This window comes from Schistocerca gregaria, chromosome 3 (assembly GCF_023897955.1).
Source record: "Schistocerca gregaria isolate iqSchGreg1 chromosome 3, iqSchGreg1.2, whole genome shotgun sequence".
In the NCBI taxonomy this organism is placed as follows: Eukaryota; Metazoa; Arthropoda; class Insecta; order Orthoptera; family Acrididae; genus Schistocerca; species Schistocerca gregaria.
The window spans coordinates 676,932,666-677,004,754 of NC_064922.1; the positions used below are offsets into that span (position 1 = coordinate 676,932,666).

At 44.4% G+C, this 72,089-nt stretch overlaps 1 protein-coding gene across 1 annotated transcript; it reads right to left on the reverse strand.

The window, feature by feature from the left end:
• Positions 1-28,858: 28,858 nt before the first annotated feature.
• Positions 28,859-40,303, reverse strand: LOC126355947 (probable chitinase 10). The gene is made up of 2 exons (XM_050006531.1): positions 40,220-40,303; positions 28,859-29,915 (listed from the first exon to the last, which is right to left on the reverse strand). Exons 1-2 carry the CDS (start codon positions 40,224-40,226, stop codon positions 29,245-29,247), a joined length of 678 nt encoding a protein of 225 aa, XP_049862488.1. The 5' UTR covers positions 40,227-40,303; the 3' UTR covers positions 28,859-29,244.
• Positions 40,304-72,089: the final 31,786 nt, after the last annotated feature.

Sequence of the window (72,089 nt, forward strand, 5' to 3'; positions counted from 1 at the left end):
TAGAGTCTTAAGGAGATACCGTCTGAGATTGCAGCCTTGTTCACTTTTAGCGCTTTCAGCTACACCTCAATTACACTAAAAGTGTGGGACACATTCATGGTATCCAAATCGCTTCAGACCGATCTCCGGCCCTGAGATGAACCCTCAACACACTGCATGTTAGACATTTTTATTTTTCGCCGTTGCGCTCGGTGCCTTGCTTCGTTTGGGAAGAGGCCAAATTGCAACTCATCAGGCCACTCAAGTTGCCTCCAATCAGCTAACGTGGAGTTTCTATATTGTTTGGCCCAAGGGAAACGTGAATTAGTTACCTGTCGGTGTAAGCAATGACATTCTACGGGTATTCGACGCCAAATGTCCGTTGCATCTTGACCATTTGGCAATTTTTCGCTCTGATACTGTGACAGACTTGCTTCATTGACAGCAGAAATTCATGTCGGGTTTAAAACCGACCGCCATAGAGAAGGAGTAATAGTCTTCTCCGACGATTAACGATTAGGTTCTTTTTGCGACTAGTGTTCTTACGCCGTTTTCACGGCCATGTGTACGAGTGGCACACCATACCTTCAGGACATGTTGAGCAGTCCGCGTTAGTACGTCAGGAAATCGTACAGTATTATTCACGGTGTAGTCTTGTGTACCCCGAAACACGATAGCTCTTTTTTTTTTACCATTCTATCACGTCTCCAGGTCGACCCAACTCGCTGGACTGATGCGATGCAACCGACGAGCGCGTACACACCACTCCACTGCCAAGACCTGCGTGACAGCATATTACCAGTTCTGCACTGTATGCAGCGCCCAAAAGGGCAAGTGTGCTTTTTAAGTCAGCGTCTAGTATTTTATCCAGTGAGCTAAACGCGCTAACAAAATTATCGTAGCCTAAGCAATCTCAATATGTATTTGGTCTGGTATGTAGAAAAATCCTTGTAGTGTTCCATTTGTTTAGATAACCTTACACCGTACTGATTAATTCTCTGCATCTCAGAGTAAACATGACGTCGAATAAAAGAAATATTATTTAGTCTATGCTTATAGAAACCCATGCTTTTGACTGTAAACAAGAAAGACGTGCAGTGGCTGCAGTAGTAGTATACAGTTGCTTTTTCTCATGAATCATTGACATTAGTACATGGCTAAATGATATTACAAGCCATTTACAAGACGTTATGCACGTAACAATTTCACGTAATGGATAAATATTTATCGCAACTATCGCCCATTCCCTTCGTGACCATAGCTTTCATATACTGCAGGCATGGCTTTGGGGCAAACTTGTAACACTGCCTGGGGCCTTAATTTTTTTTTTTTTAGCTACCAAGATAAATAGGTGTAATAACGCACCCAACTGAAAAAATGGATAATAAAGTATATCTTTTATAATTGCAAACTAATCTAGTAGTGTCTTATGCTGTTCCACACAAACATTCATCCTAGATGTTTTACGGTAGATGTTGTTTTTAGCAATCTGTTATCAATAACGTATTTGTGCAGTACTGTATTTCTTTTCCCGCCTATGCCCAACATATTACATTTATTTACGTTCAGCGTGAACTGCCAGAGCCTGCAACATTCATCAATCCTCTGCAGGTCATTCTGCAAACAGTTATTATATTCTGGCGTTGCTCCTTTCTTAACCGCATTTTCTCCGAACAGTCTTAAAGCTGTTCCGACGCTTTCTACAAAATCATTTATATACGGTCCAAACGGTATCGGTGCTATGACACTTCTTTGTGCTAACCCCGGAATTACCTTTATATCTGTTGATTTTCCATCGTTAAGAAAGACGCGTTGAGTTTTAGTTGTTGGGTGTGAGGTCCGCCAGATATGCAAAACACCATTTTTCTCAGTACCTAAATATGTTTCGGTACCACTGTTCCATTATCAGTGGAGTTTCGTTTTTATTTATTCTGCAATGTGATCATTTTTGTTAAATGATTATAAAGTTTTGTGCATTTTTACTTCAAACAGCAGATTGTTTCCTTTATAAATACCTTTACATTTGATGTGCATGAATTTTCTGGATCAATTGTTTATAATTACTACAGGGAGCTTGTCATTTGCAACCAAACGATGTCGATGAGAAAGTTTTTTGCAGGGAGTTAACCAATCTTCTAGGAAGTAATTGAGTTTTCCGCGATGTTTTCGCCCTTATATTCGTTCTTACTTACGTTTTCATGTGGCAAGCACTTCCATTCTCCGCATCATGCTGAGGTGTTGTGATGCACACGTAACTATAATTAGTGTTTTCCACAAATAACGTAGTAAAACACATTTTCCTTCACAAGAACAGAGTGTGATAGGTGTTTGTTATGTGTCCCAGCCCAGTCAGTGTTCATTGGTTCACCAGAGAGTTCGGCGCCAAATTTATTGAGTTCTGTTTGCATGGTGGTCTAGAATACCGTCGCAGATTTGGTCCGATATTCGCTAAGCTCGCGGTTTTTGCTCAGACCGGCAGCGCGGGACGCTGTCAAGTGAATTTCTGAAGTAAGCATCACGGCATCAGACTGAGCGCCGTCGTGTACAGAGCTATGGATCTGATGGAGGAAAAGAGCGAGCTGAATTTTGCGAGATTCTGTTTGCTAGGAGTCCACTTTTATATAGGAGATTTTCTTTCTCCAAAAGCTTCATGAATAAGATATGTCCCATAATTCTGCAACAGGTCGATGTCAACGACACAGTCCTATAATTATGTGCATCTGTCCTACGGCCCTTTTTGAAAACAAGAACGATCTGCGTTCGTTTCCAGTCGCTAAGTACCCTTCGTTGCTCCAGCGATCTACGATAAACTGCTACTAGAAAGGGTGCTACTTCTTTCTCATAATCATCATTCATCGCCTCGTACAGAATTTCTTTGTCAGTATCTTTTGTCTTCTCATGAGTCCGCGACGCATTCCTTTTTTCCACTATTTGTGATTTCTGTTGCTTTTCTGTTCCGGTATAGGTTATCTCAATATCTGCCATCTCGACGTTCGTTTGACGATTGAAATGAGACGCCTCGTTACGGTCTTCCGCCGAGAAACAATTTCGGAAGACCGAATACAGTATTTCGAACTCCCCTCTGTTATCTTCCTTTTTGGTGTCATTATGGTCACTTAGTCAATGAACAGATGATTTCGAACCGCTTACTGATTTTACGTAAAACAAAAACTCCTTCGAGGTTTTAGTCACATGGCTTGACAAAATTTTACTTTCAAAGTCATTGAACGCTTCTCTCATTGCTCTCCTTACTCATATTTTCGCCTCGTACAGCTTTTCTTTGTCAGTGTCTTTTGTCTTCTCATGAGTCCGCGACGTATTCCTTGTTTACACACTAGTTTTGTAACTCACCTATTAAACCACAGTGGGTCTTTCCCATCCCTTAAGGCCTTTTTCGAAACATTGAACGATACTTTTGAACCTTTACCATTTTTGCTTCACATCATCATTCTCAGCACTCAACACTTAAGTCTGACTACTCAGATACTCGGCACATTCAATCCTGTTACTCTTACTAGGCAAACGTACCTTCCAACCTTTACGTACTTGTTATCACAGCCTTAAACGTTTGCTCCGGCCTACCGCCATCAGCCCTGTCGAAGTCTGTAATGCCATTCACAATGAATAGAGCACACAAATAAATTTTCGGGTGTTTCAAATTCTGCACAGTCACAGCTTTAAATATTCTTACTAAGTCCAGATACGTAGGGTTAGGCTTATCCTCTGTTATAATAAAAATTGTACACTCTCAGGGTAGAATGTGATGCATAAGGAGACAGCCCCTCATATTGTGAGAGACTTAAGAGTAGTCGCTCTATTTTAGCAGCAAGACAAGTTTATGGACATTTTCGCATTACGCATGAATGGACTCCTCGGAATTTGCGCTTCAAGAAAGATATCTCTCAGAGTATCTTCCTCTCCTCTTCATAACTGGTATTTCACTCCACTGATCACGAGAGGCATATTCCTAATAACATGGGAAGAGCTTAAGCATAAGTGGTATTCCAAGCACTTGCAATTATCAGTAGTATGCTACCCTGCACATTACGTAGTGCTTGTTCAGATTTAAATATTTTTCCTTATTCCTTATGCACCCACACATTTGTAGTGCACCATACGAAGGTGGTAACATAGCCTCGTAACGTACTCTTAGGGATGGTAGCTGAGACTTTATCTGGAAAATAGTGGCAAGTTGGCTAAAGAAACGGAGAGTTAGCTACCTGACAGTTTAAAAACTTATAGATAATACACAACCACAAACACCTATTTATCCAACACATCTCTGAAATATATCTTCGTTTATTATTTCGGTCGGGTAAGCTGTCCACGGCGAATTCTTTTTCAGCGACATTTATATTGTTTCATTGAAGGTAATTTTAGTTTATTTAATCAAGATTGTTGAAAAGGTATATCTCTCCCATCCCTGTCTCTCCCTGTAACTTCTATCATAACAAGTCATTGATCTCTGGGATCCCTCAACTTTCCTGAAATAATGGAACTTTCTTTCTGTAAAAGCCAGGATCACAGAAGTTAGGCTAATATGTAGAGCGCACACTATGACTACATTAGCCCTTCTTTCTGTACAATAATCATTGAGACTAAAGTGGGCATATCTATGTACGTTCAGCCTGCTATACAGCATGATCCTTACTAGCATTTAAAAAAACACCGAAGCAACATAGACGATGCTGATACAAGTAACTTAATGTAAGTGACATGGGGCTGCAAATGTCGAGCTGCTATACAGCATGATTCTTACTAGCATTTAAAAAAACACCGAAGCAACATAGACGATGCTGATACAAGTAACTTAATGTAAGTGACATGGGGCTGCAAATGTCGAGAATTTCCACAGAAGGTAATAACAAGTGTTGTACATGTTACGTCATAGGATGATGTACCTCGGTGTACGTGCAGCTGTTGGGCCTGTCGGTCCTTCTCTTGCTGGTTGGGGACAGGGATAAACATCTCTCCGGTTGGCCACTCTGTTTTTGCAAACGTATGAGTAAACACACTCACTGTAGTTTTGAAATACCACTGCTGCGAGCACATCCGCACCACATCGGACAATGCAAGAAAAAAAAAAAAAACCGTGAACCCTAGCGGGGAGATGTGCAGCACTCCACTCTACCTGCAAGGGTAGAATCGACAAGCCTAACTGCGACGAGTTACGTCACCTGGTGAAGTCACATGTTCAACGCTTGTCTTCAATTTTAGAGCTGCTTCCCGGCCTTTGGGGCCTCGTGTGCATTACATTAAACTCCTTGTCTCAGCCCCACCTACTTTTCTTCAAGGCTTTTCAAACGTTAATAAGAATCACCGTGTATAGTGATATATATTTAACATAGTGTACACTATGCAGAGTAAATCACATTGCACCCCAAAAATTGCGGAAATGGAAAGTGCTACTGCAGTGCGGTTTTTTCAGAATGGATTGGCAATCAGGAACGTTTAGTGCTAGCCGATAAAGAGATGGTGATAATACTGAGAAAGTGTATTTTCGTGGAAACAAACATTTTTAGATTGAATAACTCCTACTGACATCAACAAACTAAGAGTAAGGTAAATTAGAATGTCAGTGGTGTTTGTAGCAAGATTCTAGTAGGAGTCAAAGATCACAGCCGGAAAACAAGGCTGAAGGTATCTGCCCAGAACGACATAGTACGTAAATTTAGTGGCTCCACATTTGGATCACAGCCTAACGTGCCCCGTACATTTGGCCTTGTACAATGCTTCTCTGCAGCAGAATATGCAGCACCAACGAGGGGTAACTCCCCACTTGTTAAACGGATGGATATGACATTCAATTGGCGCAGATATGCTGTAGTACTTCATTCACTACCTGCTGGCCAGCCATCGTGTTGGTATCACCGGTTCCTCCTAGTCTGCAGAGGAACGTCTTCTAGCTTCCGTGTAAGACGTCTGTTAGGAAGCCGGGACACTTCTTCGCTTTCAGTGTCCCGTCTATGAAAAACGGGCCTATGAGCTGATGGTTTACTATTCCACACCAGGCGTATGTGCTACATGGGCGCTAATACTCCATCAGACTAAGGGAATGTCGACTATCAATAGTGCACGTTTTGGTGTTTTACGTAGCCATAGTTAACAAGATACATGATACATCTGACGTATCTTATCTTAATATACAGGTATTGAAGTTAACACGATTCTCATAATCGTTTCCTTGTAGCTCTTGATTGAGACAGATGTAATAGGGATGGGAATCATGTCGGTGGAGAACTTGTCTGACTTGTGCTGCTTCCTCGGGCGACTGCGCGGATCAACTGTTACAGCAGTAAGAACACTATCTTCCCCCTCTTCTGTCGTCATTTGTTTCCTCCTGTTACGTTGCGTACATGTAACATTACCACTTTCACGTAAGCGGCTGAAGAGGTTGGTAAATAACTGCAGATACGGTGACGTCTTTTGGGATATCTTGCCGCGTACAACGCACGTGAAAGAGCTGCATACTTACTGCACTCTCCTTACACCATGATGATGCAAGCTTCTTCTGCATTGTTAAATCCAATCGTCCACTCACAATCTACTGCTTGGCCTGTCACTCACTATGTGAGTAGCAAGTAGCAATGCTCTCACGGAACACAAAGCCACATTGTAAGCAAACATGACAGCATCGTACCTAGCAACTACGCAGGCTGAATGGCACAAACAAGTGTTTGTGTGGAAACTTTTCAATATACAATATCTCGTTAACGATTCACACTTGAATCATGCATCAAACACTACTGACATTCTGATTTGCTCTAATTTTCATTTGTTAGTGCCACTAGGCATAGTCGCATCTAAAATGCGTATGTTTGCACAAAAATACACTTTATATTATTGCAGTCTGTTTACTGGGTAACAGTACAAGCACGTCACTGCCAATATGTTCTGCGAAAACCGCACACCAATAGCACTTTCGATTTCCACAATATTTGCAGTACAAGTTTTAAGTGATTCAAATGGCTCTGAGCACCCTGGGACTTAACTTCTGAGGTCATCAGTCTCCTAGAACTTAGAACTACTTATACCTAACTAACCTAAGGATATCACACACATCCATGCCCGAGGCAGGATTCGAACCTGCGACCGTAGCTGTCGCGTTGCTCCCGGCTGCAGCGCCTTGAACCGCTCGGCCTCTCTGTCCAGCGGCAGGGGTTCGGAGATAATTCGGGGATTCATGGTTGCTCTGCAAAGCCGCATTACTGCCAAGGGTTATGTGACAATTTTCGCTGATAAGGTCCGTTCCACAGTACAATGTTTTTTCCTCAGTGGTGATGCTGTGTTCCAAGGCGCCAGGGTTCCTGTTCACAGAGCTCACACAATCCAGGATTGGTTCTGTGAACACGAGGATGAATCGTCGCTCCAGGTCACCACAGTCACCATATCTAAATATTACTGAGATTTTGTAGTGTACTCTGGAGCGGAAGGTGCGTGATCGCTATCCACCTCCATCACCGTTGTCAGAACCTGCCACTATTTTGCCGGATAAATATGTTATCAGATTCTCTTGAAAACTGTGCAGGACATGTGTTTATCAGTTCCGAGACGACTGGAACCTAGAATAGCATCGTGTTTCCTACACCGTATCGGACATCGTAAAGTGTTGTTTTTGGTGTTTCCATACTTACCTTCAGTCACTGTAAGTAAATAAATATAGTGAACTAAACTGATTCTCTGAATCTCCAACTGCCGTTCCTACTTTGAAAAAAAAAACTTCATATCTGATTGGGGATCATTAGTCGAAGGATGAATGCAGCTTCTACTCCCTGACGACAACAAAGGTGGTAATATCAACAGGTGTGTTAGCTACATGTTGAAACTTGCCGGAAAATGGGAGGAAAGAAGTGTCTCAATAATAAAAGATAAGCTGCAAAATACTAACGCGAATTCTTTACAGACGAATGGAAACACTGGTAGATGCGGACCTCGGGGAGGATCAGTTTGGATTCCGTAGGAATGTTGGAACACGTGAGGCAATACTGACCTTACGACTTATCTTAGAAGAAAGATTAAGAAAAGGCAAACCTACGTTTCTAGCATTTGTAGACTTAGAGAAAGCTTTTGACAATGTTGACTGGAATACTCTCTTTCAAATTCTGAAGGTGGCAGGGGTAAAATACAGGGAGCGAAAGGCTACTTACAATTTGTACAGAAACCAGATGGCAGTCATAAGAGTCGAGGGGCATGAAAGTGAAGCAGTGGTTGGGAAAGGAGTGAGAAAGGGTTGTAGCCTCTCCGCAAAGTTATTCAATCTGTATATTGAGCAAGCAGTGAAGGAAACAAAAGAAAAATTTGGAGTAGGTATCAAAATTCATGGAGAAGAAATAAAAACTTTGAGGTTCGCCGATTACATTGTAATTCTGTCAGAGACGGCAAAGGATTGGAGGAGCAGTTGAACGGAATGGACAGTGTCTTGAAAAGAGGATATCAGATGAACATCAACAAAAGCAAAACGAGGATAATGGAATGTACTCAAATTAAATCGGGTGATGCTGAGCGAATTAGATTAGGAAATGAGACACTTAAAGTAGTAAAGGAGTTTTGCTATTTAGGATGTAAAATAACTGATGGTGGTCGAAGTACAGAGGATATAAAATGTAGACTGGCAATGGCAAGGAAAGCGTTTCTCAAGAAGAGAAATTTGTTAACATCGAATATAGATTTATGTATCAGGAAGTCGTTTATGAAAGTATTTGTATGGAGTGTAGCCACGTATGGAAGTGAAACATGGACAAGAAGAGAATAGAAGCTTTCGAAATGTGATGCTACAGAAGAATGCTGAAGATTAGATGTGTAGATCACGTAACTAATGAGGAAGTATTGAATAGAATTTGGGGAGAAGAGAAGTTTGTGGCAGAACGTGACTAGAAGAAGGGATCGGTTGGTAGGACATGTTTTGAGGCATCAAGGGGTCACAAATTTAGCATTGGAGGGCAGCGTAGAGGATAAAAATCGTAGAGGGAGACCAAGAGATGAATACACTAAGCAGATTCAGAAGGATGTAGTTTGCAGTAGGTACTGGGAGATGAAGCAGCTTGCACAGGATAGAGTAGCATGGAGAGCTGCATCAGACCAGTCTCAGGACTGAAGACAACATCAACAACAACAAGAAATGAAAGACGCCGGATCCAATTACTGAAAGCATTGAGACTCCTCACAACTAGATTAACACTGCTCGACGGCAGGATGCTTTGAATAAGGGAAACAGACAATGTTGTTTTCATCAGAAGACGAGAAGAGTTCCAAAAGGACCGTCTTACACGCCGATATGTGCTCAGGGTGAATCACCGAAGCCGGCCGTGGTGGCCGAGCGGTTCTAGGCGCTACAGTCTGGGACCGCGTGACCGCTGCGGTCGCAGGTTCGAATCCTGCCTCAGGCATGGATGTGTTTGATGTCCTTAGGTTAGTTGGGTTTCAGTAGTTCTACGTTCTACGGGACTGATGACCTCAGTAGTTAAGTCCCATAGTGCTCAGAGCCATTTGAACCCCCGCCGTATTTCATTCTTGGGACGTAAGCTTGTACAGAGGTTGGAAACAGTGTGAAACAGAATGACATTCTTCCATTGCTCCACATTCCCCGTTTTGTGACTTCGGCATCCGTTTTTCCTTGTTCGTGCATCACTCAATGAGGTTTTGGAATTGCAGCTCACTCTGCAGTTCCCCAGCCTATGACGTTCTTTTCGTGCTTTTCTGGTACTCACAGCGTTATCAAGTGTGACATTCTGTTCTATAGTGATTTTTAGAGCTATCGTCATCTTAACTTTCGTTGCTTGCAGTTCGAAGACCGTCTGTCTCGATCACTCATACACACATTCGTCCGTGTTGTGACTTAAAAGATGATGGTTCTCCGCTTTCTCTGTGTGCGGTGCAGATCTTCTATTCGGTGTTTGTTGAAGTACTAAACATTCCGGATCACTTTGATATGGAAGCGTCCACCATATGAGCACCAACAATTTGCCCGTATCCAATGGTCCAAGTGGTTCAAATGGCTCTCAGAACTATGGGACTTAACTGCTGAGGTCATCAATCCCCTAGAACTTAGAACTACTTAAACCTAACTAACCTAAGGACATCACACACACCCACGCCCGACGCAGGATTCGAACCTGCGACCGTAGCGGTCGCGTGGTTCCAGACTGTAGCGCCTAGAAACGCTCGGCCACTCCGACCGGCGCCCGTATCCCATGCTGGAATTCACTACGCTCCGACATAATGCACTCATGGTTACATAAGAACACTCTTCTGACCACGAATGACACTTGCAACATACTGAGGGCATCTCACAGAGGCAGTTCGTGGTTAACAGCGCCGTCTGTATGCTTGGCTACCATCTGCATTTGTGTTCAGTCATGCATCCTCGTAGTATTTGCATTTTTCTGTCCAACCCCTGTATTCCCGAACTAGTACTGTGCATGCCATCATCAGTAGCATCCCAAAGCAGCTTAGATTTGGGGTTAGCATCTCGAACGAAAATTTGTCTGCTACTGCGTCCCGTTATTGTCTCCTTCTTTAGAAGTTCAAGGCAGGAATGTGTATCAAGATTAATAACTGGTGATTTCTACACAGTAACCACACTAGGCATTAACGACACTGTTGATCAATCTTTGTCACTAACAGTAACAACTGCTACCTTAAGCCATCCTGCTTTATTGACTTAACCGTTTCTCAGTTTTGGCATATGATGTACGGAAATGAGTTATTTTCTTCTTTTTTTCAACTTTTTACTATCGTTATTTTCATGCTTCTCCTCACCATGGCATACATAAACCACTTTTCCGGTTTTGTAGCATTTGGCTACATGTCCGTGATGCTGACGACTGTGGAGCTTCGAAACACTAAGTCATCCTGAATTTTCTATGTTCTGTAGTTTCCTTGCGTTCATCTTCAACTAAGGATGCATTGTTTTTCTTTCGCTTGTGTCCCGTCTTGAAAAGAAATATGATGTTGCTAATGAAATCGATCTCCTGCTTTTTCAGACTCTGTTAGTAACTCTCGTCTATTACCTTTTCAGAGGTCATTTCGGATGGGATAACCTACACGTTTGCTAAAGGTTCAAGTTTTTCTGGCGGTTTCCACTTTAAAACTTGATACAGATTGGTATTTTGTAGAGCCATTTTGTTAGTAGCTTCCGATTTTGTGTTTCCAATTCGAACATGTTTGGAAGCTGTGGTTTTCATTTGATTCTATATCTTCGTTGATATATCAGTTCATTAAATTTCTACGTAGCGTTTTCCACTTGACTTTTGTTTCTCGGGCGACTAAACAAAGTGGCCGAAGCTTTGGCTTGCGTTGACACTGGTTTAGGAGCTATGGCAACCCCTATCGAACGTGCTATTGGGTTGCCTCACAGTAACAGAACTGAACCATTTCCGCGGCATTTCTTCCCTCAGTGCCTATCTTCCTCTAGTACTCTCGTTCCTTGTCTGTACCTCCTGTTTCTTTTTTGTGACTCTTTAAGTTCAGATATTTTTACAACACTTATTTACATTTCACCATTTGCACATTTAGTTATCTCCAAGAGCTGGTTCATTTTATGTCCTCGGAGTGTATTCGATTGTATCGTATCTTCTTCAGACCTCTTAGGTTATCAGTTATACCTAGAACCTTCCGGATTCGATTAGCCTCATTCATGGTTAATTACTGTTACGTATAACTGTTAGCTAACGTGGCGACTCGATGTGAGAGGTGTCCAGACTGTTATGCTTCTTATCGATCAGCTGTGTCGCAGCGGCCGACTTCTCCCATGGCAACTGGAGTGTACGCTGTCGCTACTGACTCATCACATTGTTTGTGCTCCCTGCCGCCGTTGGATAAGCAGCCGCTGCAGCAAGTCGTATAACCCTAGCTTACTTATTTGTTAGATAGTTTAATTAATTTCTTTGCGTGTTTTTGGGTACTTGCATTGTTTAATTCATATATTTCGGGCGTATTATAGTATTTGACAGTTGTAGCATCGCGCCTTAGTAGCTGAATAGTGCAAATTCGCGTAGTCGTCTGTCTTCTGTTTTTGTTGTGAACGGCCAGTGTCGGTTGGCCAGTCAGTGTGCTCCCTGCCGCCGTTGGATAAGCAGCCGCTGCAGCAAGTCGTATAACCCTAGCTTACTTATTTGTTAGATAGTTTAATTAATTTCTTTGCGTGTTTTTAGGTACTTGCATTGTTTAATTCATATATTTCGGACGTATTATAGTATTTGACAGTTGTAGCATCGCGCTTTAGTGTTTACTTCGTAGATTCTTATTTAAATTGCGTGTGAGTTCCGTATAGGAGGTGCAATTTCGAGTTTTAGTTACTGTAATCGTAAATTCAGCAGATTGTAGCGCAGTCGTTAGGCATTTGTACAGGTTAGTTGATACATTCTTTGTGTGTTCCGCTTGCGTTATCTAGGCACGGACTCGTGTTTCAGTAACTGTTGTTAAACATCAATTAGAATGGACAGGGACTGCGATTGCTGTGTTCGGATGAGGGCTGACTTGGCATCCCTTCGCTCACAGCTGCAATCGGCGCTGACTTCGGTCGCGCAGCTTGAGGCTGTTGCCAATGGGCACCACTGTGGGGAGCCGGACTCGGGTATCACGGGGATGTCAACCTCATCCCGTCTGTCCCCAGATCGGTCTGCCGCTGTGGTTGCCCCGGTTGCTGCCCGCAGTGGGGCTGAGCCCTCGCCTGTGGTTGATTGGGAGGTCGTTCCAAGGCGTGGCAGGCAGCGAAAGGCGTCCCCGGAGGCTGATCAGAAAGCCTCCCCGGTGCGTCTGACAAACCGGTTTCAGGCACTGTCTCTGGCTGAGCCAGATGCAGCCGCCTGCCCTGTTTCAGAGGATCATTCTCAGCCTTCAAGATCCGGGCAATCGCAGAGGGTGGGCTTACTGGTAGTTGGGAGCTCCAATGTTAGGCGCGTAATGGGGCCCCTTAGGGATATGGCGGCTAAGGAGGGGAAGAAATCCAGTGTGCACTCCGTGTGCATTCCGGGAGGAGTCATTCCTGATGTGGAAAGGGTCCTTCCGGACGCCATGAAGAGCACAGGGTGCAGCCAGCTGCAGGTGGTGGCACATGTCGGCACTAATGACGTGTGTCTCTTTGGATCTGAGGAAATTCTCTCTGGATTCCAGCGGCTATCTGATTTGGTGAAGGCTGCCGGTCTTGCTTACGAGATGAAGGCAGAGCTCACCATCTGCAGCATCGTTGACAGAACCCACTGCGGACCTTTGGTGCAGAGCCGGGTGGAGGGTCTGAATCAGAGGCTCAGACGGTTTTGGGACCGTATTGGCTGCAGATTCCTTGACTTGCGCCATAGGGTGGTGGGGTTTCGGGTTCCGCTGAATAGGTCAAGAGTTCACTACACTCAGCTGGCGGCTACACGGGTAGCGGAGGCTGTGTGGCATGGACTGGGCGGTTTTTTTAGGTTAGAAGGCCTCGGGAAAGTGCGGGATGGGCTGCAATGTCAAAGGGTGCTTGGCAATTACAGGACGTGCTTGGATCAAGGAACAGTCGGAATTATAGTTGTAAACTGTTGTAGTTGCGCTGGAAAAGTCCCTGAGCTTCAAGCGCTAATAGAAAGCACAGAAGCTGATATCGTTATAGGTACAGAAAGCTGGCTAAAGCCTGAAATAAGTTCTGCAGAAATTTTTACGAAGTCTCAGACGGTGTTCAGGAAAGATAGATTAGGCAGAATTGGTGGTGGAGTGTTGGTGTCTGTCAGTAGTGGTTTATCTTGTAGTGAAGTCGAAGTAGATACTCCGTGCGAATTGGTGTGGGTGGAGGTTATACTTAACAGCCGAATTAAGTTAATAATTGGCTCCTTCTACCGACCCCCAGACTCCGATGATACAGTTGCGGAACAGTTCAGAGAAAGTTTGAGTCTCGTAACAAATAAATACCCCACTCATACGGTTATAGTTGGTGGGGACTTCAACCTACCCTCGGTATGTTGGCAAAAATACTTGTTCAAAACCGGTGGTAGGCAGAAAACGTCTTCCGAGATTGTCCTAAATGCATTCTCCGAAAATTATTTCGAGCAGTTAGTCCACGAACCCACGCGAATTGTAAATGGTTGCGAAAACACACTTGACCTCTTGGCCACAAACAATCCAGAGCTGATAGAGAGCATCATGACTGATACAGGGATTAGTGATCACAAGGTCATTGTAGCTAGGCTCAATACCATTTCTTCCAAATCCATCAGAAACAAACGCAAAATAATTTTATTTCAAAAAGCGGATAAAGTGCCACTAGAAGCCTTCCTAAAAGACAATTTCCATTCCTTCCGAACTGACTATGCGAATGTAGACGAGATGTGGCTCAAATTCAAAGATATAGTAGCAACAGCAATTAAGATATTCATACCTCATAAATTGGTAAGAGATGGAACGGATCCCCCGTGGTACACAAAAAAAGGTCCGAACGCTGTTGCAGAGGCAACGGGAAAAGCATGCGAAGTTCAGAAGAACGCGAAATCCTGAAGATGGGCTAAAATTTACAGACGCGCGAAATTTGGCACGTACTTCGATGCGAGATGCCTTTAATAGGTTCCACAACGAAACATTGTCTCGAAATTTGGTAGAAAATCCGAAGAAATTCTGGTCGTATGTAAAGTACACAAGCGGCAAGACGCAGTCAATACCTTCGCTGCGCAGTGCCGATGGTACTGTTATCGACGACTGTGCCGCTAAAGCGGAGTTATTGAACGCAGTTTTCCGAAATTCCTTCACCAGGGAAGACGAATGGAATATTCCAGAATTTGAAACACGAACATCTGCTAGCATGAGTTTCTTAGAAGTAGATACCTTAGGGGTTGCGAAGCAACTCAAATCGCTTGATACGGGCAAGTCTTCAGGTCCAGATTGTATACCGATTAGGTTCCTTTCAGATTACGCTGATACTATAGCTCCCTACTTAGCACTCATATACAACCGCTCGCTCACCGATAGATCTGTACCTACAGATTGGAAAATTGCGCAGGTCGCACCAGTGTTCAAGAAGGGTAGTAGGAGTAATCCATTTAACTACAGACCTATATCATTGACGTCGGTTTGCAGTAGGGTTTTGGAGCATATACTGTATTCAACCATTATGAATCACCTCGAAGAGAACGATCTATTGACACGTAATCAGCATGGCTTCAGAAAACATCGCTCTTGTGCAACGCAGCTAGCTCTTTATTCGCACGAAGTAATGGCCGCTATCGACAGGGGATCTCAAGTTGATTCCGTATTTCTAGATTTCCGGAAAGCTTTTGACACCGTTCCTCACAAGCGACTTCTAATCAAGCTGCGGAGCTATGGGGTATCGTCGCAGTTGTGCGACTGGATTCGTGATTTCCTGTCAGGAAGGTCGCAGTTCGTAGTAATAGACGGCAAATCATCGAGTAAAACTGAAGTGATATCGGGTGTTCCCCAAGGAAGCGTCCTGGGACCTCTACTGTTCCTGATCTATATAAATGACCTGGGTGACAATCTGAGCAGTTCTCTTAGACTGTTCGCAGATGATGCTGTAATTTACCGTCTAGTAAGGTCATCCGAAGACCAGTATCAGTTGCAAAGCGATTTAGAAAAGATTGCTGTATGGTGTGTCAGGTGGCAGTTGACGCTAAATAACGAAAAGTGTGAGATGATCCACATGAGTTCCAAAAGAACTCCGTTGGAATTCGATTACTCGATAAATAGTACAATTCTCAAGGCTGTCAATTCAACTAAGTACCTGGGTGTTAAAATTACGAACAACTTCAGTTGGAAGGACCACATAGATAATATTGTCGGGAAGGCGAGCCAAAGGTTGCGTTTCATTGGCAGGACACTTAGAAGATGCAACAAGTCCACTAAAGAGACAGCTTACACTACACTCGTTCGTCCTCTGTTAGAATATTGCTGGGCGGTGTGGGATCCTTACCAGGTGGGATTGACGGAGGACATCGAGAGGGTGCAAAGAAGGGCAGCTCGTTTTGTATTATCGCGTTATAGAGGAGAGAGTGTGGCAGATATGATACACGAGTTGGGATGGAAGTCATTACAGCATAGACGTTTTTCGTCGCGGCGAGAGCTTTTTACGAAATTTCAGTCACCAACTTTCTCTTCCGAATGCGAAAATATTTTGTTGAGCCCAACCTACATAGGTAGGAATGATCATCAAAATAAAATAAGAGAAATCAGAGCTCGAACAGAAAGGTTTAGGTGTTCGTTTTTCCCGCTCGCTGTTCGGGAGTGGAATAGTAGAGAGATAGTATGATTGTGGTTCGATGAACCCTCTGCCAAGCACTTAAATGTGAATTGCAGAGTAGTCATGTAGATGTAGATGTTTAACAGCAGGTACTGCTTCTGGGATGTTCACTTAGTAACCGAGCCCAAACGTTAATGCCTCCGTTTTCCGTCACAAATACACATAGCAAAAAAGGTTCAGCCACTGTAATCCACTACGAACATGGGAGTCATCTTGACCATTACATGTTTCAGAGGTTCTTCCAGTTCTTCAACATGTCATGTGTTATGTGTAAATATTTTTATATTTCAAGGGACGTCCAATATGTAATGCAACATATTTTTTCTGAAAGCAGGTAGGTTTTATTCAGAATTCCAAAACACCATATTTCCCCTTCACTTTTGGCTACAAAAACCTGTTTCTAAAAATCTCCGTCCAATACGACAGCTTTCAGCACCGTGCTGCGAGAACCTCTATACCCGCATGCTACCACTCTACCAATCGAGATCAAATGCAAAATCTTGCTACATCAACAACCTCCCCATGGTCCACATGTTACTTCTCGTGGAGTGAATCCTTCATTGAGCCAAATACATTCCCGGAAATTGAAATAAGAACACCGTGAATTCAAAGTCCCAGGAAGGGGAAACTTTATTGACACATTCCTGTGGTCAGATACATCACATGATCACACTGACAGAACCACAGGCACATAGACACAGGCAACAGAGCATGCACAATGTCGGCACTAGTACAGTGTATATCCACCTTTCGCAGCAATGTAGGCTGCTATTCTCCCATGGAGACGACCGTAGAGATGCTGGATCTAGTCCTGTGGAACGGCTTGCCATGCCATTTCCACCTGGCGCCTCAGTTGGACCAGCGTTCGTGCTGGACGTGCAGACCGCGTGAGACGACGCTTCATCCAGTCCCAAACATGCTCAATGGGGGACAGATCCGGAGATCTTGCTGGCCAGGGTAGTTGACTTAAACCTTCTAGAGCACGTTGGGTGGCACGGAATACATGCGGACGTGCATTGTCCTGTTGGAACAGCAAGTTCCCTTGCCGGTCTAGGAATGGTAGAACGATGGATTCGATGACGGTTTGGATGTACCGTGCACTATTCAGTGTCCCCTCGACGATCACCAGAGGTGTACGGCCAGTGTAGGAGATCGCTCCCCACACCATGATGCCGGGTGTTGGCCCTGTGTGCCTCGGTCGTATGCAGTCCTGATTGTGGCGCTCACCTGCACGGCGCCAAACACGCATACGACCATCATTGGCACCAAGGTAGAAGCGACTCTCATCGCTGAAGACGACACGTCTCCATTCGTCCCTCCATTCACGCCCTTCGCGACACCACTGGAGGCGGGCTGCACGATGTTGGGGCGTGAGCGGAAGACGGCCTAACGGTGTGCGGGACCGTAGCCCAGCTTCATGGAGACGGTTGCGAATGGTCCTCGCCGATACCCCATGAGCAACAGTGTCCCTAATTTGCTGGGAAGTGGCGGTGAGGTCCCCTACGGCACTTTGTAGGATCCTACGGTCTTGGCGTGCATCCGTGCGTCGCTGCGGTCCGGTCCCAGGTCGACGGGCACGTGCACCTTCCGCCGACCACTGGCGACAACATCGATGTACTGTGGAGACCTCACGCCCCACGTGTTGAGTAATGCGGCGGTATGTCCACCCGGCCTCCCGCATGCCCACTATACGCCCTCGCTAGAAGTTTGTCAACTGCACATTCCGTTCACGTCCACGCTGTCGCGGCATGCTACCAGTGTTAAAGACTGCGATGGAGCTCCGTATGCCACGGCAAACTGGCTCACACTGACGGCGGCGGTGCACAAATGCTGCGCAGCTAGCACCATTCGACGGCCAACACCGCGGTTCCTGGTGTGTCCGCTGTGCCGTGCGTGTGATCATTGCTTGTACAGCCCTCTCGCAGTGTCCGGAGCAATTATGGTGGGTCTGACACACCGGTGTCAATGTGTTCTTTTTCCCATTTCTTGAGTGTAGTTTGAAGTTGGAAGTTGGGAAATTTGGGCTGTAAAGTGAACCACAAAGAACAGTCCAATGGAGAAGGAGAATTTCGTTTATATTTTTGTGGCGACGAACGCGCTGAAGTCTTCAATACCCTGAAAGTGCGTGCGACCGGCCGGCACGCGGGAGATAGGACGGGTGAGCACGACCTTGTTTCAGTGGTGACAGACGCCGCGCCAAACGTCTCACCGTGCTTTTGTTTACTGCCAGGTCTCTGGAAACGTTCTGCAAGCGCCTATGAATATCTGCGATGCTGTTGTTCCCCGCCAAAAGAACCCAGTAACAGCTCTATGGTGGAAACACACCTCCATTACAGACGATATTTTGAAGACTACGTGTAGCACTGTCACATCTCGACCTTCATGAATTTACAGGGGCTGAAGCACGATATTTGATGTTGTTCTACAATTGGCTGAGAAAAAGACGTTTAGCATTATTTATTGAACTTCCCTTGTGTTTCTTACAGCTGCTGTATGTATAGACTATAGTGAGTATGTCTGTTTCATCTTCTGTCGTTCTGAACAGTTGAAATTAGTATTACAGCAGACGCCTTTCTTCGTTTCATTTACTCCCCTTGCTGATGCTGACACCTCGGAGACACTGTTTCCGTATGTAGCCGCGTATTGTAGGTGCTGTGAAACGAATGCACTGCACGTGGAATTTTTTAGTATGGGGATGTTTCCCGAAGTTTGAAATGTAAGTGCTGTCAGAAAGTGAACACCTGCATTGACTTTGAGCATGCGGCAAAATTCCGGAAAGGAAGTGGTACACCGATGATACCTCGACGTCACTTAGCAGCGAGCGCCCTGTCCAGATATGAGGAGCTTATCACTGTGCGTAAAGTGGTTGACACGGAGAAAAGACTAAGGAAACGTTACTTGTGCGTGTATGAATGGAAACTGAAATGTTCAGCTGCGGAGAGCTGGTAGTGAGTGTTGCTACTTGTACTTAACTGGAGTACAAAGTGCTTAGCGGTGCAGGTGTGTTGTTGCATCCAAGGTAAGGCGGAAAACTCACACAAGCGTTATTGGACACTTATGTAAACTCTAAGACAAAAAAAGAAAAAGCGACACGGCACGAAGGAGTTGTCCGAGAGGGAAGGAAATAGGTAGTTGCGATGTGCATGTACAAACAAGCAAACGATTACAATTTCAGGATAATAGGTTAATTTATTCAAAAGAAAGTGCTTCACAAATTGAGCTAGTCTGTAACGCTCTGATCCACTTCTGGCCCTTATGCAAGCACTTATTCGGTTTATGATTGTTTGATAGAATTGTTGGCTGTCCTCCTGAGACATATCGCCCCGCAATTCTATCAAACTGGTTCGTTATATAGTCTAATTCCCGTTGGAGGACTCTGCGCATGATGCTGTAAACGTTCTCAATTGAGGAGAGATACGGCGACCTTGTTGGCCAAGCTAAGGAATGGAAGCACGAAGACAAGGTATAGAAAGCCTCGCCGTGTGCAGACGTACATTCATCATGCTGACATTTAAGGCCACGATGGCTTGCCATGTAGGGCAACAAAACTGGGCGTAGAATGTCGTTGACATACCTCTGTGCTGTAATAGGGCCATGGATGATAACCAAAGGAGTCCTGCTGTGAAATGAAACAGTTCCCCACAGTCGTTTAATGAACAAAGTAAAAGCATATGGACTATCAGACCAATTGTGTGATTTTAATTGAAGAGTTCCTAGATAACAGAGCGCAGCATGTCATTCTCAATGGAGAGAAGTCTTCCGAAGTAAGAGTGCTTTCAGGAGTGCCGCAGGGGAGTGTCGTAGGACCGTTGCTATTCACAATATACATAAATGACCTTGCGGATGACATCGGAAGTTCACTGAGGCTTTTAGCAGATGATGCTGTGGTGTATCGAGAGGTTGTAACAATGGAAAATTGTACTAAAATGCAGGAGGATCTGCAGCGAATTGACGCATGGTGCAGGGAATGGCAATTGAATCTCAATGTAGACAAGTGTAATGTGCTGCGAATACATAGAAATATAGGTCCCTTATCATTTAGCTACAAAATAGCAGGTAAGCAACTGGAAGCAGTTTATTCCATAAATTATCTGGGAGTACGCATTAGGAGTGATTTAAAATGGAATGATCATATGAAGTTGATCGTCGGTAAAGCAGATGCCATACTGAGATTCATTGGAAGAATCCTAAGGAAATGCAATCCGAAAACAAAGGAAGTAGGTTACAGTACGCTTGTTCGCCCACTGCTTGAATACTGCTGACCGTTGTGAGATCCGTACCAGACAGGATTGGTAGAAGAGATAGAGAAGATCCAACGGAGAGCAGAGCACTTCGTTACAGGATCATTTAGTAATCGCGAAAGAGTTACGGAGATGACAGATAAACTCCAGTGGAAGACTCTGCAGGAGAGACGCTCAGTAGCTCAGTTCGGGCTTTTGTTAAAGTTTCGAGAACATACCTTCACCGAAGAGTCAAGCAGTATATTGCTCCCTACTACGTATATCTCGGGAAGAGACCATGAGGATAAAATCAGAGAGATTAGAGCCCACAGAGAAGCCCACCGACAATCCTTCTTTCCACGAACAATACGAGACTGGAATAGAAGGGAGAACCGATAGAGGTGCTCAGGGTACCCTCCGCCACACACCGTCAGGTGCCTTGCGGAGTATGGATATAGATGTAGATGTAGACGTAGATGTAGATGTAGATGTAGAAACGACAGTTCAGTCCATCGCTTCTGGCTGTTGTCGTGCTGTATGGCGGCCAACAGTTAGGCAGTCAGCTGGGCACCAAAAATGTTTCAAATGGCTCTGAGTACTGTGGGACTTAACATCTGAGGTCATCAGTCCTCTAGAATTTAGAACTACGTAAACCTAACTAACCTAAGGACATCACACACAACCATGCCAGAGGCAAGTTTCGAACCTGAGACCGTAGCGGCCGCGCGATTCCAGACTGAAGCACCTAGAACCGCTTGGCCACCCCGGCCGGCAGCTGCATATCCCTCTGCTATCTGGACCGTCTCCAGACAAATCTTCGATTCTCAGGGGACAAGTCTCCGCTGACAATCGAAGACTGGACTGATCACTGATTCTAAGCGGGAATCTTTAGTGAATACAACGCTATTCCAATCAATTATGACCATGCAAATGTGCCCAACATCACTGCAGCCTTTCTTGTTGGTGTACAGAGGTAAATGGGTGTCCGCGCAAGTGGCACCTTTTAATGACGTTCGTGGTCACTGGAGCACCAGTTGCACGTCAAATCTATGATAATGTTAAATCCGGGACTCAGAGTGCTTCTTTGATGACTGTTCCTTCCTCAAATTCTGTCGTCTCTCTAGGACGACCGCTTGTTTCTTGACGCTATGTTCACCAATTTGACATCGTAAAACAGCACCATCGCTCCTATCAAGTGATTACTCCAACTTTATTTATCTCTTTGAACCCAATGAAGCATTCTGTCTCAAATGTTAATATCTACGTATTCCTCACGCTCCTCTTGAGGAAACATAGTTACTCTTCAGCTGAGTACATTCAGTTATTGAATTTCGTGAAAACCTCATGCCCTGTAACTGATATGTCCCCTGTTTACTATCCCTGCCAACCACGTTGTTGTGTAGCAGTGCAGCCTCATACATTCATCTATCCGTCGCAAAAGACTATTGTTTTGCATTTTCCGTCGATACATGTATCAATTTTAATTTGTGTCGAATTAGTATAACTCCTTTGTGGTGCGTTTTTTTCTTCTTTTTTACGTTAGAATGTAAAGCGGTTGAAGTTGAGATTGTAAATTACCAACAGTGAGATGGAAATATCGCTCAGATACACTAGATAGCATGAATACGTACCATAGCACGGAAAATTAAGAACTTTATTATGTTTATGTCCATTACGCAGAATTTTTCATAAGTATCTATGAATCAGTTATACCTGTAATTTCTTCGGATGTAATTTAGTAACTCCGGAAAGGTTAGCTCAGAAAAGTTGCAGACTTTTACCTTAGGTAAGAAATGGCTTATATGTACGATACATAAAATGAAATTAATGTGTGTTTTGGCTTTGTTCCTTAAAGCGACATATATGCAAATCTTACAATACACCCGAAAACTATTTTATACTGTTTTAAGGTACGTTACTAGGGATAGCTCAGCTACGTTGGACGAGAGTTGTTGGTTTTGGTTGAAAACGGTCCCCTCCTCCTGGGAGATAGCGGAGCGGACAGTTCGTGCTAAGGTAAGTTGGAGTGAGGACTTCATATGGTGACCCAGAACAGACAATTGGGGGGGGGGGGCTTTAGTTTCTGGTCGGTAGGTACCCAAATGGTCGACTCAAAAGTCTTGCAAGAGAACTGTGCGTGACACTTGCACATTTTCACGAACCACCTTTCTTTTAAGAAATATGAAGCTTTCTGCAGGTACAACTGCCGACTTGTATATGATGCGATTGGTTTCCATGAAACAGTTCTGTCCTACTGTGACATTAGGGCTCACACAAGACGTGTGCTATGAAGTGACGCATGTGTGAACTGGTGGAGACTAAGGAGCACGTACATAGCCAGCAGGAGGCACTGGACCACATGAAATGACTACAATTGAATATGGTCGCCACCTTGTTCCAAGCCGGCCAGAGTGGCCGAGCGGTTCTAGGTGTTACAGTCTGGAACCGGGCGACTTCTACGGTCGCAGGTTAGAATCCTGCCTCCGGCATGGATGTATGTCATGTCTTTAGGTTAGTTAGGTTTAAGTAGTTCTAAGTTCTAGGGGACTGATGACATAAGCTGTTAAGTCCCATAGTGCTCAGAGCCATACGAGCCATTTTGAGCCTTGTTACCATGGTCCTAAATAACAGATCGTGGTCCTGCGGTAGCGTTCTCGCTTACCACTCCTGGGTTCCCGAGTTCGATTCCCGGCGGGGTCAGGGATTTTCTCAGCCTCGTGATGACTGGGTGTTGTGTGCTGTCCTTAGGTTAGTTAGGTTTAAGTAGTTCTAAGTTCTAGGGGACCGATGGCAATAGCTGTTAAGTCCCGTAGTGCTCAGAGCCATTTGAACCTAAATAGCAGAAGTGCTTCATCAACAGTGTTGGCTCGACGTTACAACGCTGCAAGAACTCTGGACATGTCTGCATGGACTGTACGTTGTAAATTGGTGGGGGCTGGACTGGTGACGTGCAGAGCATTACGTCGTTCCCCAATGACCAGAAACCAACAACACCCAGTCATTGATTTGCTGTCTCGCTTCAACTCATCCTATAGTTTTATTCATGCACGTGGTACATGGTATAAGGGCCAAAGCAATCGGGATGTCTGCATTGTGGAGCGGCGAAGGAAACGAATGTCAAGCGTGATGGTTTGGAGCGTATGTGACTGTAACATGTCACTTCACTTCCTAAGTAAAGAGGATAATCTCAACATCAGAGAGGTTGTAGAGCCTCAGTCATTTCCCCTCGTGCAGACTGTTACATACGCCTTATTTCAGGAGGACAATACCTGACCATATGTAAGTAAGAGGGCGGAAGTCTCCTTCGAGGTACGACGGGTACCACTGCGTCCCTGTCGTGCTCGTCCCCCATCGAACGTGTCTGGGATCTGGTCAGTTGCCAGATTGTCTGTTCTGTCCCAACTGAAACGACGGACACTGCATTGTGACATGTCTAGAAGCCGCATGGCAGTGTGTTTCCTGGCGGCATATCCAGGGTGTTCTTCATAGAGCGACTAGAGACCCTGGGTGAAGCACTGTAATGAATCCTCTCACAGTCGAGGTACATCAAGTACGCCTAATAATCTGTGTAATATAAATCCCCTAATCTGCGGAATAACTTTCATTATAATCACCTGTCCTCTTCTGGGTGCTGCAGTTTTCATACATAATAAAATATCTATTTATTTTGGTAGCTGCTCTTGTGAGTTATTAATTAATACCCTGTCCAGTCAGTTTAATGTGACCACCTGTCAAAGCAGCACGGGCCGGATCTAGACGACCACTAGGAGAATAAAAAAAAGTTGTGGGAGGTACCGACAGTGATGTGGAGCCATGTCGTAGCCAACTGCGCTAGATTTCCATGCCGCGTACAGCACGATCCACGTCGTCCCACAGATTCTCGATTTGGTATAGATGTGGATGGTTTGTTTGTCTGGAGACTATGGTAAACTCAACCTCGTGCTCTTCCAGCAACGTACGTATATTGTGACCTGTGCGAAACGTTACATTGTCCTCCTGGTAGATGACACCGTGCCGAGGGAAAAAAAACTGCGCGTAGCCGTGGACGTGGTCCCCAGGGGTAGACGCATCCTTTTGTAGGTCCATTGTGCCTTCCAGTATGACGATACCATCCACGGAATGCCACGAAAATATTATCCATGCCATTCCGACCTTCTAACATTTCGACGATTGTGGCAGTGCACTTGCATTCAGACGCTTCACTTTGAACACGGCAATGGTCATGCGTCCAATGGAGCATAAAACATGATTTAGCTGAAAAGGATACGTATCGCCACTCAGTGGACGTCCAGTTGTGTACTGAAGTGCGAATTCTCGCCTTCGTCGCTTACAAACAGTGGCTAGCATGGGTGCTTGAGCCAGGCTCCTGTTGCGTAGGCCCATGCGCTCAGAAGACATTGTTGGTAGCCCAAGATTTATCTGGGCGTTCAGTTGCTTAACAGATCCACGTCTATTCACCTGTACACATCTCTGCAGCCGTCGTTCATCCCTGTATCCCATGACCAGTAGTACACCCCATTTACCTCGGCGCCGGTTTTCGGTAGCTCCATTTTGTCGTGCATGGTGTACACTGAGATGACAAAAATCATGGAACACATCCTAATTTCTTATCGGACATCCTTTTGCCCTGTGCAGTGCAGCTGCTCGACGTGACATGGATTCAATAAGCTGTTGGAAGTACCCTGCAGAAATACTGAACCATAATGGCTCCATAACCGTCCATTACTGCGAAAGTGCTGCCGGTCCAGTATTGTGCGCGAACTGACCTCTCGATTATGTCCCATAAATGTTTGGTGACATTCACGTCGGACGATCTGAGTGGCCAAACCATTTGCTAGAGTCGTCCATACTCGAACGCTACCATCAGCTGTTGTCTACTAAATTGCGTTTCATTTGCAAGTCCATGGTTTGCCAGTCAAATGGTTCAAATGGCTCTGAGCACTACGGGAGTTAGCATCTATGGTCATCAGTCCCCTAGAACTTAGGACGACTTAAACCTAACCTAAGGACATCACACAACACCCAGTCATCACGAGGCTGAGAAATTCCCTGATCCTGCCGGGAACCGAACCCGGGAACCCGGGCGTGGGAAGCGAGAACGCTACCGCACGACCACGAGCTGCGGACGTTCGCCAGTCGCCTAGGGACCAACCCATATGATCATGGGCTCAGGAGAGGCGCTGCAGACAACGTCATGCTGTTAGCAAAGACAGCGGCGTCAGTCTCCTGCTCCCATAGCTTACCAACGCCAAGTTTCGCAGCAGTGCATTAACGGGTACGTTCATCGAACGCCCCACATAGATTTCTTACGTTATGTCTGTTGTTTGCCACTGACAATTCTACGCCAACACCGCTGCTCTCGGTATTAAGTGGAGGCCGTCGACCACTGCATTGTCCGTGGTGAGAGTCCTGAAATGTGGTATTCTTGGCACACTCTTGGCATATGGATATAGAAACATTGAATCACCTAACGATTGACGGAACAGATGCCCCATGCGACTGTCTCCAGCTATCACATTCAGAGTCTGGCGTCAAGTGGCAATTACTTTGTCGGAAACCTTTTCACAAGAATGACCTGACTACAAATGAGAGCTTCGACACTCCAGTGCCCTTTCGTAACTTGTGTACGCAATACAACTGCCATCTGCGTGTATGCATATCCCTTGACTTAGCACACCTCGGTGTACTTTACACCAAGGCGGCGAGCGGGGGTTTAAAGACTTTGTCGTATGGAAAATGCTTCCACCTATGTTCCGAAAGACAGTAATAATCTCTTTTTGCATGTCAGATAAATCGGTTAATTTCCGCTTTACGACAACAACTGTACTGTTGTCCGGATATCTCAGACACCTTCCGTTGCTAGCGCTGCAACCTATCGTCTGTGAGTGGTTATTGCACGTTTGCGTCAAACATAATATGAAGGTCACAGACTGGACCGTTTAGGATGTCTTAAGTCGCTACCAAACAAATACTTTCCAATTAATCTAATTTGCTTTTGAAAGCGTGTTTGCTTGTCTTTAATGGAAAATTACTTTTGTCTTTCACAATTCAGATTTCTTTCTCACCGGTGGTGTAATCAAACAGGTATAAAATATTTATACACTGCACAATAGTTATCATTCCATCATTTACAAGTTACTTTATAGTAACGATAACTTTCTACAATGTATAAAACGCTGACCGTAGGCTGTCTCCCAGAGGAAATGAGTTTTACCTGCCAAACCACTATTTTCCATCCCCTGAAACAATAGCAGTTTCGTTTTTGGTGTGACGTATTGGAGGAGGAGGAGGATATTGGTGTTTAACGTCCCGTCAACAACGAGGTCATTAGAGACGGAGCTCAAGCTCGGGTGAGGGAAGGATGGGGAAGGAAATCGGCCGTGCCCTGTCAAAGGAACCATCCCGGCATTTGCCTGAAGCGATTTAGGGAAATCATGGAAAACCTAAATCAGGATGGCCGGAGACGGGATTGAACCGTCGTCCTCCCGAATGCGAGTCCAGTGTGCTAACCACTGCGCCACCTCGCTCGGTCTGTGACGTATTGAGTATATGTTCTATTCACAGTAACAAATCGTACTGTGCAGGCAGATGAATTATTTTAAGTTGGTGTTAATGCGAAACGTTTTTAACAACATGGGTTTGGTGCCACACATCCGACATGACTTTTATATAGCACAGTTTTGCCAGTGCTAATTGAGTGTCAGCTATACACGGTACTCTTTCTTCAGTTAGAATCTCAGTTGTTTCATATATTGACGAAGACTGTCATCCGGTACAGTATTGTGAACTTTCCCGACGTGTCTTTCCGAAGTGACATAGTAGGGGCGTCAGTCTCGCAGCTTCTCCGCAAGGAAAGTTTATCACGCTTTAGTTCATGTGTATGTTTTTATTCGCTGTGTAAGAGCATTGCTTCTTAAAATTATCATCAATAACTTTTTATTAGTTGGGTTTGCCGATAGACGTTCTGGATAACTACTTTGATAATGGTAGGCCCCAGGTTCTTGAAGTGGAAGAAATCCGCACAACACGATTACTTCAAAACACAATGTTAATTTAATTAGCGTGTGGAGCAAGTTGACTCTGACTTACGCTGCTGTAAAATATGTACTTAGACCCTGAAAAGCCGAGCGGTTCTAGGCGCTGCAGTCTGGAACCGCTCGACCGCTACGGTCGCAGGTTGGAATCCTGCCTCGGGCATGGATATGTGTGATGTTGTTAGGTTAGTTAGGTTTAAGTAGTTCTAAGTTCTAGGGAAGTGATGACTTCAAATGTTAAGTCCCATAGTGATTTAAGCCATTTTCACCACTTTTACGCTCTGAAAATAAGATACAATTTATAGTAACGTCTTTTTGAGCTGACCAGCGAGATTTTCACTTTGACCTTCAAAACAAAACTGCATCTTAGAGGAGAACATTTAATGGCTGCATTTAGCGCTTCCCCCCATTTTGATTTCAATTTTTCATATCGGTTCTTTTTTTCCGTTTCTTCTGGCTTCAGAGTCCCTTCTGCTGACTTTTACCTTCTCGTTTCTGTTGTCGTGAGCAAAGAAGCAAATATCATCGGAAAAGGCTTGAAATGCCTAAGGGTACAGACAGGCCGCAGTGGCATCCTCAGCCCTCAGACGTCATCGGATGCGGATACGGAGGGGCATGTGGTGAGCACACCGCTCTACGGCCGTTGTTTCATGACCCTTGTCGCTGGTTCTCAGTCAAGTAGCTCCTCAGCTGGCCTCACAAGAGCTGAGTGCTCCCTGTCTGTTTCCTTGAGCACACCAACAATGCCAGCCCGAGTGGCCGAGCGGTTCTAGGCGCTACAGTCTGGTACCGCGTGACTGCTACGGTCGCAGGATCGAATTCTGCCTCGGGCATGAATGTGTGTGATGTCCTTAGGTTAGGTAGGTTTAAGTAGTTCTAAGTTCTGGAGGACTGATGACCTCAGAAGTTAAGCTCCCATAGTGCTCAGAACCATTTGAACCATTTTTTGAGCACCAACAATCCACAATGCCTCCGATATCCGGCTTGCCATTTCCTGTATTGCCACAGTTCTGTATTACACGTTACTGTTGTTCATTGCAAATTCCATATCACGAGAAATTCATTTTGTTAAGAGTGCGGCTACTGTTACAGTTTTCGTTAAATTTAAGAGTATTATAATTTTAGCAATAATTACGAAAATCATTAGTATTCCATCATTTCTATTACTGTATTCTATCTATCAATAACGATAACACAATACACAAAAAATAATTTTGTGCAAAACGTGTTTGAAAAGATTATGGTATAAAAAGTCATTTTCCGCATCAATTCTTATAACGGCTAAACGTGTCAGTGTGATTCATATATTATTTACAGCAGATGTGCTCTTTGGCCAAAATAGCACTGTTAAAAATAACACTTCCTCCTCATCACTGATTTAATAATGTGACAGGAAGAAACAAACAACATTTTTGCCCTGTAACACCATTTATTATGTTTACACTGGACAGTTTTAAAACACACTAGTTCCTTAACTATTCTACATACTACCAATTATCTTCTATATCAGTCTGCAATGGATGTATGCACGACAGTATTTGTGAGAGCGTTCGATCATGTTTGTATGAACACGTCTATGTGTACTTACGCAATTTAACATTATTGCGTTGTAACATGTCACTATTTTGTGTTACATTAATGTTTAATCATATCGAATACAACGTAGAGTAATTAAGACTTCTTGTAATAAGCTAGTTTTGCGGCAAAATAGAGTTGGAAAGTCATGTCAGAATAATAATGAGTTGCTGCAAGGTCGTGTTATAATATGTACGCCAATCTGGGGCATACTTAGCGACTAGGGGAAGCGGAGGAGGTTCCAGGAGCGTCGTCGCCTGGACGAGTCGGCGGGACCATCCGGCTGCGGCGGAGACCACATACCAGCGAATCCTCTGTCGGGCACGCACTTGGCGTTGACAGGCCAGTCGCAGATGCCTTCGGCCTTGTTGTACTGCAGCCCGCTGGGACATTCGAACGTCACCGCCTGCCCGTGGTCGCACTTGCAGAAGCGGCTGCAGTTGAAAGCGTGCGGCAGCTGGATCACCAGAGTGTCGTCGCCGTTGTACCTGGGACAGCCGCCGACGGCGGGGCACTCCGTGCTTCCTTGCGGCTTCACTGGAATGACGTCGACAGGCGCGGGCGCCGTGCTGGACGGCTCGCGCGTGAAGATGACGGTCTGGGCGTCGGGCGGCGCCGGCCTGTCCGCCTCGGGTTGGGGCGGCGTGGCGGCGGAGCAGCCCGCGGCTGCCGGCCAGTCACACACCTTGAGCACCGCGTTGAAGTGCAGCCCGCTGGGGCACACCATCATGGTGGGCTCGGTGGAGACGCACTCGTAGAAGACGGAGCAGTTCCTGTCGTCCCGCAGGAAGGTTACCGCGCCCGAGCCGGAGAACGTGGAGCAGCTGCCGACGGGTGAACCGAGGGCAGCGCTCGTCGTCAGGACTAGCCAGAGGCTGGCTACGATGAAACCTGAAACAAGCAATGGCAGCATGAGCGGAATATGTTCTCACTTTTATACGAAATCAGGGTAGCAGGGTTCGGGTTTTGTTGCTACTGGCCAGCGGATAAAGAACAGTCGAATAGGTTTTACGTCATCTTCGAGACAGTTGGTTTTATCACAGACTTTAATATTTTGGCCGCACAGGACTGCGGTGGGGTAGGCGTTTCTTGAGGCGGTTACACTCTCTGCATGCCGAGCCCAAGAGAACCTCTGACGTGTCTGCCTCAGCTACCGGCCAATATTTCTTTTCTGTTATTTTTTATTCTAATCTGTATTTCCATGATGTTTATTTACTCCACTGCTGTTTCAACCCGTCACCGAATCGGGTGGGGATTCGACATCCAGGGGTGTCTCGTTGCTGATGAGACCAAAGGGCGCCATCTGATCCCCAGTTTACAAGCCGGCTCTAACTGGCCTGACATTCGCTATATATGAAGGACAGTCACATTAAAATCGAACACCTTTCACAACGAGGCCAGGGAAGATTCCAATCAAAAGTAATCACGACAAGCGAATGACAGTTGCACCCACAGTTGCCCTTCCGCGTCCGACCGAAACCAGCGTCCACTCATGTCTTTCATCAGTTCGCCAGCGATGTGAAAATCGTACAGTAACGATCCTGACTGTACGGAAGATCACAAGCTGCGACATGGTTGCGAATTGAACACTAACCCGAAATATATTTCCTTTACTTAAAGTTTGTGATCACAAATTTTTAAGTCATCAGATTACCGGTTTCAGTGTATAATGACCACCTTCATATCTGTTGTATAAAAACGGAGGATGTTGTGTGTTTCCCAAGCAAATTTCTGAATTTATCCTTCATCATATTGCAGTGTGGGGACCATTTGCTTCGGAAACGTTGCCACAACCTCTTTACAGCCTGGATCATTCACCATGTGATTTTCACATCGATGGCGACATGAAGAAAAACGTGCTTGGAAGTCAGTTTCAGTCGGCCGAGGATATGTAAGAGTGGGTGGGGTTGTGGATCTATGAGTGGTTGACGGCGCTATACGGAACGGCAATAGATCGAATCGTCTCCCAGTGGGATACATGTCTTAACACCAGAGGTGACTACTTCCGAATGGTTCTGTTGTGGCCGGTGTCGTGACACTATGCTTTAGGACATGTTTTCTGAACAAGGCCGATGCTTTAACCTCCATAGAACACAGCCTAACTTACCATCAGGATACTACCTCATGTTTAGTACTGCTGGTGACGCGATTAGACAATTTAAATCGCAGAATTGTGAAGGGAACCGTGTTTTACAGGCGATTTCTTTGCGCTGCAGTGGAATACAGGAGGGTCGTTTTAAAAGTCAGGTAAATTTCCACGAAATAATGAAAGATTTTAGTGGCGTCTTCATGGGTTATAAGCTTGTTTAACCCAAGAACTGTATAAAGAATTTCAACAATGTAGAGCATAAATTCATGACACCCGGTTGAATTGTTCAGTGTGTCGACTGCCGCAGAAAATGAATAAAAGCGAGTTTGGTGCTGTTGTTAAATATTTTCAGCTAAAGGCTTAGGCTGCCGAATAAATCAAAACAGAATCGAATGAAGCTCACACGGATTCTGCGCCATAGTTGAAGACCATTTTCTTTTGGATTAACGAATTTAAACGTGGTAGGACAAACACCAAAGCGAAGCTAATCCTGCCGCCCAACTGCCGTCACCACGAAATCCGAAATATCGTAATGCAGGAGTACCGAATAAAAATTCTTTAGATTGCTGAGTTTCTAGGTACCACAACTAAGCGAGTGCATAATATCTTATACAGTCAATTGGCTATCAAGAAGCAGTCGACCAAAAGTGCATGCTGCACAGTATTGCAACGTAACGTGTGGCGACGTTTAATCTCAATCCACAAGATTTTTGACACTGATTTGTGACTTTTAGTGAAAACTGGATCCGTCATTAACAACCACAATGAAAACGGTGGTCAAAATCATGGACATGCAGCAAGGAAGTCAATGGCTATTTTATCAGTTGGTATGCTGAGGGGCATCTTTTTTTGGGATTCTCGAGAAATAACCCTCATAGATTACTTGGAAAAAGTACAGAATCATAACTACACCATATTACGCTTCATTGCGCGGGTCGTTTTGTATTTGCGTTTGCTGAAAAAAGACCAAGGTTGGCACCCAAGATATGGTCTTCCGCCAGGATAATGATCTCATACGTCAGCGATAATGGCGAAGGACATGAAACGGGATCTGAATTGTTCCTCAACCACCCTGTTGACCAGACTCAACATCAACAACTTCTCACTGATCCCTAACTTGAAACTTTTGCCGGGTCCAAGAAATTTTCATCAAATGAGGAAGTGTTAGTTGCAGTCAACGCGTATTTTGAACATTCAGTATAACCTATTTTTCCGATGGGATGAGAAAGCTGGAGGATGGCTGAACCAAGTGTATATCTCTCAGATGGGACTATGTCGAGCAGCAATGTGAGTTGTTCACGAAACAAACATTTTTTCTTGCTTTTTTACTAGGTTTATCAAACCACCCTCTGCGTCTGTAACGCCTGCACTAGATCATAAATTTTGCTCCCAAAGCAAAGGAAACATAATTAATGAATGACAAGCCGACTGTTATATCAGTATCAAAAATGTATATTCGCAATTATTATAAAACTATAAGTAGGTGAAAACTGGCTACTCATTTCCTCGAGCAGTGACGAATCACGATACACAATGTGGCGATCCGATGGTAGGATGTAGGTATGGTGAACGCCAGGAGAACGTCATCTGCTAGCGTGTATAGTGTCAACAGTAAAATTAGGAGGCGGTGGTGTTAGCGTTGAAATGCCTGGGCTAGCAGGACAGAGCGGATTTGGTTGTGGAAAGGGGCCAAAGGAAGTTGCTGTCAGTTGCACTCAACATACGAACTTCCTTTATCAACACACAATATTAGAACACGGATGCAAACCGCTCATAACTTTAATCGACCTCCTTTGATTAACTTTAGATCGGCCGAAGGCCACACTCAAAATCGTAGACACAAGGCTAGGTTACACGGTTCCTCTGGAGGTTCCACCAAAAATATTTTCTACATCTTGACTCTAAACAGCCTGAATACCTTAGCAAATTAATATTAATGTAACTTGGCTGGATGCCACATATTAAGCAATAAGAAGAGTTACAATCAAAAAGCAGAAGGGCTTATCTTAAAACATTTCATGCAATATTCGGCTGATGACCATTATAAAGAATAACAGTCTTATGCCTTAAGGGCAAGATAAGAACATTAATTTAAGAGATACTATAACTCGGATGAAAGCCACACATCAACCAAATAATTAAAACCCAAACAGGGAAATTACTATGTTACACACAAGGAACGATGCTCAGAAGTTTCCAAGGGTCATCCTGAGATTGTAACACTAGTGCCCATTCAGGTAAGACAGGCAGCCTGTCCTACTACTTCTTGATCTGAAGGTAACACAACCGACAGATAGCTGACCGACCAATCAACAAAATGAGTTACGCTCCACACAACCAGCAAACCGACCACAAGATTTCAATACAACGACACACAGGGTATTGGCACCCACAACGACCAACAACACCTCAGCTGTCGAACTACATACCGCGCTGGAGAGCAACAACACGACGAAGAAAATACACTGCCGAAAATTACGTCAACGACTAGGTAACCGGAACGTCAACGGCGACAAGGCTGGAGATACCGCTGGTCCACTGCAATAACAGGGAATAAATTAAGTTAAACTCCACAGGAATACAGCTGGAATCTTAGCCGACTTGAATACACACACGTTGTTGCTCTCACGAATGTGCCAAAAGCGACAACCAGGATCAAACGAAGAAATGTTAACAGTTGAATCTCGATAGTAGGTTAAGTGGGGACTCAACTTTCATCGGTGGGAGACGTACATCGTAGCACTCGCAAGCAGCACCTTACACTCCAACCGCGCGTGCACACCGCCGGCGGCCCCAGCCAGGGAACGCGCAACAGAGACTTCCTTGCTGCTCCATGCCAACCGACCGACTGGTCAATCACCGCCCAGCTGGAAACTATGTCCGCCACACCAAATACAGTACAACAGTACTAGTATGGATACACACTGCTGCTGCCACTCACGGAGAGGACAGCAACATTATCGGAAGACAAGCGTGACCCGAGCCAGCCACGGCTCAACGGTGTGGTCGTGTTTTTCTTGGAGGGGCTTTCACTTTTTTTTTTGCGTGGCACTATCACAGCACAGGCCTACAATGATGTTTTAAGTACCTTCTTGCTTTCCGCTGTTGAAGAGCAATTCGCCGATGGCGATTGCATCTTTCAACACGATCGAGCACCTGTTCATAATGCAGGTTGAGTGGTTGAACGACAATAATATCCCTGTCATTGACAGTCCTGATCTGAATCCTATAGAACACCTCCAGGATTTTTCGGAATATCGACTTCGTGCCAGGCCTCACCAACCGACACGATAGCTCTCCTCAGTGGAGCACACCGTGAATAATGGGCTGTCATTCCCCAGGAAAACTTCCAACACGTGATTGAAGGTATGCCTGTGGAAGTGGAAGCTGTCATCAAGGCTAAGGGTAGGCCAACACCATACTGAATTCCAGCATTACCGAAGGAAAGCGCCACGAACTTGTAACCAATTTTCAGCCAGGTCTCCGGATACTTTTGATCACATAGTGTATCTTGTCCCTTCTTCTTGTCACTGTTTTCCATATGTTCCTTTCTCCACTATTTCTACGGATATTCTCCTCATTCCTTAGGAGTCGACTTGATTTTCAACATTCTTTAGTAGCACCACAACTCAGACGCATGAATTCTGTCCTGTTCCGGTCTTTCCCCTAACCATAATTGACTACCATACAATTCTGTGCTCCAAACGTACATTCTCACAAAATTATTCCCCGAATTAAGGCCTGTATTTGACACAGAAGTCTTCTCTTGGCCAGTAACAACCCTTTGCCGATGCTAGTATGCCTTTTTATGACGTCCACGTACATTCTTGGAAATATTTTCCTTGAAATAACGCCTATATTTCACACCAGTAGACTTCTCTGGGCCAGGAACGTTCTTTTGCCTATGCTAATGTGCTTTTTATGTTCTCCTTTCTACGTCCAGTATGGTGTATTTTGTTTCCAAGGTATCAGAATTCCTGAGCTTCGTCTACTTAATGATAACCAACTTTGTTGAGCTTATCGTTAATCTCTTTTCTGTTAATTTTCATTACTTTTACTATTTCAGTTTATTCTCAAACCATATTCTGTACTCATTAGACTATTTCTTCCCTTCAACAGACACTGCAGTTCTTCTACACGTTCAATAAGAATATCAATGTCAGAAACAAACCTTATCATTTATATACAGTGTGATTATAATTGAAGTTAAACTTTCAAAACGCTGTAGAAATAACACCTCTGGTTAGAACGACACCAAATTACAACGGGATATTATCGGAAAAGGGGGAAACGTATGGCAGAAGGTACAACACAGTGTGAAATTTCATCAATAGATGGCGCAGTATGTGTCAGAATACCTACATGAAAACACATGTCATGCCTACGACCCATTGATGTCGATATAAACACGCAGGGTACACAGCTTTCCCTACTTCCGCGTCTGCGACGTTCGCCATGACTGTCACTATGCAGGGTCACGCACAGCTGTATTACAGGAACGAGGACTGTGCACACATCGCTCTGCACAAGTTCCACACACTTAAGGGTTGAAAATAGCCGTTGGGCCGATGACTGCCATGGATCTGGAGAAAATGATTCGGAAATTTGGAAAGACAGGTTCTTGTGGTGTGCAACCTGGTAGAGGGAGGAAACGAGTTGATTCGATGTCGACCGAATCAGTGGCCACAGCACTGCAGAAGGAGACGAGTACTGGTGCGCAAACGTGTAATGCATGGATAATTGCCTGAACATTGGACATATCCGTGAATACGGTGCATAAAATCCAAAGAAACCTCCTTCTGTGCTGTCCATTGAAAATTACCCATGTGCATGAGTTGCTTCCTGTTGACCTGCCAGCAAGAGGGACCTTTGCTTTAGAATTTCTTGCTCACATGGTAGTGGACCATGATTGGCCATGGATGATTTTGTGGACGAACGAAGCCCATTTCCATCTGAAAGGATGTGTCAATACCCATTATTGTCGAACATGGGCAACGGAATATCCACACTCAAATCAACCAGTACCACCTCTTCCTGAAAAGGTCACTGTGTGGTGCGGGTTTAAGGCATCATTTACCATAGGGTCATATATTTTTCGAAGAGACAGGTGCTTCCGGCCCTGTTAGCTATACGGTCAGTGGTAAGCGCTATGAGAGTGTTGTGCATTCCAGCCCTCCAACACGTGGATGTGTGGATGGGATCATTTTTTTGCTAGATGGCGCACCTCCGCACATTGCAAATCAAGTTAAGCAGCTCCTGAAGAAGCGCTATTTCGGGAATGCTACAATTATGAGCCGATATTTCCCTATAGCCTGGCCATCCCCATCGCCCAGTCTTAATCCGTGTGACCTATGACTGTGGGTCTATGTGAAAGACGTTGTGTTCAGCGTTCCGATTGCAAACTTAGCTGCGCTGAAGGCACGCAATGTGTAACACATTCTAACCGTGACCCCGGAAACACTTCATTCAGTTGTGGAGCATGCTGTTTCTCGACTTCAACCTCATGCAGAAAACTGTCGACAGCGTATTGAACATGTTTTGCGTCAGTCACGTGGAAATTAATAATCCACTTTGATTTTGATTACTGATTTTTATGCGGCTTTTGGCCTCACGACAATTAACAACAGATTTTCCCATCCGATGTGATACGACGTTGCCGTGGTGGATGGGCTTACGTAACTAGCAATGTCACAACTATACACCCATGCACGCTAAGTAGTACAGTTTGCTTAACGTCAAATGTACGCCGTAGGCACTATTAAGCCTGGTCTATTGCAACGTTTTGTGACTATTTATTTTTCTTCTACCATATGTGTTCCCATTTCTCCGATAATATTCCGTTGCAATCGAACGTCATTCAGTGGTTTGAAAGTTTAACGTTAATTATAATCATCCTTTACTTCCACCTTCAATTTTAGTCCCACGCCGGTCGGAGTGGCCGTGCGGTTCTAGGAGCTGCAGTCTGGAACCGAGCGCCGGCTACGGTCGCGGGTTCGAATCCTGCCTCGGACATGGATGTGTGTGATGTCCTTAGGTTAGTTAGGTTTAATTAGTTCTACGGTCTAGGCGACTGATGACCTCAGAAGTTAAGTCGCATAGTGCTCAGAGCCATTTGAACTATTTTTTAGTCCTACTCTTGAATTTTTCTTCTGTTGCCATGACTGTGTGTTGTGTGTAGAGATTTAACATTAGGGACGAAAGACTGTACCCCTTCTTACACACTTTTTAAGCCGAGGACTTCTTTGTATTATTATTCACTCTTGATTCTTGTACATATCAACCGTCTTTTTCTGTAACTCACTACTGTTTTCCTCAGAATTTCGAACATCTTGCACCATTTTACACGGTCGAATTCTATTTCTAGGTCAACAAATCGTATGACCGTATCTTGATTTACTTTCAGACTTGCTACCTTTTACGGTGCAGTTTCCCACTAGCTGCCTTATGAATCTAAAAGAGTAATGTTGACTTGTAGCACTCAACTAGTCGTGGCTCGATTTAACGTTTATTCACTTTTTTCTCACATGAAACAGCCATAATTGCGCATGTACTTGTATTATTGAAGATTTCCCCAGAGGGTGCTACCTCATTGGGCTATAGTTAGATCTGGACGATGAAAATTATTGAAAACTGGAGTTTGCTCTTCGTATCGGGGACTCACAGCTATATTTTATGCAATGCGAGTATCTGGCGAAAAATATACACAAATATTGTTATATTAATTGCCTATTTAAGTTTCTGGTTGAAACTATATCCAGCGGATGCCCCAATATACGCATATCAAAGAAAGTTTTGCATCACCCAATTTTCCACAACTCCTGAAGATAGACGTTGGCTGAGGATATTGTATCAAAGACACGGTCCTCTTAACTGTTCAGAGATGTCACTAAACCCGCCCAAAAAAGATGTAAACAATAACGCATGAGCAGCGCCTAATAGAAGGAGCGGGTCAGACAGCCAATCAGTTCCAGTCATTCCACCAGGAAGGAGATACACGGCTCGTGTTGTCTGTAGTTCAACCATGCCCAGACGGTAAATACCGCGCTTCGATAGCTTCCGCATTGATTCTTTGTGCCAGGAAGGGCTCTCATCAAGGGAAGTATGCAGGCGTGTCGGAGTGAACAAAAATGATGTGGTTCGGACATGGTGGAGATACAGACAGACAGGAACTGTAGATGACATGCCTCTCTCAGGTCGCCCAAGAACTACTAATGCAGTGGATGACAGTTATCTGTGGATTATGGCTCGGAGAAATCATGACAGCAATGCCACCATGTTAAATAACTCTTTTCGTGCAGCAACAGGACGTCGTGTTACGACAGAAACTGTGCTCAATAGGCTGCATGACACGAAATTTCGCTCCCGAAGTCCATGGTGACGGCCATCTTTGCAATCACGACACCATACAGCGAGGCACAAATGGGCCCAACAACACGCCGAATGGACCGCTCAGGATTGGCATCACGTTCTCTTCTCCGATGAGTGTCGCATATGCCTTCAACCAGACAATCTGTAGATTGGATTTACTGGAGGCCACCCTGTCAGGTTGAACGACTTATGGCATTATGTAGGGCCGACGTACGCCGCTGGTGGTCATGGAAGGCGCAGTAACGGTTGTACGATACAAGAATGCCACTCTCCGATCATAGCGGCAGCATATTGGTGAGGCATTCGCCTTCATGGACGACAATTCACTCCCCTATCGTGCTCATCTTGTGTATGTTTTCCTTCAGGCTAACGACATCGCTCGACTAGAGTGGCCAGCATGTTCTCCAGACGTGAACCCTATCGAACATACAAGAATGGATTGAAAAGGGCTGTTTATGAACAACGTGATTCACAATCCACTTTGAAGGATCTACGCCGAATCGCCGTTGAAGAGAGGGAAAGTCTGGACCAACGGTGCCTTGATGAACTTATCGATCGTATGCCACACGACGAATACAGGCATGCATCAATGCAAGAGAACGTGCTACTGGGTATTAGAGGTACTGGTGTGTACAGTAATCTGGACCACCACCTCTGAAGGTCTCTGTGTATGGTGGTACAATATGCAATGTGTGGTTTTCGTGAGCAAGTTATGGAAATTATGTTTATGTTGATTTCTGTTTCAGTTTTCTGTACAGCTTCCAGAACTCCCGGAGCCTAGGTGTTGTGTGTAATATTCAATATACACTTGTGATACTAATACATTTCGCTTGAGGCAAGGCTCAAGCTTTATTGCAAATTAGTCGCGTAGGAGCTATAGAAGCTTAAGATGATACTGATAAATCGGTACATTTTTGTTACAATAACCCGTAGATTTTTAAATATTATTTTATTTTCTTGTAAAATACCCAAGCGAAATTCGTTCATTCAGTTGAATCACTTAACATAAAATGATTATGGTGCTAAGGTGACTACAGAAACGTTGATACATATTTTCAGCATGACTGCCGAGGGGAGTGGCCGTGCGGTTTGAGGCGCCATTCACAGATCAAATGGTTCAAATGGCTCTGAGCACTATGGGACTCAACAGCTTAGGTCATAAGTCCCCTAGAACTCAGAACTACTTAAATCTAACTAACCTAAGGACATCACACACACCCATGCCCGAGGCAGGATTCGAACCAGCGACCGTAGCAGCCCCGCGGTTCCGGACTGCAGCGCCAGAACCGCACGGCCACCGCGGCCGGCGCCATTCACGGATTGCGTGGCCCCTCCCGCCGGAGGCTCGAGTTCTCCCTCGGGCATGGATGTGTGTGTCGTTCTTAGCATAAGTTAGATTCTTTTACTTTAAAGCAGTGTGAAAGTCTAGGGCCGGATGACATCTGTAGTTTGGTCCCATAGGAATTCACAGACATTTGAACATTTTTTCAGTACGACCACAAAACCTTTTGATACGATGTGTTTTAGAGAACTCAACAATCGGGATTAAATCGTAGTACTTCGCCGATGATGAAAACGGTACCTACAAAGTTATATTAAAATCCTACGAATAAGATTAAATTCTATCTAACAGATCAGGAACTATGTTCAGGGAATATTTTAATTCTAATGACTTGCACTTTGCTTGAGAACAGACTTAGTTAAACAACGAGTTTTAAATGAAGGAAGGAAGACTAACCTTTCATTGCTGGAGTGTTTCTCCTCTCGAGCTACTGGCCGTAATTCAGAGACTGTTAACTGACTGCTTACTACTGGCTGATCGTTCTGCTTATAAAGTTCGAGGTGCTTAATCACGACGATAAGAAACCATTTAACTGAATACCTTCTTGAGGTTATCGTTTCAAGTGGGCTACTAAGGAATGACGAAATGTTTTGACCTACGAATGGCCTGATGCACTCTTTCCTGGAATACAATTACTTGTACAATTTCTTTCTTTTTGTAAGAGATTAGTATTGAAAATATTATTTGGCCGAATCATATGAGAATTATTAAATCTGGTATCATTTGCTGAACATTAATTTGGAAGTTACATTATTCTAATATCCATAAAGGAATCTATAATGATAATGATGTGATTTATGAATTCTGCTCAACTATAAAAGTTTTGTTCCTTTTTAAGGCATGTAATAAATGTTTATGACAAAGTGGTAAGATGTTCTCCTTAATGTTCGGACCAAACTCGTTAACTTCAGATTCACTGACTCTACACTCAAGTCATTATGATCAAACTAAACACTCACACAATCAAGCGGGATTAGGCTAAAGGTCTCAGGCGCTGCTGTCATGGACTATGCGGCTAGTCGTGTTTGAGGTTCGAGTCCTCCCTCGGGCATGGCTGTGTGTGTACGTCCTTAGGATAACTTAGGTTAAGTAGTGTGAAAGCTTAGGGACTGATGACCTTAGCAGTTAAGTCCCATAATATTTCACGCACATTTGAACATCTTTGGTACTCATTGCCCAAAGTGATACCACTCTGCATAGAAGCTCTTCGTGCCCTTTGATACTTTATTGTTTGATTCGTTACGGTTAACCACTATGTGCGAGATTTCAAAATGAGCGTGTCAGTCCGATATGGATAACCACTGCAACAAAAACTTTTATGAGTGGAACAGAGATGAACGAAATTAAAAATTACACGATCTCCTCAAAGCAAGACACGTTAGTAGCAGTTGCCGACCTACGAACATCGTTCGGCTATGTTAAATGGTGTAAGATGTTCGAAATTCTGAGAAAAATAGTTTTTCTCTATGGGGAAAGATGGGTAACATACAATATATGTGTAGTCTCCTCCCCCCTCCGCCCCTCCTGCTCAGTCTATACATCGTAAAATCAATGACGGAAATAAAAAGAAAGGCTTACGAGCGGGATTCAAATTGAGGGTCAAAGGTTATCAATGTTAATGACACACGTGTCGTTATCTGCAACAGGCGGAAGACAAGTTTTGTTAGTCCTGCACTTTTCAGACATTATGATCAAAATAAACTCATACTGCAATATTCTTCTTCGCCCAGCCGGAGTAGAAGTGTTCACGGAAACAAATAAGTGGAAAATCCGTTCAATAAGCATGTTTATCTGTGTATAACAGCCGACTTCAGAATTTTTATTTGTGTGAGACCACGTATACAATACATGGTTGGCCGTTTGAAGTTCTAGGTTCGCATGTTTTCTAATCGCGTCGCTTCTGCATTATCTTTCATTAATTGCACAATACCCTTTTATTTTGTGATATACTGTGAAATCTCGAACATTTGCAAGTGCCGCTATAAACTCGTACTGTTATCATCCAGTAGTCATATCTTTGTTCAGAATAATCGTCTTCAAACTGTATTGCAAAGTTACTTGAGAAACATATTATTCTTGAGAATTTCCGGACGTTTATAAAACATATGTCTGTTAGTTACCGGTGCGAGTATTTCCCATAAGTAACATATTTCGCAGCAAAACTGAGTTTGTGGTGCACAGTCTGCCAAAGAATAAAGCACCCCAGCATTTCATTGTATGTTGTTGTTGTTGTTGTTGTGGTCTTCAATCCTGATACTAGTTTGATGCAGCTTTCCATTGTATATTAACGCAAATAAGTACCCGTTTGAGAACTGTCGGAAGTTATCATTGTCCTTTACATAACCTACGAGAAAGTTTTAATAAATCAGTGTTTATGATTTAATTTCTCTAGCACATACCCTCACTAACATATTGTGTTACGTCTCGTTTTCATTTAAAGAGCAGTAGCCTTACACGTTACTGCATTTATCGTAAATAAACTCTGTTTTCGGTGTCTATGACTTAATTACTGCAGCAGATATTCCAAATAATATATTTTGTTACGTCTAGTTTTTCCTTAAAGAGATATAGCCCTATATATTGTCTGCATTCATCGTAATCTAAATCTGTTTTCGAGCTTGCTAACAACTATAACTAACTATATATAAAGGTAGGGTCTGTTCCCAAAAGACCAGATACCACTGATAACCGTACAGCTTCTCTAGAATGAAATATAAAATAAATCGACACCCTAGCTGCAGACAGGCGTTGATATACATTATTCGGGGTGATTTGAAAATGTGTGTCCCGTCCGGGACTCGAACCCAGGATCTCCTACATGGTCATCAATGGTATCTGTTCTTTTGGGAACAGATACTACCTTCATATATAGTTAAAGTATGGCTACCCAGCCATTGATCTTCTTGTGCAAATACGCACACTATGCTCCAACTCGTACGGGACTTCTGGCACGAGTAATGAATGTGATGGGCAATCATCTATTAGGCGCACTGTGAATGTAGTGGTGTGGACATGTTGAGAATATGGGTCCCGCGGGGAGAGTGCAAGGGATAAGTCCCTACAGGTGCACTATCCTCTGTGCCTTTGGTGGCTCAGATGGATAGAAAGCCTGCCATGTTAGTAGGAAATCCTGGGTTTGAGTCCCGGTAGGGGCACACATTTTCAGCATGTGCCCAATGATGTATATCAACGTCTGCTCGCAGCTAGGGTGTCGTTTCAAGTGTCATTTAACTACAAATAACTTCAAAGTGTTTTGGGACACTAGTAATTTTTGCCACAGGTTTTTGTGTTGCCTTAATAGAAATCGTTTTGTGTATTTGTTTCGGGTTTTATAAGGAATTAGCAACTTTTAGCCCGCCAGATTAAAAGATAATTAGCTGCATTAATTTAAAGTTATTTGTTCACTACCCTATCATTCATTGCACCAGATAAAATGCACCCCACTTTGAAAGCTGTTCTCGAACACGGAATGAGTTGCTTGACGTCTGTAAGCAGCTGAAAATCGCCCTGACTACTGTCGAAACGACTGGCAGCTGCAGCGAATCGGTGTTATGGAAGAATTCCCGAGACTACTGTACCTGTGATACCGGTACCAGAGGTATCTCAAGTATTATCCTTTCCTGTAGATCCTGTGTTATCAGCCGAAAGTGCAGGATCTGTCATTACTCGTCCACTTGACCGCTAACGGCTTGAAAATGGTAAATCCAAGCGACTTGTACAGGGTAGATGGAGACCAGGGAGGACACAGGATGCTCTACCGAGCCCCATAACCAAAAAATGTGAGTTGCTGTCTTTCACTGTAACTGAAACTGAACCATTGGGATTCACTTTGCCTGTTTTAAGGAACCTGTTTTGCCTGGTGTCAAGGGGAGGCTAATGCAAAAGGGTAGAGGTTTATTCGTCGGCAGTTCAAACGTATGGCGAATGATGGTAAACCTTTGGGAAATGGTAGCAAAAGGTAGGAAATGACGCAATGCGCACTTAGTGTGTATGCCTGGAGACCTCATTCAACATGTTGAACAAGCTATTCCAGCAGCCAATGAAGAAATAGGATGCAACCAACTTCTAGTTGGAACAAATAATGCCTTTGTTCTGGGCTCTGAGGTCATCCTTGTGTCATTCTAGCGACTGCTAGAAAAGATTGACAAGACCAGCCTTGCGCATGGAGTTTCAACGAAGCTCACACTTTGCAGCGTTGTCCCTAGAAATCATCGTGGTACTTTGTTTCTGAGTGGAAAGACTCATCCAGATACCTCGGAAGTTCCGTGACAACCGAGGCTGCGACTTCCTGGACTTGGGCGAGAGGCCCGAGAACTGTTATGTCCCAGTAAACGTGTCAGTTGTGCACTACACCCAGAGGCTGGCACTAAGATAGCTGACTGTGTGCGGGGTTCACACAAGGCGTTTTCTGGATTAAGAGACTCTCCACTCAATCCACACAACTACTGCTGTTGAAACCCAGAAGCATCAATGTAAAATCGAAAAAAATCCCTTCCGCAGTCGAAAGTGTTAAAATCTTAATGGCATACTGCCGAAGCCCAGACAAGAAAGTGCCAGAGTTTGAAGTGCTCATGAAAAGCGCTGTAGCTGAAATGATACTATGGCACTGAAATCGGATTGTTACCTGAAATTGATAGCAGTGACATTTGTGGGGAAAATTTAAGCGATACCTAAAGGATAAGGAAATAAGAAATGGACATGGTGTATTTGTCGCAGTAGATAAGGAATCCAAAGCCACCGAGATAGAAATTGAAATTTTTTAGATTGTTTGGCCAAGACTCAGAATCAGGGGTGGGCAAAAAATGCTAATACGATCCTTCTATCCCTCACCATAGTCATCTCCTGATATAACCGAAAACCTCAGAGAAAACCTCAGTTCCCTCTCGCGAAAGTTTCCCAATCACACACTAATATGACTTCAATAATCCAATAATTAATTGCAAAAATTACAGTTTTGTTACTAGTAGGCGTGATAAGAAATCCTGTGAAACATTACAAAATGCCTTCTCTGAAAAGTACCTAGAACAGGCAGTTAAAAAACCCACTCAATGATGGAAATATATTCGACCTAATGGCACCCAATAGACCTAACCTCTTTGAGGTTGTCCACATGAAAACTGGTATCAGTGAAAATGACACTGTTGTGGCAACAATTATTACCAAAGAATAAAAGGCAACTAAAACAAGCGAACGATACATACGTTCAGTAAACTAGATAAAAAGTCAGTAGTGTCATATCTTAGTGAGGAACTTGAAACTATGACCATGACGCTGCTTTGCCAGAATGATTACTAAAGTACAAAGGGCAAATTAAAAACAAGCAAAACATAGACATAGTCATTAAACTAGATAAAAAATCAGTAGTGTAGTATCTCAGTGAGGAACCTGAAACTATTAGCACAGGGCAGGAGCAGGTAGGGGAAATATGATTCAAGTTTAAAAGAATAGTTGATCATGTGGTGGACGGATATGTGCCAGTAGAACGATTTATAATGGGTGGAAAACCTCCATGGTATAAAGTTAAGGTAAAGAACCTTCTAAAGAAACAAAGTTCACCGTAAAATAAGTGTAAAACAACGCGTAGGGCTATAGATAGAGCGATGCTGAGTGAAACTAGTTTACCTATCAAGAGCGCAATGCATGATGCCCTCAGTGACTGCCTTAGCAGAGTATTGTCAAATGGTATTTCACAGAACCTAAAGAAATTGTTATTACATGCACACGCTGTTAGTGGAAACAAAGTAGTGTCCCATCCCTAGCGAATGAGAAAGCAACTGAAATTTTATGTAGCAAAGCAAAAGCTGAAATCCTCAACTCTGTTTACAAATGTACCTTTACAAAGAAAAACCCAGGAGAATTTCTCCAATTTTATCCTCCTACCACTGAAAAGATGAATGTAATAAGTATCAGTGTCACTTCTGTTGTGAAACAGCTGAAAACGTTAAAACGAATAAAGCTCCAAGGCCCGATGGAATCTCTGTCAGATTCTATAGCGAACTGGCGGCTGGGTTATGCCCTCTTCTAACTTTAATCTCTTGTAGATCTCTCGAACATAAAACCGTGACCAGTTCCTGGAAGAGAACACGGATAACCTACGTCTATTCACGAAAATTGTAGCAGAAGTGATCCACAAATATCCCCGATGTCGATTTATTGTACAATATTAGAACACATTATGAGCTGAAACATAATGAGGTATCTTGAACACAATGACCTCCCCAAGACAGCCTACATGCATTCCGATACCAAGGCTCGCACTTTTCTCACATGACATACTGAAAGCTTTCGCTCAAAGCTGTCAGGTGAATACAGTATTTCCTCATTTTCGAAAAGCATTTGACCCAGTTTCATAACCACATTTATTGTCAAAAGTTCGATCACACGTGTTACCAAGTGAAATTTGTGACTGGATTGAGGACTTTTTGATAAAGTGGACATGGCATATAATCTTGGGTGGGGAGGCAGATGTGCCCCAGGAAAATGTGCTGAAATTCTTGCTGTTCATATTGTACATTAACGACATTGCAGACAATATTAATAGTAACATAAGGTATTTTGCAGATGATGCTTTTATCTATAATGAAGCACTATCTAAAATAAGCTGCATAAATATTCTGTCAAATCTTCATAATATTTCAAAGTGATACAAAGATTAATAAGTCACTTCAAATATTCAGAAATGCAAAATTGTGTACTTCACGAAACGAAAAAGGTTGCTATTCTGTGACTATAATGTCAATGAGTCACTGTTAGAATCGGCCAACTCATACAAATAGCTGGGTGTAACACTTTGTAGAAGTATAAAATGGAATGATCACAGTCATAGGTATAGCATGTGGTAGACTTCGGTTTATTGGTAGAATATTGGGGAAGTGCAGTGAGTCTACAAAGAAAATAGAGCTTACAAATCACTCTTGCGACCCGTTCTAAAATGTTGCCCTAATGTGTTTTACGCATACCAAAAAGGGGTAACAGGGGATGTAGAAATGTATGCAGAGGAGGGCAGCGTGAATGGTCACAGGTTTGTTTGATAGGTGGGAGAGCGTCACAAAGGGTGTCACACATATACAGAAGAAGCTCCTGAAGGTAGACGTAAACTATCATGAGAAAGTCTATTAATAAAGTCTGAATGACCGGCCTTAAATTAATATTCCAGCAAAATGCTACAACGTTGTACTTATTGCTCGTATAAGCATAAAAAGCACTCCATCTTCAGGCCACAAGTGGCTCTTTGGGACCATCCGACCGCCGTGTCATCCTCATATGAGGATGTGGATAGGAGGAACATATGGTCAGCACACCGCTCTCCCGGTCGTTATGATGGTTTTCTTCGACCGGAGCCGCTACTATTCGGTCGAGTAGCTCCTCAATTCGTATCACGAGGCTGATTGCACCCGTAAAAATTGCAACAGTGCAATCGGCGTCGATGGTCACCCGTCCAAGTGCTGGCCACGCCCGACAGCGCTTAACATTGGTGATCTGACGGCGAACAGTGTATCTACTTTTTTTTTTTTTTTTTTATTAGACCGAGATTCGAACTCGGGACCTCGCCATTCACGGGCAAGTGCTCTACCAACTTTTTTTTTTTTTTTTTTTTTCCGATGTAGACACCTGAATATGTGTGCCCCGACCGGGACTCGAACCCGGGATCTCTTGCTTACATGGCAGACGCTCTATCCACCTTTTTTTTTATTTTGTTATTTTATTTTTTTTGCAATAACAAACATAAACTGCTTCTAGCATTTTTTTTTAATATAGAAGACGATGACTTCATAACATAAATTTTCCTGGGAAACGTAAATAAGTGGACTTTCCACCTTTTTTTTACATAAGTGCGAAAAAAAAAAAATAAATAAAAAAAAATAAATAAATAAATAAAAAAAATAAAAATAAAAAAAATCCTGCTTCCGTCAGGACAAAACAACAACGGTCTACGTTCCTCTTTCAGGCGCGTACCTCGCTAATCCCGTCATACCTCGCGTTGGTGTCGGGTACGTCTTCACGTGTGTTTGTGGATCCTCTCCACTGTCCTGGTCCTTTCTTGTTCTAATACTTATAGGTAATAATTACATTCTCCTACCCGGGACACCCCAACTGGGTGGGGGATCAAGCAAGGCACTCCCTAAAAAATTTGCGTAATATGTTCTATATCTCGGATGTCTCATAAGCTGTGAGTGATGTTCCTGTAATAAGGCCCAGAAGTCAAGCACATTCTTACTGCCGTCTCGGAAAAGATAACGCACAGTCAAACCTCGAATCCAAGTCACTGCGTTTGTCTTTGTTCGGGGATAATATGTCCTATCTGGGAGAAGTAGTGTGCGTGGTTCTACTGTTTGCGGCCCCACCCGAAGGAGGAAGGCGATCATTTTTTTGACCAAACACCATACGTCCGCCGAAGGACCGCATATCAGGCGATGCTCCTCTGTGTCTATAACATTGCACTGCGGACACAGTGGCTCGTCCGCCATATGAATTGTATGCAACCTGGAACGAGTCACGTATTTCCCATTTACCACCTGATACCACAGTGCGCGCGTTCCCGTATCAAGGTGTGGATGGTGCACTGTACGCCATACCACTGACCACGTAACTGTTGGTTGGCGGCGCTCCACGGCATTGTTCGGCCGTCGTCGAGTTAAGATGTGATATATATCACGTGCCGTTGCCGTCCTGGTAGTCGGTAGTTCCATATGTACATAACTGTGTTCCACAAAAAAAGTTCGCATATGGGTAAGCGATGGTGAGATGTGAGCCACCGCTACTGGAGCCGAACGCGAAGGTGGGGCGAGTTCGTCTATCAAGGTGCCCGTCAGACATGTCTGGTGTCGTGTCCACATCTTTATCATTGTGGTTACATAAATAGCCACTGCTCGGTCGCGTACGTGGACTAGTCCAAGACCTCCACGACTACGAGGAAGGGTGAGGGTTTCGTATCCTACCTTAAAAAGCAGACCCGTGCTCACAAAATATCCTAGTGCCGCCAGGATTCGGCGGGCCAGCACCACCGGCATAGGAAGAACTTGCGCCAGGTGGGGGATGCGAGAGGCTAGATAAGTGTTGGCAAAGGTGACCCGTTGTATCATATCCAGTGCCCTTAACCTGTGACTTCGGACACTCGCACGAATTGTTTGCAGAAGATGTCTGTAACTCAGTGCCGCCGTGCGTCGAACGTCTGTAGTGAAGATTATTCCTAGGCATTTCATCTTGTTGATCGGCTGTAATGGTGCTACACTTCCTGTCGGGAGTCCTCTCCCGATGTTCATCGCTCCCGACTTTGCCATGTTCAGGCGACTTCCCGTAGCCATACAATACAAATTAATCCAATGCAAGGAGGCTCTTGCCTCGTCTCCTGACCGTGCTAAAAACACTAGGTCATCTGCGTATGTTCGGCATATAAACTTGTTGTGCCTTATCGTCATTCCTTGGAGTCGATTCCGGAGCCCGCAGAGCAGGGGCTCGACAGCGATGGCATACAATATCGTTGACAGCGGGCACCCTTGTCTGACCGATCGTGATATGGTGATGGGCCCCACCAAGCGTCCATTGATGAGCACTTTGGATGCGGCTCCGTGGAATAGTCTCATAACGACGGTGACAAAACTTTCCGGAAACTTCATTTTTGTCATAACGTCCGTGAGATAAGCATGACTCAGCCTGTCAAATGCGCGATCGAAGTCTATCGATACCAATACACCCCGGAGACGACATGTTGATGCCAGTGCGATGACATCGCGGTAGTCACTGAGTGCCGTTTGTATATTGCTGTCTCCTCCTAGCTGGGTTTGGTCGAGTGAAATCACTTGGCGTATTACGCGTTTAAAACGTGCTGCAAGTATCCTGGCGTAGATCTTGTAGTCGCAATTAAGAAGGGTCAGTGGCCGGTAGGCCTGTATCCCTGTGCCGCCAGATGGTTTGTGGATGGGGATGATCATTCCTTCCACGAAGGCGGGTGGAAGAGGCACGTTGGGAGACATCAATTCGCAGTACATGGCAGTCCATCGTGGAATCATGAGATCTTTAAATGTACGATAGAACTCTAACGGAAACCCGTCGGGCCCCGGCGATTTGTGCGACGCTCCCTTATCAATCGCTTGCATTACGTCGTCAACTGTGATTTCACCTGTTAACTCCAGGTTGGCCGGCTCGTCGAGACACGCGGAGAGCGTTCGTCGGACCTCCTGAAAGGCTGGCTGATCGTGTTCCGCTTCTTCATAGAGATGACCGTAGTGTTCCACGAAAGCGTTGGCAATATCTTTTTGCGTTGTCATGCGGCGACCATCTGGCAGTACGACCGTCTGTATTAAGGTTCTGCGGCTACGTTGTTTTTCTCTGATAACGTGATACATCGACGGTGATTCTCCACGGACTCGTTCAAAGGCCCTTGCACGGATTGCGACTCCCTCCAGACGGCGGCGCGTTATGGAAATTATTTGGGCCTGTGCTCGTTTTATACCGGCTCGACGCTCCTGTGAAGGTGCTTGTACAGAAAGTTCGCGGAGCATCGTGAAATAAAATTCCGTCGTGTGTCGCCTCCACATCATCTGCTCTCTTCCGTATGCAATTAACGCTCGGCGCAATGCAGGCTTAACGCATTCCAGCCACCACTGCAACGTCGTCGGATATGTCGGGAGGCGTCGTTCACACACGTGCCAAGCATCTTCGACTATGCGTCTGCACTCAGGTTCCCTGAGGTGTGCTGTATTCAGTTTCCAAACACTGCGACTCCTCCAAACTTGTTGACGACTCAGGGAGACCGTGCAAATATATGCTATGTGATCTGAAAAGGCGACAGGCCACAATTCCGCATCGAGGATCGCAGGTTCGAGACGACGTGTTACGTATATGCGATCGAGCCGACTTGCAGAGTGACTCGTGACGTAGGTGTATCCACGTCTGTCGCCATGTATCTTCTCCCATGTGTCAATGAGATTCATGTCCTGTATGAGTTGTCGCAGCTCCGGGCATGAAGTATAACGTGGGTGTTGATCCTTTGGTGCGAGCACGCAGTTGAAGTCGCCTCCAAATAAGACATTTTCATACCGACCTAAGAATAGTGTTGCAATCTCCTCTGCGTAAAATCGGGATCGGTCGCGCCGTCTGTCGGATCCCGACGGTGCGTAAATGTTAACGACCCGTACTCCCAGCACTGTGAGAGCCAGTCTCCGCGCTGACGGCAGGTACACCACGTCCTCGGCTACTATGCCACTACGTAGAAGTATCGCTGTTCCGCTGCCGCCGTCGGTAGTAGGTGTAATGTACGTATCGTACTCATAGAGGTCGGGGAAGCTCTCAACATATACTTCCTGCAGCAGAACGATGTCGACGTCTGACGCATGCAACATGTCTCGTAATAACTGCAATTTTACAGGCGTTCTGATCGTATTAATATTAATAGAGGCTGTTCGATATGCCTGCCGCTGTTCCTCAGTGCGTAAAGCGCACATGAACGCTTATGTTAATTTGTGTGCTGCTGCCGGTGACCTGCTGTCTGTGGGTCAATCTGCATCTTCTGCGCGGTTAACATCCTGTGGACGCAGCACTCGCCATTGCGGGTGCGTCGTCAGTGTGTGGGTCAGCATCGGATTCGTCGGCCCAGTTACTGTGCTGGAGGTCCAGCTCCCGTCGCGTCTCTCCGGCCGGGCTGACCGAAGGCGGTGGCGTTGCTGCGGTGGGTGGAGGGTCTCCTTCCGTCGGCTTTCCGTCCGGTGTGTCTGTATTCAACCCCTGTCTAGCGTGATTCGGTTCGTACTGCTGTGTGGGGGGTAGAACCTCCCGTTGCGCCTCCGGATGCTCTGTATCGACGTTACACGCAAGATCGTCTGACATGGACTGCAGTAAGCAGGTATCCGACGGCGCTAGCCGTCGTTTCTTGTGGCGCTTCGGCGACCGTTGTTTGCGCGTGTGCGCCTCCGTATCCGAGTGCGGAAGTGACTCCCGGTGCTCAGGGACGAAAGCAGCTGTCGGCACAACCGCAGGATCAATTTCCATATCTCCTACCGATCCTTTCCGCTCGGTTAAGGGCGTCGTCGGCGCCGGAGCGGCAGAAGTGTGTGTCGTTTCGTCACTAGAGGCGGTATCTGCTGCAGTCGGTTGCCGTAAACTGTCAGGATTCTGTACCTGGTCATTCTTCGGGATGGGATCTGTTCGGAATGCGTCCGCATACGTTAGTGGCAGCGGCGTCAACGTGGACGTAGGTACAGGTTCGCCATTTGGAACTTGCACTATCCTCCGCTGCATACATTCGGAACGCACGTGGCCCTCTTTCCCGCATCCTGAGCATGTTTTGGGTTGTCCATCGTAGATGACTATAGCTCTGCATCCTCCGATGAACAAGTACGAGGGTACATGTTGTGTCAGTTCTATTCTGATTTGACGCACCCCATTGAGAACGGGGTAAGTCGTGAAGTTGGACCATTTTTCCTGAACGTGGCTGAGCACTCTTCCATACGGGCGTAAGGCGTCAATGACCAAGTCAGACGGAACCTCGAAGGGAAGTTCGAAAATGCGTATGTTTCGTAAGCCCAGTCCTGCATGATCAATAGTTACTTCTCCAACATGTCCATCAGAGTGACGAAATTTGAGTCCATGTTTGGTATCTCGGATGATTCTGTCACATACTGCATCGTTAATCAGCTTGACGTAAACGACACTGCTCACTATGGAGAGGTGGATTCCGATAAGTTCGTTGTAATCAAGTTTAACTTCGTCTCGTAGGAACCGTTCTATTTCGTAGGCTTTCGGTCTCGCATATACATTCGAAAAACTAATCTTGAGAGTCGACTTTCGGTATGCATGTGCCATTCTGTATCGAGTCGTCTAAACGCGCGAGTACTCCGAAGAGGTAAACAACTGCGCGAGCGCGAACTACTCCGGCAGGGACGTAAACAGACGTCCGTGCCGTAGCACCGCCGAAGGCAGACTGAGGCATGGTCGTTGCGCTCTCTATGAATAAGATTACAATAATTATTACACGCACAGAGGCATTCAATCAATCACTCCTCCCGCTGTCCATACGTGAGTGGAACTGTAAGAAACCCTAATACCTGATACAATGATGTGTACCCTCTGCCATGCACCTCACGGAGGTTTGCAGATTATACGTGTAGATATAGATGAGATAAGATTCGCTGATGACATTGCTTCGTCAGCGCGCGTGACGAAGAACTACAGGCTGTGTTCAGTGGAATGAACGGTCTGATGAATACAAAATATGGACTGAGAGTAAATCGGAGGAAGACGTGAGAATTAGCAGAAATGAGAACAGCGAGAAACTTAACATAAAAACTGGGGATCACCAAGCAGACGAAGTTGAGGAACTCTGCTATGTAGGCAGAAAAATAACCCATGGTGGACGGAGTAAGGAGGTCATAAAAAGCAAAACGGCATTCGCCTCCAAGAGAAGTCTACCGTAGCCCGCGCCATGAAGACAGCACTTACACGCATAGAGGCGGAGCGATAGGCAAGCGTGGAGGGGATGAAGTCTGCGCATGCGTGGCGGCAAAGCGCGGGCAGGAAAAGTGCACAAAGCCGAACTGTGTTGCTCCGGTCAACAGTCAGGTCCGTTTCCTTCTGGTACATCGTATTATATGTTCTGATGTTTGCGAGGAATAATACATTTTAAATATGGTTTCGATCAGTCGTCTAAATGAGAGAAATCTTACTTCGTCCTGACTTTGCGTTCACTGCTCGATGGTATTAGTCCTCGTGACTTCGGAAAGGAAGACCAGCTGACGCAGTTTTGTGAAGATGTCTAATATATTTTTTTTCTCAAAATGACGATTGTTTAACGAAAAGATAATGGAAACTCGTTGCGACAGTACTCATTTATTGCGATTTGGACTGTATTAGAAGTATAAATATAATACATAAGAAAATTATCTTTAAACTCTAAGCGAAATAATTACGCACACTTGACAACTTAACCTTTGTGTAATTCGCACACTCGAGCGCGCGTCCACACTTGTGTGTGTGTGTGTGTGTGTGTGTGTGTGTGTGTGTGTGTGTGTGTAGTTAAATGTAAACAACTGTGAGTAAAAAAGAATTACTGGTAGCAAACACTAGTGCAAAAGACTTTCATGAATTTTTTTTTCTTTATTGTTATTTTAATCACCTTATACAAGCCCTAAGTGGTACAACAATATTACTTATAGGTGGCACAGATAATACAATAAAAACGGCGGGAAAAACTGTAGATACGAAAAACAATAAACATGAAGCTGTTCACGCTGGATGTGAAAAAACAGTAACACTTGTTGTCACGGCGCATATAACACGGACGACTGCGACGGCACAGGTCAACAGTGGTGGCGTGATGGCGAAAGAACACTAAACACAAAGTAAAGGCACTCACACGAGACACTGATGGCGATGATCTCCGGCGCGCGAATGTCCACTGAGCATGTACGAGTCCGGGGACCTGCCAAGAGACGACGAGGGGGGGGGGGGGGGAGGGAGAGGGGAGACCAGAGATGCCACAGGCAGGGGAGAAAGAAGGAAGGGAGGAAGGGGGATGGGAAGCACGGGGGGAAGAAGGGCGGAGGAAGGGGGATGGGGGAAAAGGAGAGAGAAGTGAGGGAGGGTGCCTAAAGGAAAAGACACAGGAATTGAGGGGGGGAGGATCAAAGTTGATAGGAGGGGTAGATGGAGTAGAGGAGGACATCACAAGGGAGGGGGAGCTGGCGGAAGCCACCTTGGGAGACGGTAAGGAGGGTGGAGAGATGGAGACCGGGTGGGACATGGGAATACAGGCACGGCAGCAGGTAGGGGTGGGAGAGGATGGGAGAGACAAGCGGGTGAGGAGGTTCGAGTTTACAGGAGGTGTACAGAATCCATATCTTTTCAAGGAAAAGGAGGAGGTGGGGGAACTGAATGAGATCATACACGATTCGCATGGGGGAGGGAAAACGGATGCAATAGGCGAGGAGGAGAGCATGGCGTTCAACGATTTGAATGGAGGCGGAGATCCCGGCCGGATGGGCGTAACAAAAGATAGGGTGGATGAGGGATTTATAGGTGTGGAGTACGGAGGAGGGGTCCAGACCCCACGTACAGCCAGAAATGAGCTTGAGGAGACGGAGTCGGAAGCATACCTTGGCTTGGATTGTCTGAAGATGGGGGTCCAGGAGAGGCGAAGGTCGAGGGTGACGCCAAGGCACTTAAGGGTGGGGGTTAGGGCGAAAGGACGGCCATAGATGGTGAGATAGAAATGAAGGAGGCAGAAGGAAGGGGTGGTTTTGCCTACAGTGATCGTCTGGGTTTTGGAGGGATTGACCTTGAGCAACCACTGGTTGCACCAAGCAGTGAACCAATCAAGATGGGATTGGAAAATGTGTTGGGAACGCTCCAGGGGGGGGGGGGGGGCGAGGGTAAGGAAGGCGGTGTCATCGGCAAACTGGAGAAGGTGGATGAGGCGTGACGGCAGCGGCATGTCTTCCGGATACTAAAGGTACAGAAGGGGGAGAGGACAGAGCCTTGGGGCACACTGGCAGAGGGGAAGAAAAGGTGTAGGAATCCGTGTTATGGATAGTGATGTAGGAAGGATTTTTCGAGAGAAGGGAGCCGATGAAATGGACGTAGTTAATGGGAAGGGCGAAGATTTGGAGCTAGAAGAGGAGACCGGAATTCCAAGTGCTCATAGGCACATGTGAGGTATAGGGAGAGGAAGATTGTGGAGCAACGGGAACTAAGCTTTTCGGAAAGGAGATGAGTGAGGTGAAGGAGAAGGTCATCAGAAGAGGATGGCCGAAAGCCACACTGGGTAACGAGAAGGAGGCGATGTTGGCAGAGATTCTGGTGGATGCATCGGGTCAGGATGGATTCCAGGACCTTGCTGAAGAACGAGGTAAGGCTAACGGGACGGTAGGAGGAGACGGCGGACGGCTGTTTACCAGGTTTAAGGAACATCAGGATACGGGAGGTTTTCCACAGGTCTGGGTAGTAGTCGGGTGGACAGGACTACATTGTAGAGCCTGGCCAGGGTGGAGAGGAAAGAGACAGGAGCTTCACGAAGGTGGTGGTATGTGACACGATCATGACCATGAGTGGTGTTGCATTTTGTGCGCAGTGTAGCAATGTGATCCTGTCTAGTGATAGGAGCATTGAGTTCCGTGTGTGCAATGTTGTCCATGTACTGGAAGCCAGGTGTAACGGGAGGAACAGAGGTGTCAGTTCTATCGCAGACATCCGGGAAGAGGGAGTAATCGAATTGGGGATTATCGGGGATGGAAAAGATATTGGAGAGGTAGGAGGCAAAGTGATTGGCCTTACTGAGGGTCTCTGGGACGGGGTGATCATCATGGGGAAGATGATAGTAGGGGGAGGGTTTAGTTCTGGTAAGGCGATGGAAGGATGACCAGAACTTGGACAAGTTTATAGTTAGGGTAGCATTTAAATATGGACATGTCTGTCGCTAGTCCCGGCATTTTTTAGCCGCGAGCAAATTTCGAATGTGTCGCTGGAGTTGCCTGTGGCGTCGTAGTGTGTCCGGGTCACGCATGCAGAGGAAGGCACGATAGAGACGGCGGGATTCACGGAGAATGACGGCCTGTAGGGGTAAGGTAGGACGGTAGGGGTGGACGGCGATAGTAGGGACATGGGCCTACACAGCCTCAGACAAGGTCTGCTGGAGACAGGAGGCGGCATGGGTAACATTGTCAGCGTGGTGGTAGGTGAAGGGGTGGCTATCGACCTGGGTGGAGAGGGTATCCTGGAAGGCATTCCAGTTGGCACAGGAATAGTCCTGGACGTACTTTGGGGGAGGGCCATTACGAGCGTCAGGGCGGTGGCGACGACCGTCTGAAATGGTTAGGAGGACAGGGAGATGGTCGTTACCAATAGGCCCCAGGACATCCACTGTTATGCGACCAAGGAGGTTAGGGGAGGAAAGGATAATATCGGGAGTGGAGTTGGATTTTGGACAGGTGTACTGGGGAATGGGGATGAGGACGCCTTGAAGGGAGGTGAGGAACCAATGTCATCGCCTTAACTGGGCGGCGGAGCGACTACGGATGTTGAGGTCTGCAGCGATAACATAGGAGAGGGTACGGTCAATGTGGGAGAGGAAGTCAAAGGGAACAGGGGCGTTAGGGCGGACATAGATGGTGACGCAGGTGACGGTAAGGCTGGGGAAGAAGAGACTAAGGATCAGGTGTTCGTTGGGGTCAGGAAGGAGAGGTTGGAGCCGAACTGGGATCTGGCAGTGGTGACCAATGGCAACTCCGCCATGCGCAATCCGGAGGGTATTATCGGAGCGGTGAAGGAGCTAGGGTGAAGTGTGGATGGTGTGGTGGTGTTGGAGGAAGGTTTCATTGAGTAGGAAGGCATTCATGCTGTGGGTGGCAAGGGTCTGCAGGAAGAGGTTCTTGTTGGTGGGAAGGGAGCGGATGTTGTTGAAAAGGACATGGTGCTGTCGCACGATGACAGGGATTATGAGAAGGGTGTAAAGACCGGAGAAGGTGAAATGGGACTGGTTGTTGGAGTAGGTGGCATACATTTTTAGGTGGAAAACGGACCGGGCGGCGAGGGATATCTGTCAGAGGGTGTGGGGGCGCTGGAATGGGTGAACAGCTTGGAGAACGATAGTGAGGAATCTGATGATGTCCTCAGCGGTAGGGGGTGGGCGAAGGGAATTGTTGGGAGGGGTGAGGGTGTCCATAGGGGAGACAGGAACGGTGAGTTCAGGAGTGGTAGGAGAAGATCTGGCCTTACATTTCTGGGAATCAGTAGGATGAGGCTGGTTACAGGTATTACAGGAGGGGCGGACTGCTGATTGGGGCACTGCTGTAAGAAGTGGGCTTGCTTACAGTGAGGGCAGGTGGGGGCCTCATGGCACTCAGTTCTTGGGTGTGCATTATACCGCAAGCACCTCTGGCAGCCGAAGGATTTAGGAGGGGAATGGGAAGGGTCAACATGGCAGCGTTGATGAAAGAGAAGGGCGTCTTCCTTCAGTAGACAGCCTATGGAGGGGGAGTGTTCGGAAAAGACCCACACAAGGCGGGTGGGGCTGGCTGAGCTATGGATGCGTCGAATTGCATGCACCTCCAGATGGGGTTGCGCCTTGAGCTCCGTCAACACCTCCTCCTCTGTGATTGTGTGAGTAAGCCGAGTGATCATGGCAGTTAGGGTTGGCAGGCGATGTGGGGTTCAGGTTGGTGGGAGGGAGGTGGGGAAACAGCAGGGGTGAGGGGTGCGGGAAAGGAGATCTGTGTGCAGGGTAGGGCTGGGGTAGGAGATGAGCACCGAACCACGGCGAGGAGTGAGGAGGGAGATGGGCCACCAGGAAAATTCTGGCGAAGGAAGAGGGTGAGGTTCTGGGCCTCTAGAAGAGAGGGATCAGGACGGGAGAGAAGGATGCGGTAGGAGGAGGGGGAGGAGGAGGAGGAGGAGGAGGAAAGGGCAGGGCCAGGCGGGGAGACATCCATGGCATCATGGTCTGGAGAAGGGGCATGAGGCGGAGCCTTTTTTGGAGTAGAGGAGGCAGGGATGCAAATGGGGTGCTTGATGGCAGCGGAGGATGTGTGGGGGATGGGAGTGACTGGAATGTGGAGGGGAATGGCAGGTCCCAGTGCAGGAGTCGGTTCTGGAGATGGTGAGAGTGATGGCGAAGGCGATGGTGATGATGAAGGCGAAGGGGAAAGATGAGCATGGGCCGTGGCCATTCAGGCGACCAGCCTAGCAGGGGCTGCGGAAACGCCAGGAGCAGAGGGAAGGAGGGAAGGGATCAAAGGAGGCGCAGGAGGGAGGAGACAGGGATGGGGCGACAAATAATGAGGAATATGGGAGAGTGAGGAGTGGGGGAATGGACTGAGGGGGGGGGGGGGGGTGATGCGGCACACCACGTGATAGTGGTGGTTTCTGCACAGTTTCTGTGAAGACTAAGTCGCACAACAAAATCACAACGTAATTAGAACATGAAAAATGTTATTTATATATGTGTCACGAGGCTACATTTGATCATAGATAAGCCACGGAAGATAAGAGGATAAATATTCCAAAACTGATTACATTTAGTTGCGTATATTACGGCAGAGGTAATTTTATTGGCAGCAATTCATGACCACAATGGACGAGTCACAAACGGACGAGCTTATGACTAAAATTAACGGATGAGAAGAGAAGAATGACACGTTGATAACGAGATATGATGCGCATATGTGTATGTTCGTGGCATATAATCGAAAACAGGTATAATTCTATATCTGCCGAAACGGATGATAAATCTCGCTTGTCCCTCTCCCTCCCTCTCTATCGCCCTGGAGCGATAGTTCCTATCTATGTGGGCTTGCATGCTTGCTCCTACGAAGCAATTGGCCTTTCTGTAGGTGCAACCACGTCGACTTGATATTTACAGAAAGGATAGAAAAATGTGTGGATGCTGAAGAGGAGCAGCAACCTTCCGCATATCTACATGGAGATTGTCTGGACGACTAACACGTCTGGCCTTGTAACGTTAGTAAACATGGCCTTCCTTTTGTTGGTACTGCGAAGTCTGAAACCAGGGAAAATTATAGTCGTTGTATTTAGCGATGGCATGTAATTTTACTATCTCGTTTCATGATGGTGGCATCCTTCAGGATAAAGTATCAGCTACGTGAAGCAGTTCCTTAACATTCCTCAGGGCGGGGATTACTCCAGACTATGCCATGAGGAGAAAAAGAACCTGCGTTCTACAGGAACCCTTTATCGTGAAGGCTAGTTAATGAATTAAAAAACTAAAAAAAATAAATATGGATTAGGGTGAAGATAAATATTGTCAGAATTTGTAAAGTGAGATTCCATAACAGGCCTTCTGGACAGGTCCGTAAACACCGATCAACACAAATCAAACTGAGGTATTGCAGGAGGTGGTATATTAATGCATAAGAAACCCGCGATTCGGGTAAGCATTGTGAATGCATTTTAGTAGTGAGGATAAAAATAGTTAAAGTTTATTAAAAAATTTACATGCAAACAATATGCTTTTAGTAGTGTTGCACACAGATTATTCTAGCTCTGTTTAAACAGTTCTTTCTCTTGTGTCCAGTCGACTGTTCAACGATTGGTGGAAAGCCTGCTGGCCTTTGCCACAGAACCTCCTCTCTCCCTAAAGACACCTGTCGCTTTCCTTCCAGAACACCGCTCCACTATGTCAAAGAGCCCAGTATGCTTTGTTCCTTCACCATCGCTGGCCTAGTGTCGGCAATATCCAACAGTGGAATCCTCGGGAGCTTAGCACCCTATCCCTCTAAGTTCCATACTGCACATGCAAATGTCCTATCTCTACCAGCTCGTATCATTGAGTTCCGTTATACATTTCAAGGCATAGACATCCATGTAATTATTCTCATGAAGACCTGACTCAAACCAAGTATTCTCACAAGTTTGGTAGATCTAGACAACTACATTTTTCTAACACATTACAGATGTAACCGATAGGGTGTCGAGTAGGGGTTACATACGCCCTCATTTATCACCTACTGTGCTACACACATCCAAAAATAATGAAGACAAGAAAGTAGCATATGTGTTCATTGAGAATGAATCCCTAACAGATAGTGCCTGAATCGTGTCCTCTATAAATCTCTTAAAGCAGGCTGGTTTGCCTATTTCGAAACTGCCCTCTCAAGTTTTGCAGCCTCATAATAACAAGGAAACTGGTGAGTGGACCGCTGGGTTTTAAATTGAGGATAGGTCGTCCTGATTCAAATTTCTGTTATTAATCTTGCTCCTACGTATTTACGCATTGGAAATTCCTATTCCACCGAACTGTAAACCTTGCATCTACGTCCATCGATGAAGAAAACCAAACACAACGCGATTGTAAATCTTCGGTAAAAGCTACATCTAAGTAATTTTAACGGTTATAAGATTAATAAAGGTTCTTTTAGTAATGGTTATCAATCCTAATTATCACGAAAATGCAGAGCCACGACCAAAAACATCTTTCAACAAGTGACCAACATAATACCTGACTTTACTACACATAGACATCACATTTCACGGACTTGACACAAATACAACACACAATGTTTTTAATACAGTTTCACACAGAAATTATACCACGAAACCTCAGCATAGTCACAGTAACGTCTGTTGCGCCAGTGTAGTGTGCACTGATTTCACTTCACTCAAACTATTTCCCACCTACATCGCTCTTACAACTGTTTCAAATCTGGTTTCGCAGGACAGAACGGATCAGGTTGTGAAGAGGAGCCCAAATCAGTTGCTCCTAGTTGCACAAACATACAAACTTTATTTGCTAAAAACACTTAATCACACATGTCCTTAAAAGAATTGAGAAACAATATGACTAAAGGCCAGAACACAAGTTATTAAAATTGCTTTGACGAATATACATGGCTGAAGGCCTTAGTTACAAAATAGAAGAGCGAGGGCTTATTTCCTGGATAACAGGAACTCCAGTAAGGAAATTTTAAAAGGTTTTAGGCAAACACCTTTCCAATTTTAATTTAAGTAGGCTGAAGGCCTAATCTTAAAATATTTCACATAGGCCATATACTGAACGTAGAACTACTCAAGGCTCAAAGCCTGGGTACAAATTAAAACAGAGAGGAAAATTTTGAAATTTCAAATAATTTTTTCTTTTGCAGCTGAAGGCCGTATCTTCAAATAATTCACATATAGTTCGGCTGAAGGCCATATATTGAAAACAGAACAACTCAAGGCTTAAGGCCTGGATAATAAATTAAGAGAGAGAGAAAATTTTCAATTGATGATTTTCTTTTTTTTAATTCAGACAGCTGAAGGCCATATCTTAAAATATTTCCCATAACTTTTGGCTGAAGGCCACATATTGAACTCTAAAACAAACTGAACTAATACGTGGCTGAAGGCCTCACACTGTACTTGAGACAAAAGAAAATCACAATCGCAAAGAACAGAACAGTGGCGCTCAGAAGCGTTCCATGGGTCGACCAGGTGAGGAAACTCTAACAACAGATTAGGTGAGACAGGCAGCCAAGTGTAACACTAAATAATCGGGTGGCAGCACGACCTAGGGACGCTGCTGCAGGAACAGCCCAGGGAGCAACAACCAGCGATGAATGAAGAGACGTCACAGCAGCTGAGGTTTTGTAACAGTTTAACTGATAACTCAACTCCAGAATCCAGGTTCGATGGGCTACGAATTCAGCAGCTCTCACAGCTGGTGCCTCACAACTCCGACAGCGACTGCACGCCGCCAGTGGCCCGTCCTGAGCACACACCACGGAGACTTCCTCACTGCTCTGTCGCAACCGAAAGACTACCCACAAACACCACCCCACGGAAAATGTTGCACTCACACCAAAAGTGGTGCAGCAGTACTAAAATCGATAAATGATCCTGCAGTCACTGACGAAGGCAAATGAGCATCTCTTTCAGGTAGTAACTGAGAGAAAATGCCAAAAGGGAAAAATGGCATCAGCGTGAGCCGACCATGATTCAACCTCTCCCCCTCAAACGCCAACCCCAGCGGGATATTAGCTTGGCTAAGGTGGACCTAATACTGCTGACCGGTGTGGTTATCCTTAACTAGCAGATTCACCAGGCCCAAAAACACGCACAATGGTGCAAGGCCCCAAAAAGCAGGGAGTCAATTTACTAAGATTTCCGACACGCTCCTGCCTCCTGGGAAAATTGTGGACATAGACCAGCTTTCCTGTCCTTCCCCTAAAGGATCGCCTATTTTCGTACCTCTTTGTACTATACTCAGTTTCATTTGTACCTAGAAGAGTTTTATTTGTACTTTACTAAAAACGCATTTACTCACTTTCACTTTGTTTATTGGCACAAACAGAGGAAGAATATTAAAATAGTTAAATTTGTCTGACAATATCTACTTCACTACTTCAGCAAAATTTTACTTCAACACATAGAGTATTTTACTTTCACTGTGAAAGTTATTTGAGAACAATTAGTTTTGAGAAATTTATACAAAGGTAAAAATTATCGCTTGTGGATAATGAATAAAGGACTTCAAATGTTTTATAACAGGTTTACTCGGAATATTCAAACATCAGGAAAGTACACTATATAGATGAATGATCAGGAATACATAACAGGGTGAACCAAATTTTATATTTTACACAATAATTACTCAAAAATTTTGTTTTGGACTAATGGTTCCAGCTTCTACAATTCTAATTATACCATTAATAGCCTATTGGCTGTAGGTGATGTTTGTGTGGTGGGTAGTAATGGTGGCTACGCTACCCATAGTACGGCATAAAACTTTCTTGAAGTAGGAACTAATTCTTCTTGGCAGCGTTTTAACGTCAATAACATTGCCAAACATGTTTTACCGAAGCCGTAATAATTCAGCAATCATCATGTGAGCGTCCTTTGCAACAATTTCCAGGCATTTCCTGCCCTATGTGAGTTGCCTCGTTCACTGCTGCCTACAGACTATGTCTTATCGTTCTCGCTCACTCTACAGGTATAGAGCCAGAAACCGAAGCCAGATTTTATGCTTCCCACAGTAACTTCCTTACAATACAAAAAGACTCCGTCTTTTATATAACACATATCCTGCATCTACCATTTGAACAACTGGCAAGTTCCACAAAAAATTACATACACAAACAATTTCATTTCAGTGATCTATGACAAAATATTATTTAGTAAATTATACATTTTACGTATTTCTTTAAGTACGTTACAAACATGAATCAGCAAAGCATTAACGTTATGTACATCATACTTTTGAAATAGTCTTTGCGTATCACAGTTATATCATGACAAATTTTACATGCAAAAGATTTTTATCAGTTTAGCTGATTGAATACTGATATTACAAGGTAATGCATTTCCCCAAGGAAGTGTAAGCAACTAAGAGCTGGGAAGTAACGACTGAGTTAGGAATCACACTTTTTCTTTACACAGGTATACACCACTGACTACTTTCAAGCTATGACTGAATTAAAGTAAAATAAAAGTGGGCAGCTATTGCCTTACCGGTATAAAATGAATAACACCCTATTTCATCTCTGAGGTACTCTGCTTATGTTTCAGTATGTAATTATTAATGCTATTTTATACTTAATTAGGTTACATTAGTGACTAGTTGTTGTTATTGGGTAAATACAGGTATAGAACCACTATAATTTAGGGTAGGTTTATAAAAGGGAATCAGAGACAATTGACATGGCCTACATAAATAATTGAAAACAGTTTTGTCTGGAGTATGGAATTTTTAGAAAGGACAAACGACTCGACCTTTCGTAAGCAAAGGAACTTAACTAATGTTCAAGTAAACATGCTCGTAACAATTGTTTTGAAATATGTATAAGATAAAGCAGATGCGGTCTCATCAGCCTCATATGAGAAGAAAGGAAAAGAGCAACGCTACCAGTATTAGCTAATGAATAAATACACATGTTCTCAGAGAGCTTGAAGAATAACTGACACTGTGGCAAACACCTATAAAAGTAAAATTATAACTGTGCTGACTAACACAAAAAGTATATGTACTCTAACCTCAAGCCTGGTACTGTCACAGTCTTTGTGTAAAATATAGTATTAGTATTCTTTAGATTAAGGTGAGCCTTTCATCTGTGATGATAACAGCAAATGACTAGTACTGTGGGAGGAATTTAACTAAGGAAATGCAATGTAGTAAATTATCTGGGGATTTCTTTCTTTTAGTGTAAAAGTAGCTCCCCCGGTTAACGAATGAAAACCGTAAAAGCAGTTGTAAGGAACTTCGATTGTAAACTGTTTGAGTTTGTAATGTAACTGAAACGTAAAGAGACTCTAGCCATCAAAATCACTAAGAGTGAGGTATTCTCTCCCTAGAAAAATAAAACTGTAAAACTACTTTGTATCACCTTTAAATGACTAAATATGATTAAAAAAAATCTTGGCTACATGATGGTCCAACCATGTGAAAGAAATATATTGATTGGGTAATTTGCCCATCAGTCCTGTATGTAGTAGATGACAAGAAACTTATCAAGTTCGGATAATGAGTAAAAATGATATAATGCCTGGTTTGCATTGAACATACCTTGATGTAGATCTAAAGGAAGTGCATAATTTTTAATAGCACCTGGTATTTCAACTGTCTCCTGTTCCCAAAAAAATTAGATAATGTGTATACACATATCTGAAGTTCCAGGGTGTTTAAAAAATGACCGGTATATTTAAAACAGCAATAAAAACTAAACGAGCAGCGATAGAAATACACCGTTTGTTGCAATATGCTTGGGACTACAGTACATTTTCAGGCGGACAAACTTTCGAAATTGCAGTAGTTACAATTTTCAACAACAGATGGCGCTGCAAGTGATGTGAAAGATATAGAAGACAACGCAGTCTGTGGGTGCGCCATTCTGTACGTCGTCTTTCTGCTGTAAGCGTGTGCTGTTCACAACGTGCAAGTGTGCTGTGGACAACATGGTTTATTCCTTAGAAGAGAGGATTTTTCTGGTGTTGGAATTCCACCGCCTAGAACACAGTGTTGTTGCAACAAGACGAAGTTTTCAACGGAGGTTTAATGTAACCAAAGGACCGAAAAGCGACACAATAAAGGATCTGTTTGAAATATTTCAACAGACTGGGAACGTGCTGGAAAGGTAGGGCGACCGCGTACGGAAACCACAGAGGGCAACGCGCAGCTAGTGCAGCAGGTGATCCAACAGCGGCCTCTGGTTTCCGTTCGCCATGTTGCAGCTGCGGTCCAAATGACGCCAACGTCCACATATCGTCTCATGCGCCAGAGTTTACACTTCTATCCATACAAAATTCAAACGCGGCAACCCCTCAGCGCCGCTACCATTGCTGCACGAGAAACGTTCGCTAACGATATAGTGAACAGGATTGATGACGGCGATATGCATGTGGGCAGCATTTGGTTTACTGACGAAGCTTATTTTTACCTGGACGGCTTTGTCAATAAACAGAACTGGCGCATATGGGGAACCGAAAAGCCCCATGTTGCAGTCCCATCGTGCCTGCATCCTCAGAAAGTACTGGTCTGGGCCGCCATTTCTTCCAAAGGAATCATTGGCCCATTTTTCAGATCCGAAACGATTACTGCATCACTCTATCTGGACATTCTTCGTCAATTTTTGGCGGTACAAACTGCCTTAGACGACACTGCGAACACCTCGTGGTTTATGCAAGATGGTGCCCGACCACATCGCACGGCCGACGTCTTTAATTTCGTGAATGAATATCTCGATGATCGTGTGATTGCTTTGGGCTATCCCAAACATACAGGAGGCATGGTGGATATGTGGAAAATATCGTACTATAGAGTTTCCCAGACCGCAGCGCCATCGGTTGTTGACAATTGTAACTACTGTAATTTCGAAAGTTTGTCCGCCTGAAAATGTACTGTTATCCCAAGCATATTGCAACAAACGGTGTATTTCTATCGCTGCTCGTTTAGTTTGTATTGCCGTTTCAGATATACCGGTCATTTTTGAAACGCCCTGTAGTAAGTAAGTAATGTTATTAAGGTATTATCTGTTACATGAGTAGATGAAATACCAAAGTCATGGCTCTGTACGGCACCTGGGGATACCAGAGAACACGAATATTTGTATTAATATTTCTTACTTGTTCCCATGGACAAACATATAAATGAGAGGTACTATATAATTATGAGTCTCAAATAAACGGATTTCTATTTTCCGTTCGGTAAGCGCCCCAGAATTTTAAGAATGAGATTTTCACTCTGCAGCGGAGTGTGGGCTGATATTAAACTTCCTGGCAGATTGAAACTGTGTGCCGGACCGTGACTCGAAATCGGGACCTCTGCCTTTCGCGAGCAAGTGCTCCACCGACTGAGCTACTCAAGCACGGCGCACGACCTGTCCTCACAGCTTCAGTTCTACCAGTACCTCGTCTCCTATCTTCCAAACTTCACAAAAGCTCTTCTGTGAACCTTGCAGAACTAAGACTCCTGGAAGAAAGGATACTGCGGAGACATTGCTTAGCCACAGCCTGTGGGATGTTTCCAGAATGAGATTTTCACTCTGCAGCGGACTGTGTGCTGATATGAAACTTCCTGGCAGATTAGATCTGTGTGCCTAACCGCCGAATTTTCATTTCATTGCGTCTTTTAGTTCGACTGACGTCTGCACACATCGATGCTTGTCATGAGTTATTTCACGCACCTGTCACACTAAAATTGTTATCTTTTGGGTGAACTATATACTGCATGTGTGAAACCCCAGTTCGCAGTAAGAGGTGGTCTGATGATCCTAATCAGGTTAAATAAATAAAACAAGTTCCACAGATGAAGAAAAGGGTAAAGAAATGTATTATATGATAAAAAGAAGTTATTGTGATAGTTACGGTAGACGAAATTTAACTGCGTCGGATGGGTAGAATTTGGAAGTAGGAAAAATAGCAGGAGAACATGGACTGGGCGAAGAGGGGGAGGGGGGAATGACTTAGGAAACTGCCTCGTATAGTACTGTACCGAGGATAATTTAATCATTGGTAATTATTGTTTTAAAATCTTTATAGAAGGCTGTGTACGAGAGAGGGCTCAGGACAATAGAAGGTTTTAAATAGGTACAAATTCAAAAACATTTCGTAGAGAAATAGGAACTCTGATCATTTTTTCTATTTGAAATTCAGATTAAAAGTGAAGAAATTAGAAAGAAAGGTAGGAAATAAAAGTAACTGGTCCGGTATAAGTTGAAAGAAGCAAAGTTTTCGGGTTTCAAGAGGGAGTGTTAGGCAACGAGTGACTAAATCAGGGACAAGAAACACTGGGAACAAAAATGGGTAGCTCTTAGACATGAAGTAATGAAATCAGTAGATTATCAAATAGGCAAACGGAAAAGACCCAGCGACAATCCTTTTATAAAGAACGGAAAGAGAAAACCCAAAAATACAGAAAATGAAGCAGGTAGAAGGGAATACGGGCGTCAAAGAAGATGAAGACAAGAAAAGTAAATAAATGAAGATTATATGAGAAGTATGACACTAAGAGAAAGACCTAAGTAGAAAAAAGTCTCCTGTAATATACAGAAATCTCTCACAATTACTGAGATCGTTCGGGAAGTCAGCCATGACAAGACTATTCCACATTGTTCTCAAGATATATCAGACAATAGAAATACCCTCAGAATCCAAGAAGAATTTATTAATCGTATTGAAATAATGGATGTGTTAAGACATATAAATATTACCATCATTTTAGGTAGCCATGGTTGCAAAATACTGATATGAATTACTTACAGAAGAATGGAAAAGCTGGTAGAAGTCAACCAAGATGACTCTGAGTCCCAGAAAATTGTTGGAACACGATCGCTAACCGTATAAGGCAGAAAGGAGAAATCATTTGTACAGTTACGAAGTTAGCAGGGGTAAAATACATGGAGTGAAACTCACGAGTTCAGATACTTGACCCCCGTCAGTCCAATATACACAGAGGGTTGATACAAAAGGAAATTTTAATGGCAGTATTAATATTTAAGGTACTGAACACAATATCCTGCCACTTTAAAACAGCATACCACATTTTGCAGAAAATAGTTCTCAGCTTCTTGTATTTGAAGAAGCAACAGGAGTCCACGTATTGTTGTTTTTGTTGAGGAGCCAAGCCGTGGATATCCGGTGCAGAGACGATATAAAATGCACACCGTCTGTAGGAAGAAAAGTGAAGCGTCGACGAAAAGCAATTCAGACAAGAACAGTAGATAACATTTCGAAACGTGGTCTACCGAAGAATTTTGAAAATTGGACGGGTAGATCGAATAACTAATTGGGAGATACTGAATGGAATGGGGAAAAACTGAAATTTGTGACACAACTTTAATAGAAGGAGGGATCGGTGGATAGAATGCAATCTGAGGCGTTAGGAATCGTCATTTTGGTAATGGGAGGAGATGTTGACGGTGAAATTTGTAGGGGAAAACCAAGGCTCCAATACAGTAAGAATGTTGATTCAATTCGGCTTGCAGCGGATATTCAGAGACTAAGGGACTTACAACGGATAGACTGCCGTGGAGAGCTAAATGAAACCAGTCTTCAGACTAACGACCACAAAACTTGCAATCAGAGAAACTAATTTGTAGACACAAAGCAGTGAAAGACATTATCTGCTAGTGGGCAGTGATTGATATCAATGGCGCAAGTTAAAAATTTGTGCTGAACTGGAATTCGGACCTAGGTCTCCTGTTTATTAGGCAGATGCGTTGACCACTGTGCCATCTTGATACAGTGGTCACCACATATGCGCACATTACCCTAGCACGCTTCCTGTCTCACACAAATTCTCAACTTGGCCACACACACTACTGATATTAGTCTCATTACTCGCGGTATCCCGCTGATTCGCGTAAGATTTCGAGCTTCAGTGCAGGTGCACAACAAGCTCGAACTCTGCTTTGCTGAAGATGTAAAGGGCTATGCCATGGATGAATGACTTGTTTTCTTATAAATATTAGAACAATATCCGAATGTTTCTCTGAGGCAGAAATCGTTGCAATCTGATGACGTATCTGGGTTTAACGTTCGAGTGGAAATATTAGTTTACTCAGTATAAACCAGACATTGTATGTGTCGCAAAAGCTGTTCATGATGTCAATATAATTTTTATAGGCATTGCATTTCAGTTTCGTTGAAAACATGCTTCACATACATTTTGTGTGGAATACTGAGGCCACCTGTGAAGGGATTTCCTGTAGCACAGAGCCCTTATCTCACTGATAACTACTTAATGGAAATGGTAATCTTGAAATTCAAAGACTGTGCAGTCATGTACTGTGCCATACATGTAATATACTTCTCAGCGTGACTTGAAGTCTGGAAGAGACTGTTACGCAATTAAAGCCTCTGATGGCAGGCCTTGTACTGTTTTGGAAGAAGAATGTACGTTATAATGGAGTTATCCTATTTTTTAAAACATCAGTCCAAATGAAATGAAAAATATTGTTTGATGAATATATATACAAGAAAGGAAATAACAGGGAGTAACACAAAAACAGCTAATAAATACTTCAGATATTTTCATTGTCTACCGGTGTAGCGCTGTTATCTGTAAGATTTTAAACATGAAAGTTTGTAAATCTATAAAGAATTCCAAATGAACTATGATATTTCATTATAATCGTTACATTCTACTGGTGTCCGCCTGCTTAGCTGTGTGGTAATGCCACACAGCGGGTCCGGGCTCTATTCCCGGCTGGGTTGGAAATTTTTTCCGCCGCGTATTGGGTGTTGTGATGTCCTCACCATCCTCTCATCATCACCGCCGCTCAAGTCGCCCAATTTGGAGTCACTTCCAATAAGACTTGCAATTTGACGGCCTCCCGGCCAACAGTCCAACGGATCATTACATTTCATTTCTTCCCATTGTACGTAGAGGCGTTAACATATGTCTCATAATCTGCCTCTGTTTTTAAAATAACTAACCACAGACATTTTCTCTCGTTTGTTGTGTAGTGAATAACTTTCTGTATTTTCCCATTATTACGTCGGACTACCTTCTTCCCCTTTAAAAAACCGTTTCTACTAGCGCAAAATCTGCTCATAAACAAGGTCTCTATAATTTTTGTAGGTCTTGTAGAGACGTCTCGTTGCAAATAAACATCACATCGTTAGTCAGCATACTCAGTCCGCTTCTGAAGGAATTTTCTGAGACTTACAGCATTTTTCACAGATAATCTTGAAATTCCAAGACGTAGGACTCCTGTGAATGTCCCGTATCCGCAATTTACTTTTCACCGTGACTTCCTCATTGAATGAGGCTGCTACACGCTTGTATCATCATGTGTAATATTTCGGAAGAACCATTTACAGTGTAACAAAGTCATTTAATTTTTAAATGTATCAAAGCGAATAAACTGAAAAATAGTTTCTGAAGAATATTTGTGATATTCAAGACAGTAAATAATAGGGAGTACATCTACATCAGCTAATAAATACTTAAATTATTTCCCCTGTAAAATTACACGATATTGTTATGTGATAGACATGCAATTCAGAACGTTTATAAGCCCAAAACTGTCAGAATTAACTTTGATATATTTTGATATATGTCTTTGTAATCATTTATAATCATTATCCACAGGAATTTTCTCTTGTAATGAAGCACTTTCTACAATTTTCCCCTTCTTTCGTCTAAGTACATATCTCGCTTTTAAAAAGCATTTCGATTTATTTTGATATCTGTATTACGAAAATTTCATCTATCTCTATAGATCACCTCACGATCGGGCATTGTAGGAAATAATGGATAAATCTCTAGAAAAATATCTTACATTAATAACTTCCGTCAACAACTATGTTAATTCTTTTCGTGCTCATCTGAATTATATTACACAGTCGGTTTACAATTTATCTGAATCAATCAGAAGTTCACAAAACATCTAGCAGTGATAAATTTACGTCTGGAGAAAATTCGAGAGAATGGTATCCGACTTGTCTTCTGAAAGGGTACCGATTTCATCCATTATATTTAAAATTTCATAAGGAGTAATTTAGCATCCACTGTAACTCGTTGATACAATTATCATTTCTTATCTGCAACAGCACAAGTGATATGCCTCCCCATTAATACACTACTGGCGATTAAAATTGCTACACCAAGAAGAAATGCAGATGATAAACGGGTATTCGTTGGACAAATATATTATACTAGAACTGAAATGTGATAACATTTTCACGCAATTTGGGTGCAGATCCTGACAAATCAGTACCCAGAACAACCACCTCACACCGTAATAACAGCCTTGATACGTCTGGGAATTGAGTCAAACAGAGCTTGGATGGTATGTAGAGGTACAGCTGCCCATGCAGCTTCAACACGATACCACAGTTCATCAAGAGTATTGTGACGAGCCATTTGCTTGGTCACCATTAACCGGATGTTTTCAATTGGGGAGAGATCTGGAGAATGTGCTGGCCAGGGCACCAGTCGAAACATTTTCTGTATTCAGAAAGGCCCGTACAGGACACGCATCATGCAGTCGTGCATTATCCTGCTGAAATATAGGGTTTAACAGGGATCGATTGAAGGGTACAGCCACGGGTCGTAACACATATGAAATATAACGTCCACTTTTCAAAGTGCTGTCAATGCGAACAAGAGGTGACCGAGACGTGTAACGAATGGCGCCCCATACCATCACGCCGGGTGATACGCCAGTATGGCGAAGGCGAATACACGCTTCCAATGTGCGTTCACCGCGATGTCGCCAAACACGGATGCGACCATCGTGATGCTGTAAACAGAACCTGGATTCATGCGAAAAAATGACGTTTTGCCATTCGTGCACCTAGGTTCGTCGTTGAGTACACCATCGCAGGCACTCCTATCTTTGATGCA